Raw genomic sequence first — 72,089 nt, 5'->3', positions numbered from 1 at the left:
CAGTTTGCAGTCCAGCGGCAATTATAATGCTTGTGTGTGTGTGTGTGTGTGTGTGTGTGTGTGGTCACAACATATGCCGGAGTCCGTGGGGAAGGGTTTTCCCCAGAGAGCCGTCCACACGGCCCTCCAGTCGGTCTCAAATTAGAGGGGAGCAGCAGCCCAGCCGAGCCTCATCCGCTTTAATAGCATTTTAACTGTTATTGGAGCGCTTATATATGAGCGCTCAGCGATGCTGGTCATGCGGCGGCGCCTCCTATGAAAAGGACAGTGCCCACAATAGCCTCCAACTGAACTGTGACAGGCCAATTAATGAGCCTTCATTGGGAAACAGTCGTTACATAGGTCAGCTAAGAAGTGTAATTAGAATGCATTGTAGATTCTTATTTTTTATTGAGGGCGTTAAATTGAAAATCGATGCTAGAACAATGAAGGCTGATAGATTTGGGTGGCGGCAGGGAGGGGGGGGGGGGTAGAAAAAAAAAAATTGTGACTGTTTATGAGATGCAAATAGCGATCGCACACATAAACATGCATAAATGTCGCCCACGAGGCTTGATAGATGTGTCACAGTGGGGATGTGAATGGGAGCCAATTACATTTATAATGTCAAACGTGGTGCAGAAATTAGCTTCGGTATTATTATGTGAAAGCTAATTGCAAGGAAATGCGAAAATGATTTAAATCACCAGGGCTGTTTCCAGACATTAAGACATGGGGAAGATAGGTGCGGCGCTAACAATTTGTACCACACCGCTTTATAATTACATTTAATAGGTTGGTCTTATCAGTACTCTAAAAAGTGGATTATCGCGAGGCCTGGACCAGACCCACAGAACAAAATTGTATTTTTTTTTTTTTTTTTTTTGAGTGATGAGTGCCGGCCATTCTGCTCATGGGAGAGAGAGAGAGAGAGAGAGAGAGAGAGAGAGAGCGAGAACGGGAGAGAGATAATATTCTGGGGGTTAAACTCTTGGATTGCCTCTTCAAAAGGTAAAATGGAGCAGAACACCATTGGCGAGGCCATGCTTTGTATTTTCAAGAAGGCAGCCTGGAAGGTCTACCATTGGCATTCAGCGCCACTTAACTCCCCACCGCAATAGATTTCCTACAGTATGCAAAGACACATACAGAGCGTGTTGCCAAGCCGTCCTCAGAATTGACCCCATCCGGCGGCACTGACCCCGCCATTGTGGGCGCTCTCAGCATTCAGATTGTATGCTAATAAGGGCGCCGGTCGGAGGGGAGGGGAGCGCCAGCCGCGCTTTGTTATTAGGCAACGCTGGAGTTGCGGCTGCTTATTAATGTTCAGGGTCCGACGCTTCGGCGGCGCTACGCCGGGGCTTATCGTGCCGAGGTATCGCGCGTAAACGAAGGACTCGGGTAGGGCGAGGGATTCTTTAGTCGACTTCCATTGCACAACTCTGTGGACGACTTTCACAAACTTTGACATTGCCGCTGAACGGTTTTAGTACATTTTAAATACTAACGTGAAAAAAAACAAACATATAGTGTTATGTCATTAAGAGGGGGAAAAAAATGCAAAAAGTGCATTTCTTGGAGATCTTGTTAACAGTCCAGGTCTAGAATTAAGAGTGTGAACCTACTTTAAAGAGTCTGGATCAAGTTTAAACAGTCAAAAGAGTCCATTTTATTGTTTAAAGCTTAGATCCCAATGACGCTGATCTGGAAGGTCCAATCTTTATACACACTCCCATCTCAACATAAATCCGTTTTATTTCCCCAAAGGAGGTTCTGTTCAAAAAGTACAGACTTTCTTTTAATCTGGATCTGAATTAAAAAAGTATTTTACGTGTAAAAACCCGAAATATGACGTAGTCTACATGCCCTGGTGCATCGTCGATATTAGATTGTCTTCAATGTGCAACAACAAAGTTGTACAACCAGAATTTCATCCCTGCATTCAAATGCTGCTTGCTCCCGTAACAACAAAGGCGGCGGCAGCAAAGTACTTGAGTGTGAATGAGGGAGACATGATCTTGAGGAGATGTGGTCGTCGTAAAGCTGTAGAGGAGGCAGATCTGTATTCTGTGAGCGTCGGTCAGCGGAGGCTTAGGGCTCTTTGTCCGCCGCACCTGAAAGCCTTATCCACAGGTGTACAATCAGCAACATAAGCAATAGCCTCTCTTTACCCTTAGACCACATCATCCGCGGGCCGGCCACGCAGACCCGGGGTGCCGCTCGGAGCTTAGAAGGAGATTAAGGTGTGGATCCGGTGAAGGGGGGAATGTATCATTCATAACACAACATTTCCTAATGGTGTGCCATGTCTGCAGCGTGTCTTAACCATTTAACCCCGGGCTCAAATTAATTCCTTTTCAGGTTTGACTAAAGATTTCACAGTATGTGCAGGATGCCCGGGAACAAACAGGCTTTGAGGTTTACTCAGATCCCGCATAAAGGGTGCTAAGTTGAATAGAATGAGGGGGGGGGGGAGTTGGAGTGCGGCATGCGTGAGGCCCTGTTTCAGACCTTCTGCTGGAAATGGCATCGTTCATGCGTTTGTTGACGCCTCGGAAGCAGATCAATCAAAAATCACAAGGATTTTAGCGAGACTGATCAAAAATTGTGACGTTCTTTAACAAAATCGTACAATTCGAAGTTCTTGTGCAGTGGTCTCAGTCTGCTACGATCAGTACTGATGGTCAAACGAAGGAAAAGCAGGGACGAGGCTCATGGAGGGACCATGACGCAACTTTGTGATTGTGCAGGGTAAAGGGTGTTCAGAATGTTTTGGCTGAACAGTGCGAATGGTGGTCCAGGAAGACGTTTCGCTCTCCTTGGAACCTGGATGATCGACACTCAGATTTCCTGGTTAGTTAGTCCTGCAATGTCAAGTTTCCCTTCAGCTGCGCTGCAAAACTGGTGGAAACGCTTGCTTTACAATTGAAAGGCTTCCTTTTAATCTTTTCTAAGAGGTAAAGTTGAAAGGCAGAGTTCGTACATTTACGTGGTCGGTTGATACTCAAATCAGAAAACCTGACGGAACAAGGCGTACCAGGGTTTTTTTTTTGTACGTTAAAGCCTTGGACGGCGGTACGCCGGCGTCGATTTGAGAGCAATGGAGTTTTGTCCGCGGATAATTCCGCCATCTATTATGTGCTTACATGCGTTGGCTCTTATACGTGGAGCGGCTCTGTGTCTCCACCTCGCCGCGAGTCATTAGCCATTCCAGACGCAGGGTGATCAGCAGAGCCAGCCTGGCCTGAGACAATTAGAGACCCCAGAGGTGGCTACACATCACAATGAGCCCCGCGGCCATGATTAAAACATCAGCCGCGCTCTGTGCGACGCTGACGGGAGGAGAGAGGAGGGAAGAAAGGGGGAGGAGGAGGGAGGGGGGGGGGGGGGATCACAAAAAAAAAAAAAAAAGATGAAGGGATTGAGAGTTTAGCTTCATCAGCTGTCTGTGTTCTGGTTTAAAAGACGGGGGTTTGTTGGTTTCACGAGCTGGAGAAAGTCGACCACTTCGTTTGTCCCTCAGTGTACACACGTGAAATTGCCCTGCCCTCATTTGCCACCGCATGGAAATCAAGAGAGCTGAACTCAGCGCGTGGAAACCCTCTTTTATTTCCTTCCCCCGCCAAAACAGAGGCCTCATCCCACGTTCGCCGCGCCGAACGGTGGGAAAACGCTCAGAGCTCAGAAACCGCCTCTTGCGTAAGACTACGGCAGCAAGTGGATTACCAGGGCTGCCGTGTTGCTATCTCCTTTGACATTTGTGGCTTTGATATGTATCTGGGCGAGGGGAGATTTAGATAGCAAATCCCCCAAGTGCCTCATTGAGCCCGAGGTGCCATTCAGAACGCCCGTTCAGATGGTCAGAAAGGCGAGGCGGCGTTTGATGCAACGCGGTCGGAACAACAAGGGCAGGTCAGGCGATGTTGCGTGCAGATGACTGACGGTGTCAAACTCTTTATGTCCGGGAGTAACCCCAACCTGAAACATCACTGCCCCCCCACCCCCCAAACCATGGAGTCCAGCGACGCTGGGATCAATTTTAATGCCTTGAAAACGTATGATAACGGCTACAAACACTAGAAATGTAACCAAACTGTTTTTGCAATAAGGCTAAATAAATGTTTCTTAATACTAACTAACAGATACATTTCATTTGATGCTTCTTTTGCCCATAAAACTGTAAAAACGGTGACTGTAATGGAAAGGCGAGCATTAGAAGTGACAGTTTGTGATGGTTTTTTTTCTAAAGTGTCCTCGTCCATTCAGGGAGCCGGTACAAGAACAAACGGAATCAAGACATGATGTTTTTCTATCTCCTGGTAAGAATTTCCTCTCCTGAATGTTGGTTTAACGAACCGCCACAGTCATAAATACGCCAAGTTAAATAAGCCAAGGCTCTTTTTAATTCCAGCAGAACGCATATTTATCCTCCCCTCGACTTGAGAGTTCCACTTAAAGAAAAATTTTAAAAAGCAATTCACGGGGAAAAAAAAATATTCAGACTTCTTCATCGTGGATTTTAAGTGCTTTAACTGTATATTGTGTGTGCGCTGTTTATATTGTTGCGATGCTGCGTACGACTCAGGAAATAATGGAACACATGATGAGGCAGGTGTCAAATTACAAGCATCTGTATGCTGTAAGATCACCACATGGCTGAGTCAGTCAGATTCTCCCAATATGGTTGGTGGCTACAGACGTGGCGTCCGAAAGCCAGAGTCTCACTTGATGATGAGCCAGGTGTCAAATTACAGTCACTCAAAGCTGCATGTCGGTATTCAAACTCTTCAAAGTGTTTTGTGAATGGGTTAAAAATGGACGCTAATACTATTTTACACAACCTGGGTTTTCTCTCTTCATGGAGGCAAACGGTTCATCGTGTTTCAACTTCCACACAAAACGTCGACTTTTAGTACGTGCAAAGCTCGAATAGGATGAAACGCTCAGTTAGAAAGCGGTAAAAAGGAGGTGAAGGTGGAAACGTGATTCTATGAAGCTTAGCGTGACGTCGGAATCCTGGAGTGATTATGTTGCTTTAAATATTCAAGCTAATCTGCGAGTGCCGGCCGGGGACCAGAATCTGACTCCAGTCAAAGAGAAACCAACCTATTCACTGCTATTCCCTCTGTGATCTGGCCTCTTACCCCTCCCCGGCCCCCCCCACCCCCCCCCCGGGAGCCCGGACGTCCTCTGATCTGGAGCGACACCGCCACTTACCCAAGGCGGCGGTCCTCGGAGGAGCCGGCCGAGCCGTCCCCGAGTCCCCGCGGTGGGCCGCCCTCTGTCCCCCTGCTCTCACGGTTCAGCCGCCATCCAGCGGAGCCGCATGGGAGCTCCACTCCTGCGCCGGCCTCCACCCCCCTCCACCCTCCACCCCCCCCACCCCCCACCCCCCCAGAGCCCGGCTTGTGTTTGGCTCCCAGCGAAAGGTGGCTCAGAGGAAAGAGGTCGCAGTTCAACCGTGCAGACATTCCTGTTGTTGAGGCTCCACTCCGAGACGTTCCGTCTCTTCAACAAAACCCCGAAAACAACCGCCGGGACGGTCGTCCGCCGAACAGGAAGTGGAAACGGCTGCGGGGCGACAGTCAAAGTCACGGTTTTCCATCACCTCAAAGGAATCAGACACTTAAACCTAAATTCAGCCGGAACAAGCAAAGGTTGGAAAACAGAAATGGACGTCTTCTTGTCCCACTAAACCAGAGGTCGGCAACTTCTAATGCTGCAAGAGCCGTTTGGTCCAGTTTCACACTGAACGCAACAGCCAAATGCTTTTATTTTGACAGTACCGCAGGCAGACCACGCCAGGACCACACTATACACAAAACCTTCTTCACTGCTGGTTGACAACTTACAACTAATAAACTTAACTACATGAACTAAGCAACAAAAACACAACACAACACAGTTATTAGCAACCCTTAAACATTTAAAACATGACAAACAGAAACTCCCATAATGCATTGCAGCTCTACAGAGGCTCAAGGAGCCGCAGTGGAGGGACCAAAGAGCCGCGGGTTGCCGAGGGGGGGACGAAACGTTTGACTCGTTTCACGAGCTTTTCGATGTTTTTGGTCACGGTTTCTTTTTGCTCCACGTGGCGCCCGACACGCAAAAAAACCCCACAATTTATCGAGTGTCTATCGATACACTATGAAGCAGAAGTCATTCCTATTTATTGTGTTTAGACTTTGACAGACTGACGTTCTATTTGTTCACAATTTCCAATTTCATCGACACAAACCACCATTTTTCTGACCGATTTGATCGTCAATCCAATAAAACTGGATCCTAATGACCTTTCGATAACGAGATAATGAACATTTTCTTCAGTTTTAAAGCAGAAATGAGCAACATAGACGATTGTGAGGGATAAAAGTGAGCAAGGACTTCCACCACTGGGAGTTCTGATGATCGCCGATTGAAAGTAATGGACTGATTTTATGTCTTCACATGCACATGTGACGTGTTACTATGGCAACAGAGTCGTTTCAATTTGCTCCTGCTTGGCAAGGACTGAAAAACTAATGGCTATGACGAAAACGTGAACGAAAATGTCTCCGCATGCATTGTGTGTGTGGTCTCGTCTCAGACACACACACAACAGCACCGACTAGTGGCCCAACATGAAAACTACAAAGTTTTCAAGGGGGAAGACTTTGGCCGCCGTTTCCCCCGCAATGCGCTTTTATAGCACAAGGTCCAACAGGTGTGTGCCGCCCCCTGGTGGCACAAGTTGAGAGTTTGTCGCTTCCCGTCGGAGGGTGACGACGGGCGTCCGAGCGGCGCCGTCTCGTCCCCTCGCCGTCCCGACAGGCGGCTAATTAAATGTGATGGCTGGTATTATTCAATTCGGAAACAGTCGTACCTCAAAGAGCAAAGAAAATTACAAAATTGATTCGGTGACAGCTAAATTGCAAGAGAAGGCCTTGATTTAACCGGCCGATGTAAATGAGTCCAATTTAGAATCGTGTAATGCGGCGCCGCGCGAACGCGGCGGAAATGATCGGGCCGGCCAGTCACAGATATTAAAATGAATTATATCTAATCGGGAATTTTAGTCACGCTACATTAACTAATAGAAAGTTATTAACATTTCAAGAGCGCGAGGAGGAGGGGGAGGAGGAGGGGTGGAGGGAAAAAAAAAAAAAAAAAAGCTTTTGCCTGCAAAATTAACAGTGGCTGGTTTGACCCGTGCGCCTGTGGATGTGAACACTGTAATGACAGCATAATGGCATATTTACATTTAAAACCACGCCGGGTAATATTCAGAATTAGACGCTCGCTGAAGGAATATTTGGTTTGGCCTCGTGGCCTCTTGGATTTCAATCGCAAGTTTTCCTTCACTACTTCCACCGCCGCCGTCTTCGCCGCCTTTATTCCTTTCAAGCTTTTATGAAGATTGGAAGAGAGAGAGAGAAAAAAAAAAAGCGATGTATCTATAGAAATACTGTGTGTTTCCACCTGTATGGTCTTTGTGTGTGTCTCTCTGGTGACGAGCCCAGCCTGTCAGGAGGCTAGAAGGCCGCCGCCGACAGCGATTTTACCTCCGGCAAGCCAGTTTTGTATTTTAAGTGTTTCACTTTTATATCAATTTTTTTTTTTTTTTTTATTCTCTTTGCTCACCAATATCACTTCAGTCTCTTCAATCCAGATTTTGTGTGTGTGTGTTTTTTTGTTTTTTTTAAGTTCAAGGGCTTGTGAGAACAGAGTAGTGCTTAAAGACGCAGCTTTTGAGGCTGTTGATACCTGCCAGGTTTCGCTAATTTTCAAAGTACGGCGAATCTTCCATAATGAAACGGCACCCACCAGTCAGCCAAGGACAACGCCGGCATTCAAAGACGTTTTCATCATCGCGCGCACGCGCGCACATGCACGCGTACACGCGCACGCACACACTGCCCACCGAGCCATTAGCATTCACAACATATTAGAAGTTTCATGGACATCATACAAGAACGATTCAGATGAACTCAAAGCGCCGTCACTCCTTAATAAAGGCATCAAAATCTTTCAGTATTCACAAAGTTTGTTTTCATGACCGGGAGGTTATTCAAATTCCACTGTTTTTTCTTTTTTAGTAAGTGAATAGAACAATTTACAAGCGCACGTTGTGTGTGTGTGTGTATACACGTGCATGTGTGTGTGTGTGTGTGTCGGTTTCGCTATGTGTGTGTGTGTGATTGTTTCTGGGTTTGGTGGAGTTGCTCTGACCTCTTGCCTCGACACGTTCAGCTCCAGACATCAGCGCTGCTCTCCTCATTTCCACTCCTCCGCCTGTCTGCAGCCGCCGTCACATTTTTACTCCCAACACACTTTTTTTTTTTTTAATCCTCCACGAAGAAGAAAGAGAAGAAGAAGAGATGGATTACAAGACAAAAAGGGAAAATACACATTATTTCCCTGTTCAACATGACATATTTACTCAATCTGATGGTTGCAGGTTTGATTCCTGAAGTGCCCTTGAACCTATGAAAATATAATCCCCTTTCACATTTGCAAATTTTGTCCTCAATTAGCCTCAATTAGACAAAGAATTATAATTTTAAAACATTAATTAAACTTGATCACAAAATTACATTGATATAAAAACATTTTAAAAAAGATAAAAAATGTTAATCTTTTTTAAAAGTTAGATATAAATACAAAAATTTTTAAAAATATATTTTTTATTTTAAACACTATATTCTTTTATTTTTTTAGGAGAAACGCAGGCTGGCAGACTGTCACAAGGCGTTTGAAAGAGTTTGGTTGAATATCGTTGAGAAATATCTGCTCTTGAATGAAAGCAGTCGCAGGATGATCGTCTCTTAAGACGTATTATAATGTTCAGGCATTCAAAGTATTTCTGCCGGATAAATAGTCTAGTGATGTTACCTAACATGCTCCATAATGTCCATTATAATCTTTCTTTCATTAGAGTGCTGGTGGAAATCAAGATACCAATACAACATTGAAAACCTTTTCTGGACAAAAAACATGGAATTATTGGACATTTTAACCCTCAAGTGTTGATTCAGACTCAAATAAACACCTTTACGTGACATTTGCACGATAAACTTTCACATTAATTGCAGAGACTTTGACGAGCCGCTATATTTTGAGCGACTCCGACTTTTCTTGTTTGCAGCTATGTCTTGTTTGCTCCCAGCTTCCCTCATGTTCAGCTGCGTGCTGAATGCTGCTTTGCAATTATGTATATTATATAATATTTCATCTATATTTCTATTTGCTGGTTTGTCCTGGTTTTCGATGTTTTTTGGGGATTTTTTTTTCTTGTAAAGAAGATATATATATATATACACAGACAATACAAAGGTAGGATGTGACAAAGGGACTAAATAAACTCTGCTTCTTCCTGCTCCTTTTTGGATATGTTGGGCAATTATCTATTAGTTTTGTTACTATTTTGTTTTGTTTTGCCTCGTTTGCTTTGCTTTTCTCTGTTGTTTGTTTGTATTAGTTTACCTCTTTGTTATGGACCAACGTGTCCCAAATAAACCAACTAAATAAACAAACAAACCAACCACAGAACTTACGTACAAAATGCCTGACTGTGTTTTTAATGCTGTCATTTCCACCACTTTTATTGGCAGACTAAGTCAGTTTTCCTCTCACAACTTTGACTTTGCTTCAGCTCGCCTCCCATTTCACATTCTTCTCTGACTTCTGATTCATTTCCCCAAATCAACCGACTTTTTCTGCGTCACAGAGACTGATGAGATGTGATATATTACAGTCCACTTTCTCTAGATTCTACATGTTCCACCCCTGACGCTGACTGTTGCAGGATTATTTATTAAACAAAGACATTCTCACCACAGACCGCGGACCACCCGGGCTGGAAAAGAGAGGGATTGTAAAGAAACGCGCAGAGGCAGACTTCCTCACCGTGATTTTTGACCCCTTGACCCCTCCGGCCAATCACGCTGGACGATTCCTGACCTGCAGTTCTCCTCCTGCGCGCCAGGGGGACTCCAGAGGCGTTTCCATACAGGTGTCAGCCTCATTTACACGTCGACATGCTGAGAGTCAGTGAAACCGTCATGGAGGGACTCTGGCAAGTGACGACCAATCAAGTTGAAATAATCCAGCAGAAATAATGACATTTGTGAAGCAGTTTCGTATTTTAATGAAAACAGAAAAAAAAAAAAAAAAAACCCTGTTGGGTTATAATTAACCCGTGTTTCCACCAAAATATAATTTTTTTTTTCCAAACTCCACTCCGGCTCATTAGCAGAGTCGATTATTTGCAGGTCAAAACTAACAGTTGCAGATTCCCTCCTATAAAACCATTTACTTATCCTCCAGTACTGGCGGCTCGTCTTTGGCCCGGAATCACTCCCAGATTGAATAAAACACAAATTTTCAGCTAAAAAAAAGAAAGCGCAGACTATTAATTGTGTCGGCGGATCAGCCGGGTATTTGTGATATTTTCACGCGAACGGGATGTGAAAGGGGCAAAAAAAGAACGTTTTTCCAATGTAAAAAACATTTGAAACGGGGTCAGAATTGACCGGCGGGAGGGTTAAAAGCTTTCGGCTTTCAGGGAGGGACAAACAACGCGGGGGAGAGACGACGTCCGGGTCGACCCGTGTCGGGGTCGGACGCCGCCGATGGTATTTGAGGGAGAACGTGGAGGTTCGCTTCCCCGCGTCCTTTCAGATCCACACTTTTAGCTTTTGGCATTCGTGCCGTCTTTTTGTGTGTGCGTGCGGCGCGTTTGCCGTTGTTTGTGCCGGTGGTGGTTTGTTAAGAAGAAGAGAAAGCAGACTTTCGTCTTGGCCCACCATCTGCTCCCCAGGTCAACAGACCCCCCCCCCCCCCCTCCCCCAATCATCCCCCCACCCACTGATGTGTGAAGCACCCGAGATTTTTTTCTGTCCACAAGTAAGCGGCCCGTTCTTTAATTTTTTTTTTTTTGTTGTTTTATCCTCGGGGAGATTTCATGTCACTCACCCTGAAAACAGGCGCTTGTGGAAGAAAATTTTTATTAACTTATTATTTTTATTAATTAATTATTATTTTTTTATTTATTTATTTGTAAAAAAACAAAAATTTTAATTAATAATTTTTTTAATGACTTGAGGGAAAAATTAAACCGAGAAGAAATAGTCGTCCACTTGAGAAAATAATCTAAAAATTCTATAAAAAAAATTTCCACTAGCGATTTTGCTATTTTCGCCATTCAAGCTCTTTTAGGGGATTCAGCAGTTAACTAGATTTTAACGATTCATTTAACAATCATTGGAGCAATTTCAGCCATTTTTTAACTGTTGTACCTTTTCAAGACATCTTAGCAACTTTAACCTTTAGCTTTTTGACCTTTCAAAGATGTTTTTAAACAAGTTTTTAGTCATTTTGGCAAAGGTTGTCTTATTAAATGGTTCAGTGTGCAAGAAAATAAAACTAAGACAAATATACACACACAAGTTATAGAAGTCATTTTGTTAGCAAATTTAGTCATTTGTCATTTTTGTGTGAGCTTTGTTTGCCATTTTAAAACATTTCTGCCATTTTAGCAATTTCTCACTATTTTAATTACTTAAGTCATTTTTGATTTTTCAGCTATTTTAGCCATTTCTCAATTTAACACATTTAGCTAGTTTATTAAAGAAGTTTTTAACAAAATTTGCTATTTTAGAATTTCAGCTATTTGGTGTTTTTGGGAGGTTTTAATCAAATTTTGTCATGTGCAGCCATTTTTGTTTTTTTTGCTGATTCAGCCATTTATTATTATTTGAGCTATTTTACCTTTTAAAGGCATTTTTAGCCCTTTTAGCCATTAGCTGGACTTTCTTTAAAAGCCGTTTAAGCCCTTTGGGAGTCAGCTCATGACGCAGAGTCGTTCCCGCTCGGACTGTGAGTCGACGTTTTCCCGCCGCTCCGTGTTCCGCGATGCGTCAGCTGCGTCTCCGGTGATAAATGCACGAGCCGGGCAGCAGCGGACAGCCGCTGTCAGAAGCTCTTATTTCTGTGCTGCAGCGGTGCAGCCGGCACAACGGCAAAGACAAACAGCTGTGAGGCGTTAGACGCAGGTTACGGCGTCCTTCAAACCCACGACGCCTGCGTTTTATCAGATGTAGAAGCGCGTCGACGCGTTTCGCTGGTTCAGATTATTCACTGCATGGAACATTCATTCTGCTTGCTTGGGGTGTTTGTCGCACATTTCAATGCATAACTGCACAGAAAAAGAGCAGGTGCTCTTGTTCAAGGCAGAATTGATAGAAATTTAACACGATATGAAAAAAGAAACCTGGTTCTCGATCATAATCTGCAGGAGAAACAAGGTTTTACACAATAATTGGTCAAAATTTGGTTTGGTGTCTCATCATACACAAACTGCACATCAAGATGAAGCAAATTGAATCTTAATGAAGCTTTTTAACCCAAGTTTAGTCTGAATGTGGCCATTAAACTTCATAATTGTGAGGTGGCTCTCGCCGAATTACTGAAAAAAGCCATGAAAAGTATACGATATGTGAGGTTCAAACCTTCATCTCATTACTTAAAAAGACTTAAACCGCTATCACCTTTCCCGCGTAACTGCTGTTCCAGGTTTGTCCTCCGGGGGCGCACAATCTCAAGACTGTTTAGCCTTATTCTGGTTTTTCACGCTGATGCAGCCCCAGAATGAACTTTCCTTCTGCTTTTATGCAAGAGACAAAAGGTGAGCGGACATTTTTTTCCCCCCGCGATGTTAGCCCATGTTAGCGCCCCGCGCACCACTTTACAAATGAAATGAGCACTGCGAGGCGGTGGATTAATATCATAAGGAAGGCCAGAGTGGGGCCATTAGAGTGCTGCAATGCTGCTCCGGGGCCTGGTGATGGATGGCCATCGGCGCCGCCGCCCTGTTTGCACACAGTCACCTCTGCGGTGGCCGCCATTAGCGGGACGCGGGAGGTAAGGGTAGCTGGACCGAGGTTTTATTATTAGAGAGCTGTTTGTATTTCGCTGGATATGCCTGCAATTATGAATGTGTGTGTGTGTGTGTGTGTGTGTGTGTAGAGTCTTCCGCAGACAGATGTTGCGCTCCCCGCCCTCCACTCCATCTAACGTGTCCGTCTCTCTCCCGGCGCCGGACGGCGTAATTAAGACAAATTAGCCCGGGTGGCAGCTCGCAATAACGGCAACATATGTCGGGAGGTTTGTTGTACGCGGGAATCGAAATCATCATTAGCGACTCGCTCCTCGTGGAAACAATCACACTGTCCACCTTGCAGATTCATCCCTCTGTGATGAATCCACCTCCAGTTAAAACGGACATATTCAGAATCGTTAGCATTAGCATTAGGATTAGTTCATTGAGCCAATCAGCAAATGCAGAAACCATCGCGCTAGCTTGCTGAGCGAGTGCTGTACCGCGAAGGAAACGCTTTTATTTATAAGCGTTGTTAAGAATCGGGATCGTATGTCGATTCGTCCACAAGGAGTCCTCGTCTGTAAGCTTGCTATGCTAACGCTAACGGCAAAGCTCGACGAGCGGTTTCAAAATCCTACCTTTTAATTGCTGTAACAAGATTATTAAATATGCCACTGCTGGCTAAATAGATTGAAATCCTAGAAGAGATTTTTTTTTTTTTTTTTATAGCACCTTGGAAACCAATTACCAACATGTCTGGGTTCCTTTCAACGCATTTCTCCCCGCGATCACTCCTTTAATGCTCTTTCTGCCTTTGTTTCTCTCGCCTGGCTTCCTCCCTCTCGCTCGCCGTCTCTCTGTCTTGCTCTATCGCTCTGCGTGTCACTCCCCTTCTCCTCGCTCCTCTCTCCATCTCCCTCAACGTTTCAAAAGAATGAATTACTTCGGGCTGTCACTTGGCCCTGGCCAAGAATTCATTTTTGTGGGTCAAGTGTTTCAAACTGTCATTTTTGACAGGAACCATCTCATACAATAACTACATGGATGGACCTTGACTTGGAGTGCTTCTTCTTCTTCTTCTTCTTTTTTATTTGTATTTTTTTCCCCTCTACTCTCTCTTCATATGCATGCTAAAAAGATCTATTGTCGCTATGGAAAGACGGAGATGTCGCGCTATAAGGGGGGGGGGGGGGGGGGGGTTACCGTGAAAAGGGCGGCGAAGCCAAGATCAATACAGGATTAATAGATTCAACTCGACCACATGCAAAGAAACACTCCAACGGCGGGAGAAAGAGAGATGCCGTGACAAGGCCTGAAAGAATGATTGGAGATTCGGCTTAAAGTTGAGAAGGAAAAAAAAAACCCCAAAAAACCCCCGCCACTGAAAGGCGCTGGCGGGGGGCTTCCAGCAGACAATCTATTTACAGTGAGCTCAGGGGAGCTTATAAACAAATGTTGAGTAATTTCAGCCAGGAGTAATTACCCTTGCCGCTGACAAGGAGAGAGTGTTAGCGCTCCCCTTCACCCCCGGCCCCGTCCAGAAGGCTCCGAGAGCCGGGGCGCTAGCTACACACTAACCCCCCCCCCCCCCACACCCCCCCACCCCCTCCCTCGCGTGGCGTCCGTCCAGGAGTCGATATCTCGGCACACACCTCACCCGGCGATCCTACGCTCCCGCTATCAGGAGCGAGCTGATGAAATCGAGCAGCCGGCCGGGAAAGTTGGGAGTATTTTTTAGGTTTATGCTAATTAGCCGCATGCTAAGGAATGACCTATAGACGCATGTGGATATGAACGCCCTTCAGAAACAGGCCAGGAAACAATAAACATAGTGTTTTTGTTTGTTCCCAGGCATTTTAATTACATCCTATACAGATACTTTACCGCTCGACTGCGGTTTGGATCCACTGGTTTACGTCTTAAAGTGGGCGCTTGTGTAATTCCAGTCTTCTTCATTTGTAACAAGCACCTCAAGACTCGGCCGTATGAACTGATCTTTGTCAGGAGACAAAGTTTTCCCAACCTTCTGTTCTCCAATTTGTATCAGTGGACGACTTTTTCTGCACCTCCAGTTCATCTTCTTGTTCGTGATGATTGTTGAATATGGAGACGTCCTCACCTCCAGGATATTTACTCTTTTTTATATATATATATATATATTCTCCGGAAACTGTAAAATCCCAGCCAATCCATTGTGTTGTTGCCAGGTCATTGACGATTGAACATTGAACATTGAACATTATTTCATTTAATTGAACAGACGAATTTTGCTCAATTAATTTACCCCCCCCCAAAAAAAAAAATTTTTTTTCTAACTTCTTTCTGTTTTTCCTTCACAATAAAGTCACCTTTCACTGTCAACGAACAAAAAAAAAAATCCAAAAGCCTTTGCTGAAGGCTTCCAGGGTTCCGGTACAGCCGTCACCTGGTTCAGCACCATGGACAGCTCCCAGCGCAGCAACTGGAGGTGGGAATTGGATGCATTTCAATCTGGTTTTTGATGAGCTGACCTGTTAATTTAAATTTAGAATTAAACACACAGGCAGTGCATACTACAGGCCAGCCTGTCTGCTCACTATAAAATGCGGTTATATATAATAAATGCATGGTTTTGCAGAGAGGAAAATGTGATACAGTGATCTGTGCCTCCTGTACGCTGAGCAGCGGGAGAGAAACTACCCCTTTAAAATAACTGTGTTTTTCACACATTAAAAAGAGGAGGAGATTTAAAGGATTTAAAAGATTTTTAAGGATTTTTTTTTTTTTGGGGGGGGGGGGGGGGGGGGGTGGACTTCAATATTCATCGCTGTTGAAAACAAACTTGTGGTTTCCTCACGTCACAGTCGGCTCACTTCATTAGGATTCAGGCGAGGCGTCACGAGACCAACGCTCCGACTTATCGAAGGGAAGAGAGGGAAAAAAAAACAAACAACAACCCCCCCCCCCCACTCACACAAGCAATCAAAGTCACATTCATTCCTCCATTGTTTTACATTTTAATCATTTGCAGGACTTAATTACGGGATTGAAAATGTAACTAACGAACAAGCAAATTAATTTTCACCTTAACCTTTGTGAGAGCCGCGCCGCGCCGGCTTTATCCCAGGCTGGTCGATTATGATCTCTGGACTCGACCGCAATGGATTCCCATGCAAATTCAGCCGGATCAATCTGCATCTCCGCGCAATCGATGGTCCACCCTTCTCAAGACGCTCGTATGATTAGCACGCCTGAAGTCGGAAGACATGATCGGAACAGATTATTTGAAAGTTGAACCAATAACCAGTTGTGACTGTGATGGAATTCCACTTCCTTTCATCACATTTTGATGCTAAATGTTCAGTTTTTTTGGTCTCATTGTCAAAAGCAGCTTTTTGTTTTGTTTCACCTGGAGTCGGATTTTCCTCCTCAGCCGGGAATGAAGCCGAGGTCATTGCTGGAAAGTCACACCGTCACTTTCCCACCGAAGCGTTCCAATGTCAAACTTCTGGGCGGCGTCCGCCAGTCGCTCGGGTCCCGCTCGTGATTATTGCCAATGTGTTCGCGCCGTGTACGTTTTCTTCACCTGTGATGTGAAGTCACGCAGCTGATATAACGCGGTGGGAGGTGGCGAGCATTCGCCGAAGCAGCGCCATTGTGTTTCCTCGGGCTGCAGGAAGTTGGCGGCGGGCCCAGAAGCAAGGTGAGGACAAACACTCCGAGCAAATCTACATAGCTGCCGTAGTGTGTGTGTGTGTGTGTGTGTGTGTGTGTGTGTGTGTGTGTGTGTGTGTGTGTGTGTGTGCTTTTCATGCGCGGTGAGATTTGGAAAGGCTTCCCTCTGCGCAGGATCCTTAATTCTCCCTTAATTCACACGTTGGCTTGTGGATAACCTGGGAATGATAATGAAGTGGGAAGAGACGGGAAACATCACAGCACATGGATCCTTCCTCCCTCTCCCCCTTTGAATGTGTTCAGAATGGATTTAGGGCTTTTCAGCCAGTCTTTTAAGAGAAGAGAGGTCTTATTAGCGCTGATTCTCAGTCACAGGACGTCTTCTGCCTCCGGAGCCCACCTTCATTAACCCCTTCAGACCTGCACTGTGGTGCACCGAGCACCGAGAATCATTTCACATTCCTCATCCAAGAAAAAGTGATGCAAAATGAGCCCAGATGGAGTCAGAACGAACGGAATAATAACAGTGGTGGGATGCAAAATAACAGTGATTAAATACGGCCACGGAACAACCACAGAGTGTGCAAAATAAGTGCAAATTGACCCAAAACGTGAAGCAGAATCGTTCCTAACGCGACACATTGAGGTGTTAAATAACCACAAAGTGATGGAAAACAATCGATGAGGGACGCAAAGTTATTAGGCTGGAGAAAAGTCAGGGAGAAGCAGAGCGGGCAAAGTGCGGAGAAACAGAAAAGCACAACGAGGAAACAAAACATCCACAGAACAAACACGGAGAGTCGGAAAGCAACCGCAAAGTAACAAACACAAACAAACGTCAACAAAACAACCGCAGAGACACAAATGAATTACAAAAAAACCAAACAAACACCATAAACGACAGCAGACGTCCAACTCGAGGCCTCGTCTGTTGACGGATTGTTCCGGAGCCTCGCGGCGCGGGTACTCCGGCCGCCGCCGCCGCGCGGGATCCGTGGTCCGGTCCGGTCGATACGGACGTTCCCTGATTGATTTACCGCTGAACGTTACGCAGAGAGGAGGGCAAGAACAACAAGGCGATGAGGCTCGTCCCGATTGTCAGCCGGGTTTTTCCAAAGCGCCGTCCGATCAAACCCCGGAGACACGAGCAACCAGACAGATGATTACTCACTGTAAACGATGCGGGATGGAGTGTGGAGGGGGGGGAGGGGGGGGGGGGGGGACTACAGCGGATATTGATGACTCAATGGAGTCGGTGACAGACGATTCCATTTGTGTCCAGATAAAGTGTTGACTGTCTGGGATCAATCATAATCCGGCGGCCTCTTATCGAGCATAAAAACCACGTTTAATGTCGTTAAATCCGCATCCGTCCCCCTTCGTACTGCGTCTGGCAGCCTGGCTTTGACGGAGCAGGACGCTCAGGCTGAGAGACAGCGGGGGGATGGGGGAGGCGGTGGCGGAGGGATGGAGGGATGAAGGGGGGGGGGGTGAGAAAGAAAGAAACCTCGGAGGCAATCATTTCTGTGGCGGCGGTCGGTTTCAGACGTGTGTGTTTTGTAATTTCAGACGGTTCGGACGAGGCTCAGCCGAGGCCAATAACAGTTTACAGACTGCTGATGTCATCACATTTTGACAAACTTCTCAATCTGGAGTGACCTTCGCTCAAACGCTCTCGGCTCGCTTGCCGTCGCTCTCTCTCTCTCTCTCCACTCTCACTCGTCCCGAACAGCCGGGGCCCGTTTGTGCTTTATTACAGGGAGATACAACATTTACATAATGGCCCATTTTCAACTTCGCTTCCAACATTTTCAACAGTTAAACTCTTGAAAAATGTGACTTTATCGGGACTTTTTCGATCTTTTCCCGTCACTTTCTTCAAATCGTGACTTTTGTTCTCGACACTTCAACCCGAGTCGCCGCGTTTTCCCTCACATCCGATCCCATCGGTGACATTTGGACTGTTCAGATCTCAGCTTCACTTCAGACCCGGGGTGTCAAACATCTGGCCTGCGGGCCAGAACCGACCCGGCAGGAGGTCGAGGTTCCTTCCCTTGTTGGTCACGCAGTTTTAAAACAAACCCTGAATTCCACATCCAGTCGTGTCACGATGCTGCAGCGAGAGCTCACTTCCTTTTTTTCACCAGCCAGTTTAGCTTCAGCGTCACAATCCCGGCCATAAAATGTGGACATTTAAACTTTTTTAACCACTTTTTTACTTTCCCACGACCCAGATTCACACACGAGGAGATAACAAGGCACAGCCGAGATCCTTAAAGAAAGCAGAGCCGGAAACAACAGGAGAGTTGTCGTCACATTTCGACAAACTCAACCTGGCTTGACCTTCGCCGTGGCGCTCAATCGCTCCGTCTCTCTCTCTCTCTCTCTCTCTCGCTCTCTCTCTGGCCAATAGCGGCGGCTGCTTGTGTTTTTTACAGGCATCAGGCTAGCATACGCATGCTATTTCCATAATAGCCTGCTTTAGTTCGGTAATGGGGGAGATTTGCTTTGAGTCGAGAAGGGAAAAAAAAGGAAAAACTACCCGGAGAAAGAAGGGATGTTGTGTGACGTGCGAAAAGGTCAGATAGAAATATGTTGGTTAAAAAAAAATACACCAATCAGTGGAGACATTACTCGGCTCTGTTTTGTTTATAGAGCAGCAGCAACCAGTCAACTCACGGAGAAAATACAGGTGATGGAGGGAAGAAAAAAAAAAAAAAAAACCTGCAGAAGCAGAGGAGCGAAAGAGAAAGAGGACGGCTACGATTTCAAGAAAAAAACAACCTTCTGCATTGTTTTGAGGGTCCGTTTTCTCTGCCGTATTTGTGTGTGGTTTCATTATAGATACAAACACCAGCGCCACCTCGTGGCCTGGCATGCCAACTACATCATTTTCAGTGTTTCTGTCATTTCCGTGTAAATGGACCCTTTTTTTGGGAACTTTACTGAAACGAAAAAAAAAAACCCCAACGTTGTCGTACAAACGAGGTCTGTATCAAAGACGACAGGTGTGTGTTCACTTCTGCGTTTTTAGGCAAACATTAAAACACTCCCTCCCGTTTAGGAGCGATATAACGTGTTTCTGACCCGCAGCGACGCGTTAGCATGTTTTGGTCCGTGACGTGGATTCATGCAAAAGTGTTGAAATGCAAACTGGCAGCCGGCGGCGTGAACCAGGAGATGATGTGATAAACCTGTGACGGTACCCGGGGCCGACACTCACCTCATCAGTCAGACCCTGTCCTCACCCCCCCCCCCCTCCCTCCCTCCCCCCGCCCCCTCCCCCCTGCCCACCTCCCCCTCCACCGCTGGAGGCCTTCGCCCTGCAGCCCAGCTGACTGACAGCTGTTGATTTGGATCTCTCCATCAGCCGCCAGATAAAAGAGGGATTCAGGACTCATTCCTCCTCCTCCTCTCCCTCCCCCCCCCCTCCCTCCCTCCTTCCCCCCCCCTCCCGACACAAACACAATTCCCAGGCTCCGGACTTCTACAGGCCCTCCTAATGAAGTCATTCCCGGTACACATGATTGGGTGAGATTGCCGCCGCCATCACGGCCACGTTCCCCCAATCCCCCCCTCCCCCTCCCCCTCCCCGCCCAGCACCTGGAAACAGCAGGCGGTTGTGTGTGTGGCGCCGCCCCCGCACCCCCCCATCCCCCCCTCCACCCACTCGCGTGACCGTGTGTGTCTGCATGTAGGTGTGCGATCTTTACCAAGCAAACGCAACCCGACCGCCGCTAATTGGACGTCTCCGTCCGCCGTGACGCGGAAAGTCCCCCGCCTCCGACGCCGTCGACGATCCTGCATGGAAACGACACCACGGTGAGGACGACGATGAGTTGACATCAATCACACCGAGCCGGAATTGTTTGTGTCGCTGCAAACTCCTGACATGACGACGCTAAACGACGCTCGTGCGGGGAGATTGCAGTGACGTACAGCGATCAACTGCAAGGATGGAAACGGCCGAGGGATTCGTGAGCCTCAGACTGAGCTGAGTTGTTATGTCAGGGGAGGAAGTTATCAAGAATATCGAGACAATACATTGACAAAAGATCAGTCATGAAGAAAAAAGGCTGTGGGAAAAACAGGAGAAACAACTTGAAGAATGAGAAAATCCAATAAAAATAAACAATTCTTTAGCAGAGAACGATTCTCAACATTTGAAAAATGAGTCTTTGTTTGTAGTTAAACAAATAAAAAGTGGCTTTACTTTCAAGATTTTGTCTCTGTTGTCTGATTTTGTCTCTTCAATTCCTCTCTTTTCAAATTTCAACGTCACTCTCAAAATTTTGTTTTAGTTTGCTTTTGCGTCTTTTTAAAGTGAAAACCAACTTTGGCTGTTGGGACTTTATCCGACGACGTGACTTTATAAGTGAAAAATTCAGTTTGACGCCTGAAAACTTTGGCTTAATCGCCCATTTTTAAAACTTCATTCTTAGTCTGGAGTTTTTCACCCTTGAACTCTGGCTTGAAATCTTTTTTATTGCGACATTTTGACCAATTTTCCGTGTTCAGGAGGAGGAAAGTTGATTTGTGTGCGTGAGGGTCGTAGCTAAGCTAACACAACAAACTGGGGATTCTTCTTCTGATGATGATGATGATGATGATGATGATGATAGTACAGTGTGTGCTTCCTCCAAATCAATCCAAAAGAGCAGAGATTTGTGTTTTGAAGGCGCCCGTCACTTGTCTGGGAAGACTGGAACGAGCAGTGATCTGAAAAGCAGCCGACAGGCGACTTTTAAAAACATTATTAGATTAAACCGCCTCCCCAACATGACACATAACACACACACACAAAACAAAACAAAAAAACAACAAATCCTGTTTTTGTGGAGGTCTGTGGCACCGCCGAATGCACATCACAGTCCCTGCTGGTCGGCTCAGCGACACCTCCTCAGGAGGAATCCTCCAGAGACCGCCGCCGCCGCCGCCGCGCTGGCTGTCAGTCGGTCGGTCTGCCACTCACCGCTAACGCGACAACCCGTCCCCGAGTGCCTGTGAACGCTCGGCGAGGCGAACGGCGCCGATCTGACAACAACAGGACAGGGAGGGGGGGGGGGGGGGGGAAGAAGAAGAAGAAGAAGAGGAGTGTATCTGAAGGTACCCTCCTGTGACGCCGGAAAAAGGCTCGTTTTAAGTTTCTCTCTCTCTCTCTCCGATGACTCACGTCTGACTCCTTGTTAGCGACGGGGCCGAGCGATCAAATACAATTTTTTTTTTTTTTTTGGAATCTCCATGATGGCTGCTCGGGAGCCGGACTGATAACAGCCAGCTGTTACACCCAAAGAAACGGCTCTGATCTCCAAATAAAGAAACGATACGGCGCCGATGACACACATAGACCCGAGCGAAAGTCTGAAGAGGAGCAGACAGGGCGAGTACATTTCACAAAAAAACAATCAAAGCAATTTCTTTTAATTATTCTGATTTGGAATCGTTGATAAGTGTCAATTAATAGGCGCCCACCCTACAATTTGCATGAGAATAAATGCAATGCATTATCAATAGGCCAACATCATGCATTATTAAAGATGGACGCCATTAACATAATGATATATTAGCATAATCAAGAGCAGCATTTGCATGCTGGATGTCGGAGTAAAGCACGAGAAGCTCCACAAGGTTTCACTTCTGATCCGCTTGCCAACATTTACAGAGTCTGACTCGCCGCTCTGATCTAATTCTGCCACCGATTCAGCCGACGCAACAGTCTGGAAGTCGGCCATGGAAATCTATCAAATATGAACGTCTCAAACCCTTGTCTCGTGCTCAGCTGTTAGAGGGAAACTGTGGCTTTTTAATTTTCTTGCAATTTAAAAGAGGAAAATCAAACAAAGCTGTGTAAAGCATGCCAGGCCACTTGGCGGCGCTGTTGGTTGTTTTTGTGATGACACTACATGCAAGTGTGCAGAATTTGCACGTGTAGCAGCAGCAGAAAAAGTGCGTTTTCCTTGTTTCCGTGGTGACGGAGGCGCAGCCACTTTTAAAACGGGAGTCTTTTTTTAATTATTTTTTTTAAAGTTACATTATTCCGTGGAGCCATAAAACCGACATCTTCACATTGACAATATGTTCCTTCACAGCTTCAAGGATCCGACTCGTCTTAAAGGAATCATCTGCTTTTGTCAAGTTCTAATAATCATCAAAAGGATAAAATTGAGCAGATATTGTGTTTATGTCTTCAGTATTAACAGGAGTTTCAAGAGTGTCCAACTCTTGTTTGGAGCGTCGGCTATCTACTTATTCCCGCCATTCTTCAGGATGTGTTCAGGGACACCTCCAATAATCGGTCATCTCAGTCTGTCTTTCACTTTTTAAAAACGGTTTCAAAGAAAGTTGCACTTTTTCACATCTTTGAGCTCAGCTTGTTTAAATGTTTTTTTTCTCAACAGAAAATTAAGGATGATCGTTTCTTCCTGAGGTGTTCAACGTCTCCTAGCCTCGTCCGTCCACGCTTCTTGCTTTTTTTTTTTTAACTCGAGTACTTGAGAGTTCTTTGTGGTTTTCCTCACGCGTTCTCGGACGGCGGTGGGCATCGGTCACAAGCACTCTTTGGATTCTCGGAGAGGCTTTTCAAGGTGACAGGACGGCGTCGCGTGTGCTCATTGTTCGCACGTTTTGAGAGGCGTTCAAGGACGGCGGCGAGCGTTCAAGGTGTTCTCATTGGCTTCTCGTGGCTGCCGTTGGCGGACAGTCCTGCACACTCGTCGTCTGGCATCAGAGATATTTAACCGTTCAGTTTGTCGTCTTCAAACAAACAGAGATGCTCATAAAGAGAAAATCTGTTTGTAGGTCGTTCATTTTGGCTTCTAACTTTCCCGAACGAGGCGTCGTCGAGAGAATTATTCCTGCTTCGCTTTCGGTTTGGCTGCGATGGTTGGCCACCTTACGAGGCGGAACCGGATCTGTGCCAGGGGCCTCTTCTTAAAAGACGATCTCCCGAAAGCCGTTTCTGATCTCCACCGCAGTACAGCCGGAAACTCAACGTGCGTCGACGTAGAAGTCTGAATCTCGCGTGAGAGAACAACTCTTCTCGTTTCAGGCCAGGGATACGAGCGCAGAACTGAAGGCCGACTTCGAGAGCAGCCGGCAGGTGAAGCCCGTCACACACTCGGGCACAGGTGAAACACATCAGGGCGCCAATCAAGCCAGGAAATCGGCTCACCAATACCAGACACAGAACCCCGAAATATCTCGATACGCCTGGATGTCCATACCTGCCACACCCCGTCAGCCACTCATAATAGAATCAGATTAATTTGAATATATTTAGGGACCCACGCTCTACCGCCGTGGGTGTTTTTTTTTGTGTTTTTTTTAATCATTAAATCAGATCGGTGTGAGTTTTCAAGTTATATTCAAAGTGAAGCTATGTGCCCCTGATAAAACAAAGCAAAGGCACTTAGCATGTGTTCTCCTAGTTAAGATTCCCTCTCAGCAGTAATACAATGTTTCTGAGTGTCTGCTGGAAAACAAGTGGAAGGTCAAGAACGCGAACAATAGATGTTGATTCCAATTATGTGTAAAGCATTGAACAAGATGCACTAATGATGGCGTTGTCGGGAGAAAAAAGGTGTTTATGTGCCTCTCTCCCGAAGCCTGTGAAACACTTTATTAAGCAAAGGCTTTATTTCCATAAAGGCTGATAAGACTTCAAATGATTCAGTGAAAAACAGTCCTGGCAGCGGCGCGGCAAAGCAAAGCGCCGAGTGTATTTATCTCTCCCGACGCTGCGAGACAATCAAGACAAAGATGATAGCACATTTTGAAATGCAGCACAGAGACATAATGAGATTGCGGCTACTTCAGGAACAAAACCAGACAAAATGCTTCTTTTTTTTTTTTTTTTTTTTTATATATATATATATATATAAATGCCTCCTTGTTTTATTCACACACTTTTTTTGGGGGGATGGGGGGAGGGGGGGTAGAAAAAGGCCATCGTTTTCAATTAATGAAGCAGGGAATTGAGTCCGAGGTCCTGCGGGATATGGATTAACCATGATGGCTGGAGGGCCCAATCTCACACCGAGTCGAGGAGGAATTTCACCCGACTTTACCCCCCGCCTCCACCCCCCCTCCTCCACACACACTTCCCACACTCCTCCACTACCTGCTGCCTTCTTCTCCTCCGTCCATTCCTCTTCCGGAGGTGAGCTACCTCGGCGCGGACCGCTATTAGCGGCGAGGGGAGATAAAACTGTAAGTGTTGCTCCCAATTAGTGCGGCGGTGACCGTCGGGTTGCCTCGTCTTCCTCCCTCCTGCACGGCGAAGGCCTGCGAGGAGGAGGAGGTGGAGGAGGAGGAGGAGGAGGAGGAGGTGGAGGAGATGAGGACGACGGATGACAGGCGGAGAGCGTGGAGACGGAGTGAAAGAGATGAAACAAGGGAGGGCGGGCGAGGAGGGGCGAGGCGGGAAAGTGGCTCAAAAAATGGCTTAAGCATTCATTTTGAGTGGCGAGACAGGTCCTATTAACATTTAACAGCGTTTGCGCAACTTGGTGTGGAGGTTAGGATGCAAATGAGGAGGAATTAAAACTGGCCAGAGGTTTGTCATTGATGGATTGCAGTCTGGCGGCGCTCACCACTTCCTAGTGTCCATCACAGGCGATTACTGTATAATTAAACCTTATTTCTGGACTCTCCGACGCATAATTACTTGTGTGGGAATGTAACCATCATCTAAAAGCTCCGGCAAAACGCTTTAGCATTTAGTCTGGCGGGCTGCAGTCCTTTCACGGAGCGGCGAGACGGATAGAGCCATCTGACGATCGGCAAAAGAACAGTCACTTTTAATAAGAGGTGGGGAAAAAATATTAGGCGACAGTGTGCTGATTATAGGAAAATTAGGCTTTCAAGTGGTAAAGTCCTTTGTGTTATTTGCATAATTTATTCCAGCTTTACCCCCTGTTCATCCACCCCGTGTGTGTTTTTTTTTTTTCTTCCATTTTTTTTTTGCGAGCTGTGGGCAATTTCCTCTCATATTTGAATGGATTGCACATTTAAGACTACTTAAGGAAAATGATCACTTAGCATATTTTAATTGTCGTGCAGAAGGAGTGAGCGGGGGGCCGCGGAGGCCGAGCTTTACCGGGTCCTTTCCAGTGGAGGGGACGCGTCGGCGTCGCGCCCGATGACCCCGGGGGTCGAACGTGCGCTCGGACCGGCGACAAAAAAAGAACGTAAACCTTTTAAGAGGAAAGGGGGGGGGGGGGGGGGGGCGGGAGGATCGGCAGTGCGTCCGTCTGTTCGTCAAACGAACCGGTGGACGCGGCGGGTACTGCACCCCGGCGAGGCGGTGGGACCCGGAAGAACAAAAACGGCGTTTTCTGATTCCTCGTCGTCTTTTTTGCTTTGTTTCAAGAAATTTGGCCCCGGAACGTTTCCAGCGATTTTTGGTTCCGACCAAGGTACGTCTGATTCTGTTTTCGAAGCAAATATTCTGGTTTTCAAGCAATTCTGGTTCCTAGTTTTGGCCTTTAGCCAAGGAAACAAACTGGTTTTCTTACCGTGACTTGAAGGGGGAACCCAGCGGCGCCGGTCCTGCAGAACCGGGCCGGCGTCTCTGTTGAGCCACAGCTGAATGCAGTGAGGAGCTCAGTGATGACATCATCAGATTCAGGTGTGTTGAGCTGCACGTTCATTTCCTCTGACCAAGAAATGTCGGTTCACAACCAAGTTCACCGACTCCTGTCCGACTATTACTGAGCAAATGTTCTGGGCTCTTCCCTTTATTTACGCTTCACAATCACACATTTTGGATTCGAACTGATATTTTGAAGTGTTTTATTTTTTAGCTTCTAAGCTAAAGCAACTCAATTACTTATAGATCCTAAAATGATCCAAGTGTGTTTCATTTCTGGACCAATTGTATTTATTTTTAACGATTGTGGTTTTGTCTCCTGGATAAAAAGTCCCAGTCCAGTCATTTTGGGTTCCTTCCCCCCAACTATTATTGGTTACTGATCAAAGCGTTTTGGTTGCTATGACGATACAAATGTATTCTTTTAATGGTTGTGGTTCAGAATTGGTCACGAAACCAAGGATGGCGGTCCATAAACACATCTTCCACTCTGCTTCCCGGGGGGGTTCGGGGCTGCTGGAGGCGGAATATGAATCCTGGGCCGGTTTCAAACCGGACGGGTCGTCATTCAGACTGAACTCCGGGCGCTTTAGATTGCCGAGATCGTGTCGGTGCTCGGGGGAACGTGAAGAACTGAAGCAGACGCATCAAACCCAACCAACTGACTTTTTTTTTTTTTTTTACCAATAACGAGCTACAATCAACCATCAAAAGACCCCCCCAAAAAATCAGCTCGAATTAAAAAAAAATAAAGACGGACAAATGAATTAAAACAAAACCAAAAAAACAAAAGCCCCGTGTGATGAATGACTTCTGATCATGGCTGTAGCATGTTTCAAAGTGGGGGAAATAAAGAAAACAGCAGTCCTGCGCGCCCTCCGACCCCCCCCCGGCGTCGCGTTAGAGTTTTCGTTGGATAATTATAGAGGCTCCGGCGAGCGGCTTCCCACACCTCGCCACCAGCCACATAATGACACCGCCGGAATGCAGCGGGCAAATGCACATCATTTTCATTAAGAGTGCTCGCATAATCCAAATTCTTTGTGATGGAGAAATATAATTAATGCTTTAATGCTTTAATGTTTTGGTCTTGCCACTCTTAGCGCCGGCGAGAGAAATGAATTGTTGCATTTTAATGAGCGAAGCGACAGCGCGGGCTTTCTGCGCAACGCCGATGATTTTATAATTGCACACAAGGGTGAGTAACTCAAGGCTCATTAAGGCGATTTTTCAACTGGGCTATTTTTTTTTGGCAGGACAATACATTTATTTCTCTGCGCGAAGATAAATAAACTGCGTCATTAATCAGATTTTTTCTTTAATGTGACCGGTGACGATAAATACATTTTTTTTTTTTTTAAACAACAAAAAATGACATGTACAAGCAAATAATCTCCCAAGAAAACGTCTTTAATGAATCGTTTGTTGCTGCTTGTACCTCAGATTACATGAAAATACATTGACTGCAAGTATGGCAACATATTCACACTTATAAACAAAGTGGTGCATTTGTATTGTATGTATAGGTATGTACAACGGAAACACGTTACACTCTGGTTTTTAAAGTTGTGCAAGTGTGTTATATATACTAACAATTTATAAAATTCAACACACTAAATAAAAAAAACAAAAAACAAAACCAACAACAGAAAGAAAGAGTGTGCCCACGTATATACACATTCACACGCGCACAACCACAGTAGTTCACAAAAGATTAAAGCAAATGTATTGGATTATACATTTTTTTTTTTTTTTTTTTTTTTTTAAACGGGTCACCTTCCGAGGCGAACCGTGTGTGTGTGTGTGTGTGTGTGTGTGTGTGTTGGTGTGTGTGTGTGTGTTGACTCGGGATGCACACACACACACACACTAGGCTATGCTGCAACCGTTAGCGAGCAGTAACATTTTGAGTACAGTCGTGTGAGGTAGACTGCGCAAACAAAACAAAAAAAAAACCCCAAAATAAAATCATGGTCTTGTTCACACGTTTTGTTTGTTTGTTTGTTTTTTTTAAACCTTTTAAAGTTTTTTTTTTGTTTGTTTTTTAATTTTAAATGTATCCACAAATGTCAGACATTTTGGAAAAAAAAAAAAAACCCAAAACAAAACCAAAAAAACAACAGATCCAATGGAACCACGAGGTAGAAATGCTTTAAAGAGCGTTTGAAAGAAGAAGGGATTGTAAAAGAGGAGAAGAGAGCGTGTTGCCGGTGCTGCTGTGATGTGCTCTGAAGTGCATTAGTAGGTTTTTCTGTCCGAAGGGACTTTCTCTCCAGAGGATTTGCTGACAGAAGGAATTCTGGATTGTTTTTGAGGGTGGTTTTCTGACGGACCCCCCCCCCCCCTCCCCTCCTTCCTCCCCCCCCTACACCTCCACACTCGTACCGCCTTCCTCTCCTCACCATCAGTTTTGCTGACGCTCAGCAGAAACCCCCCCCCCCACCTCCATACAACCACGTGGAGAAGATACACCTCCTTTCATTCCTCGACGTTTCCTGGAGGATGGAACGGGAACTCAAAGACGGACGGGAATTTTCACACGAGATTCCTTCAGTTTGTGTCGTACGGCTGCCACAAGTGAAACTGCTCCGCGTCCATCACACTTGTATTTTTTTTTTCTCGGTATGATTAGTATTTTATCTTCTCTTCAGGCAATTAGGTTGTTTAACTTACTTTTGACATGTTTGGTCTGGATTCATTAAAACCGACAGACGTTTCCGACGGAGACGAGAGGATCCAGTCGAAACATGTCAAAGGTACGTCGGGAAAAACTGAAATGAACTGGTGGGTATAATATTCCACGTGACGAAGTGGAGTCAAAATGTAATATTAAAAAGTTTTAAGGAAATAATTGATGCAAACTGCATCGGAAAACTTTCAATTATTAAGAAGGAAGTTGACAAAATGACTTGCTTTTGTATTGTGAAATTTCATTATTGTATATATATATATATATATAGTTTTATATATATAGTTATACACACACACATACTAAGAAAATTATCAAATAATGTACAAAATTGACTCATGATATGAGTTGATTAAATTTAACAAAAAACTGGAGATTTTCATGTTTCGTGATTGAAATTTACAAAAGTATATCAACGAGATATAATAATTAAAACAAATGGGCGTTACACGACCATTTCGTGATATGACTCCATTACGTCTCACCAAATGACACGATGACGTCCCGTTGGAACGTCATAAAACAATTCACCACAAAACACGATCAAATCTGAATTACGAAGCGTGAAACTTCCTCAGCAGGTGAAACTTCAACATTGTGATGAACCTCGACAGTGTGCGACCACATTACAGCATATTTTCTGCATATTTCCGAATCGTTTCATGAGATAGTGGCATAAAAAAAAAGCTTCATAACAGTACAATTCATTTCCACACGGTCAAATTTGGTTTCCCAAAATATCTTTGCGTTAAACCGTGAACCTCACTTCATTCATAAAGCGATGTTAAACACTTCGTACTATAATATATAGTATTGCCACGTTTCTACGTACAAAAAAAATGATATAATTGATTACGTTTCACAAAGAAAATACGAATTTCATGTTGGAACATGATTTCTTAACACATAACAATAAAAATGTGCAATAAAGTTTTGTAAGATTGTAAAACAGGATAAGGTGAAATAAATGTGATAATAGGTTGACGTTTGTCGTAAAGTAGTGGGTTATAATATAACGACACGAATTCATTTGATAATAAAAGATGAAATATTAAGACATTTACGTGTTTAAAATGTCACGACGTCGGGGTTTCGAGAAGTTTTGCATTTTGCGGTAGAAAATGTCGACTCTGATCCCGTTTCTCTTCTGTTTGTTTGTTTGTTTTGTTTCTCTTGAGGCAGCTGTACGTTTACCTACATTTCCCCTCCCCTCTTATCTACACGCAGGCGGCTGGTTGGACCGTGACGACATTTGTCAACCGACCACATCGTAGAACGACCTTTGACCTCTGGTTGATTTTCAGGTGGTTTTCAGATAAATATATATATATATATAAAGTTGAAATGCCAAAAAAAGGTCCAACTGGAATTCCGCCGTCTTTGCTGCAAATTGGCTCCAATATTCTAATAAGCAACTTTTACGATTTTACGAGCAATTTTCAGCCATTTAATCAATTTAATTGTTGAAGCTGAGAGAATTTCACGATTGTGCATTGCGACGCGATTCCAGTCGGACGAGTTTGGACATTTTTCGTGAGACAAAAAAAAAAGAAAGAAAAGAAAGCTTTCTTGAAGTCACATAATGAAAGCAGAAACACGTGAGGAGACATTAACTGAAACAAATAAGACTCTTTTAGAAATGCAGTTATTTGCTTTCTCACTGAAAACGACGCGACTCTCGTTTATTACGCGTCGTCGTTTCCAGGCTTGCCGCCCTGCAGTGTTCTGTTATTTAATACTCTCATGTGTATTGTTGTTACCTCTGCTAATACATCTGTTATGTCCTCTAATAAGTTTAAACACTTTGTTATATTTGGGCTCAAAGAAGTCAGTAATCATCGATCGATTTAATCTTCTGATTGGACATTAAAATGAATTCAAAGTGAATGAAATCAATAAATACAGTGAAGTCTGTGCAGCTCACGGCGTTGGCAGCCGTTTTAATCCGTCCCACCAGTTTTCTTAATGAATCTAAAATATCTTCGCACGTCTAAGAATAGCGCGGATGAGTGTTGGCACGCTAGCCGACGGTGGAAACATTTTATTTTTCCTCCTCGGAGGTCATAAGCGGGCCCCAGCGAGTTCCACCCACCATAATCTGTCCAAAAAACAAAACAAAAAAACAAATAAAATTCGGCGGGAAACAATAATTGATAAGCGTGGACTTCATTCCAGCTGGATGGAGTCCAGATAAGTTAACCCGCTTGCTCGGAATCTCGCTCAGTGAGAAAGCAAATAAGTGAATTTCCAAACGGTGCAGAGTGAAACCGTGATGCACCTCAATGCAAAGATACCGCCTCCTCCACTTCAACGCCGTAAAACAATGAAAGACACAGAGTGGACGATCAATGGAAGATCAAGTAGAAAGGACAAATAAAAAAACAACAAACAAACATTTTTACTCTCAGTATAGAGTATTCGTCATGAATCCAGAACACGTCTAATACATTCATTGTCACCTCGTCGCTGTTGACTGCAGCGTCTCCAGGTCCACGGTCGACGGTGCCAGATTCTCTTGGATCTTAGTGCTTTTCGTCGTCAAGATATCTTGAGGTACTGTACAATTCACAAACGCTTTCCTGAGTGTTGTTTGTTGTTACGTTTGTTTGTTTGTTTGTTTGTTTTGCAGGCGCGGGGTCGGAATCGATAAGCGCGAGTCGGAGCCCAGAATACTGTCGCCCCGACGGTGAACCGCCCTCAACAAGACAATAGAAGGACGAGCGACTGCTGCCGGCGGCGGCCGTCACTTTGCGTGTTCTCTGACTCACCGCTGGAGTTTTTTTTTTCCTTTTTTTTTTTTTTTAAAGCTCTTTAGTAATCATCAGCTCATGCCATGAATGTAGATTGTGAGGCAACCAAACAAAGGAAATGAGAAAAGCACCACTTCAGGCACTTGGATAGCCAACTAAATCTCAAGAAACGACAACGCGACGATATATATACACACGGACGGCGGAGCGCCTCCGCCGAAGCCGCCTTGCTCGCAACGTGTAAACAACGCCTGGCGTCCCGCGGCGTCAAGCGTTCAAACCAAAACTCGTGCTCGTTAACTGCAAAAACCGCCGGTCGCCTCGTCAGACCAGGTCTCGGGGAGCCTCTGGACCCTGCTTGTGAGAACTCTGTGGGCTTGTGTTGGCCTTCTGTGTGCCTTTTCCCTCCAGCACAATGCTTTTGCCCTGAGGGGAGGAATAGTGGGATGCCTCTTTTTTTTCCTTCTTCTTCTTCTTCTTTGTCTCAAGGGCGGGATCTGTCTCCTCACTGACTGCAGCCGAACATTTTGTTCCACTCGGTGTAAGTGTCAATCTCTTTCTGCGATATACTGGCTTGGGATTTACAAAAGACGCCGTCAATGTCCTGGTAGGTGAGGGGCCGGATCTGGCCCCGGGGCATCATCCCCGACATGTCCATGCCCTGCGTGGAGGCGTGTAACAGACCCACGAGGGCCTCCTGGCAGAGCCTGGCCAGATCCAGTCCGGAGAAGCCCTCGGTGCGCTGGACCAGCAGCCCCAGCTCCTCCTCGCTCAGGCAGTACTTGTGCTGCGACTGGGTCAGGAGCTGGTTCACGATGTGGTGCCGGGCCGCGCTGTCCGGCAGGGGCACCAGGACCCTCCGGGCAAAGTACCTGCGCAAGCCCTCGTCCATGTCCTGGGGTCTGCTGGTGGAGCAAACCACCAGCACTTGGTTTCCGTCCTCGCCCGAGCCCATGAGCAGCGAGTCCAGCTGGGCGAGCAGCTCCCCCTTCAGCCGGTTGACGGGACTCTCCTCGCTCAGGTGGGCCGACAGGAGCATGTCCACCTCGCTGATGAACAGCACCGAGGGCTGCCGGCAGCGCGCCACCAAGAAGGACGCCCGGATTATTTTGTCCCCGTCCGCCAGCCACTTGGTGGCCAGCGTGGAGCCGCTGAGCTGGAGGAACGGCGCCCCCAGCTGACTGGCGAGGCAGCGGCCCAGCAACGTCCTGCCGCTGCCCCGGGGGCCGAACAGGAGCACGCAGCGCGGGGTCGGCCCCAAACTGCTGAACATGTCCGGGCGCAGAATGGGCCACAACACCTCCTCCTTCAGGGTCACCTTGGCCAGGTCCAGGCCCGCGATGTCACTCCAGTCCACAGGGGGTCCCTGTTGCACGATTTCAGAGGTGACCATGTCCAGGAGGTGGGGGTCGCTGGTTTTCAGCTGCTCTTCGGCGGGTCGCGACGAGGAGGTGGAGGAGGAGGAGGTAGGCCCCGCCGCCGAGTGGGAGAGGTGGAGGCGGTGGTCGTCGGTGCCTTGCTCGCTGAGGGACGGCGACGTGAAGCTGGCGAGCGAGTCCGCGGAGCGAGAACCCCCCAGGCTGGAGGAGACGTAGGCGGGCGGGGTCAGCGGCCCCCCTGCTGCCTGGCCGCCGTACTTCCTTTGCTGCTGCTCCGACGGCATGGCGGACTGTTTCTGAGGATTAAAGGGTAAAGACGACTTCTCGGCACTCCTGTCAAATCCGCCGCCGTTGGCGCTGCTGCTGTCCGCCACCCGGTACATGGGGCTGTCGGACGAGCCGCGTGATTGGCCGTAGCCAAAGTTGCCGTAGGACGAGTCTATCTCTCCTTGTCCGGTCATGTAGAAGGCTTTCCTCTTCAACGAGTTGGAGGAGCTACTGCCGAGAGGGGTGGGGGCGATGGGGGTCAGGTTGTGGCTCTGGTACGGGTATCCAGGCAGAGTGGAGGACGGGGGAAGGGGCGTGGGTGCAGCAATGCCCGAGGGGAGGTAGGAGGAGGGAGGGGGGGCGCCGCCGGGGCTGTATCCCGGTCCGACCGCGCTCTGGGCCGGGTAGCCTGCCGGGGGGTAATTATAACTTGACAAGTTGGGGGAGCCGCCGTTGTAGGCCGGGACCAAAGTGGGATGTGACGGCGGGGGAGGGGGCGGCTGGAGCAGCCCGGAGCTGTGCAGCGGCGAGGGGATCGCCGGCGTGGGGGCGGACTGGGAGCTGTAACTGCTGTGCAGGTAGGAGCCGCTGTAGGCGGGGCCGTATTCCTGAGACGCCATGGACGAGGAGTGCAGGGCGGTGGCGCTGTGGCTCCCGCAGCTGCTGCTGGAGTAGCTGGGCTCGCTCAGGGTGCTGGAGGCCAGGCCGGGGGAGCTGCACATGCCGGACACCACCTCCGACGCCGCCGCCACGCCCCCTTTCCTGACGGAGACCCCCTCCGGGATGCAGCTCATGGGGTAGACGCCGTCCTGCCACGGCTCCGGCTCCCCCTTACGCCCGCTCATCACCACCGGCGCCTCGGTGTACGAGACCGGCATCTCCAGGATGCCCGAGTACTTCTCGGCGTACTTCTTGAGCAGGTTGGAGGCGGTGAGCGCCGAGATGTCGTCATTGGCCCAGGCGTACTGGTAGGTGGCGGAGCGCTGCAGGTGGCCGGGGACCGCCCGGTAGGCCTCGGCCTTGTGGGCCGGCGAGCGCGTCGTGGACGATATGTCGAAGTGCTGCTCGGCCCACTGGCTGTGCTCGGGGGTCCACTGCATTTTTAAGCCTGAGAGACACAGACACACATGTTAGGGCCTTAATACAAACTTTTTTTTTTTGCAATAATTAAAATAACAACACCTTCAAATTGCCTAAAACGAAGGGTGGCCCATTAAAAAGGCGAGATCCCTCCTGAGGCTTCATCAACCGGTGGGCCGTTGCACTTAAATTGACCTCCACACCTTTATCTCTCTTTGAAACACCGGGTATATTTTCAAAACTTGACGCCGCAGTAACGCCTCACCGTCAGAGAAGTGAATTCAGCACTGCGGAGAAATCCGCCAAGGTGAAACCACCTGTACTCAACAAAAGGAAGAACATCTTTACGTCTTTCTCCTTGCAGTCTCAGCTGCATTCCCATCGCGGTTCATCGTCGCCTCAAGTGACTGAATAAAGCCTCAATACTTCACACTCAGTCAACACACACACACACACGAGCCACATTATTGTGGGAGCTCCTCTTCCTCAGGACAGAACCACAACTGAGAAAAATTACGGCTGAAATTTGAGAAAATTTAAGTTTTTGAAAGAGCGTGAAATGAAACATTCAGTTGCCCGCAGAGGCGCAGAGACACGAGGAACAATGTGCGAACGACCCTGAAATCTTCTGGTGCGATTGACAAGAGTAGAAGGATTCTTTTCACCGTGGTTCTCATGTGCAGGTTTGGTCCACCTTCCTCCCCCCCCCCCCCCCCCCCCCCCGAGCCTCGTGTTTGTACATGTTGCTTCAAACTCTTGGGATATCTCATGTTGTCCTTCAGGCCTCTTGCCATTCCCCCCCCCCCCCCCCGTGAAGCTCATGGCTGAAGATTTGAGCTGCTTTCATTTCCCCCCTTAAACTTTCTGCACATTTTCCTGCTCTTCTTAACGCTGCTTGCTCCCTGACGTGGGACGCCGTTTCTTCTTCTACCTTCCACGTCCTCCTGTACATTTGCACCTTGCTATATATGTGGCGGCAGTGTGTATGTGGGTCACCTTGCTTTCATCGCCCCCCCCCCCCCCTCTCTCTGTGCTTATTTATTTTTAAAACCTCTTCGTACTTGTTTTCTCCCTATAGCTGGTGTGTGTCGGTATTTTTTTGGTTTTTGTTTTTGGGCGAGATGTGTGTGTTTGTGTCTTGCCGCGCGCAGCCACACATGAATTGTTAATTCGTAACACTTGGCGAGGGACTCGGAGGGCGTCAGCGGCTCCACTGCGGTACGGAGGGAAGGTGGGATGTCTGGTTACGGCAGCCTAATGCACCCCGGCCAGACCAATAAGACAGAGGCATTGAGGGTCACTCTATAATCCCCAGCTCATCTGAGGTGGCTGGAGATGGGTTTGAAAATGCGCTTCGCCGAGCGCCACAAAGCACACACACACACACACACACAAAGCTCAGACACACAGGCGTTTATAAAAAAAAAAATAAAAAACTATCTGTGCCTGCACTCAGGCGTGCTGACGTGCACACGAGCTCACATCCACTGACCCAGACGGACAAACACAGGCACGCACACGGGAGCTGTGGCGAGCTATGAATTACAACACATTGTGTCTCAAGCTCGGTTCCTGTCTGCACAGCTCCACCTTGACCTCCTCTCTCTCTCTCTCCCTCCCTCTACCATTCTCTTTACCTTCCTGTCTGCCTCTCTTCTCCTCCATGCCTCCCTGCTGCCTCCCCCTCTTTTCTACCACCACCCCCCCCACCCCCTCCCCACCGTCATCCATTTTCCATCCTCCCCTCCTGCTAGATCCGTCTTTATATCTCTTCACCTCCTTTTATTCTGACTCCATCCATTTCGATATATATCTCTCCTTTTCATTCCCTTTCTTCACAGCCACCCCTTCCCTTATTTACTCCCTCCGTGCCCCCCCCCTCCCTCCTCCTCCTCCTCTGCTCCATCTCATCTCAGACACACTCACCTGGCTCTCCCCTTTATTGCCTCGGGAGGCTGGAGAGCCACTGTTTCCTTTAATCCCAGCCAATGCCATCTGCAAACACTGACAGTCACACAGCGACTCCATCGTCGTCTCGCTATCAAAGCCGCGGCGCTATCAAAGGCTGGCCGGGGCGTAATCACAGCAGCCGCACGGCACATTGAACCCCCGTTTGATTTGACTTAGTGCACACAAATAAAGGATAATATCGGTGTCATTTAGGCGGCTTCCGCCGACTTATTGACTGGCGGCGGCTGCACGTAGGGACCCACAGCTGGGGGTCTGCTGAGCAATCCCCGCCTCACAATTGGTTTATGTGCGTGTTTTCTTTTCTCTCTCTCTCTCTTTTTTTTTTTCTGTGCCCATGCGAGTAAAGCGGCGGCGCACAATGAGAGCCATTCACCGAGGAGCAAATCTTCTCCTCCTCACATCCACTTATTCTCCTGCGGGAGAGCGAGAGAGAGAGAGAGAGGCGAGCACAAACACAAGAGGAAGTGCAGCCGGCAAACAGAGCACAAGCGAGGGACGCAGCACGCCTCAACCCAGCAGCCACAAACGCGTTCCTTCTGCGCCTGTTAAGACGCGGCTAATTCAATGAAGTGGGATGATATAACAGGGCGCAGTTCCACACGTACAAAACATTTTAAGTAAAGGACAAAATAAAAGCTGCCACAAACACAGGATTTGTTATACGTATATGTAGGCATGAAGGGAAACTATAATTGTGACAAACGATTCACATGAAAGCTGAGTTTTTTGTTAGTTTTGTGTTTTTTTTTTCCTGTAAGCACACATGCACAGAAGGGTGAAGTGAAAAAGCAATGCAGCCACCAGGAAATGACCAAGGATGAAAACCAACAAGGAGGAAGATTTTTGTCAGAGAAAAACACACGGCTCAATAAACCCGACGGCGCCGTGGACACGGGGAAGGTGGCGTCGTCGGGGAGGAGGAGCAATCCTGATCGTCCCGATTTCCGGCCCAGAGAAAAACCCAAAACGAGTCGAATCGGCCTTTTCCTCCCTAATTTCATTTTCCACGTCGCCTCAATCAACCTGCAGCAGCACTGCAGTCCCTCTCACATTAGTCATTAAACACAACACGCTTTTTCTAAGCTTTACGTCCAGAACGTCCACCCAACGAGCTCTCACTCACGTTCTACACCACGAAAACTTTCCTGGTTTTTTTTTGTTTTTTTTGTGGTTTTTACCAATGTTGCTCATAAAATCTGTCAAATATCACAAATATTTCACACGTAAATGCATAAAATACACAAATAAAACACACTGGGAACAGTAAATGTTAACGAATGTTCAGTTACAAGAAAGAACCACGAGAATAAAGCCAGCAGGTGTATTAACGAGGGAAATTAGTTCGCAGAATTTTGTCAAGTAGGCAAATTTGCACGTAGGTCTGTTCACGTAGGAAAAAAGCTGGAAAAAAAAAATGAGCAGGAGTATTCACGAAGGAAATAAGTTCAGAGACATTTTCCCGTAAAAAATCAGCCAGCCGGCATGTTTACGTCGGAAAACATCTGGCAGGCGTGTTTGTGTAGGACATATCATGTTTACATAGAGAAAAAAAGAAACAACACCAAACAAACAAAAAGCGAGAAGCTGCAAAGACACAACATTGGACCGAAAGAAAGCAGAATACAAATAAACACCAAAACACGAACAAACAAAGAGCGACAGCAAACAGCCGCAGCCTCACATTAACTGTGCACACAAAAGAGACAAGAAGTGAAAAGGAAGGCAAGCGGGGCTGAAAACATACAAAAGCAAAGCCGCAAACAAATAGTTGGGAACTATAAGGAGTGTAAAACACAGCGAGGCGGCGGCGGCGGCACACACTTCGCATTCACACTCTCCCGCTCTCTTCTGCAAGTCCCAGTGTTTGTTTGGTAACAACACAGAAGGGAGGGAAGGAAGGAAGGGAGCGAAGGAAGGGAGGGAAGGAAGGGAGGGGAAATTCCCCCCCCGACTCCCGTTCCCTCTCTGATTCTCCTCTCCACCCGTCTCTCGGCAGACGCCACTGGCTAATTAGCAGAATGGCGATCTGCTAATTGTGTTAATTTACAACATTTTAGCCGAGGGGAGTCTTGCCGGGGCTGGCAAACCCGTCACCCTCCCACTGTAGCGGGGGGGTGGGGGGGGGGGGGCTCAGACAAAGAGCCCAGCCGGGGGAAAGTTTCCTATGAGCTGGGAGGCGCCGCTTTAATACCCGGAATACATTAAGCGGGAGCCTGAAAAAGAGACGCGATTCGACGAGCCGGGAAAACTAGGCGGAATCGCGGGTTTCATCCAGCGGCGGCGTGGTTTCACTATAGCTGAACAAACGTGACGCCACTGAGTGTTTGTCTTCCTCATTGATCCCGCAGTGTAACCAGCAAAGAGGATTATCAATAAGCCAATATAAAACATCACTCCTGAGCCGCGCAGGATTATCTGGAAGTGGGTAGTAATGATAGTTAATGATACACAGCCGGGGACAATGACGAAACAGGGTGTATTTCTACAGCCCTCACGGCAACAGGGAATATATGTATTCCGGCTGAGTTCAGCCCCCTAAAGCCCTCGCTCTGATTCAGGAGCTCTGATCACCGTGGGTCAATCTCCAGCGCAAATATCCGCCTTCAACGTCTCGTTCAAAAACGGTGCATTCGACAATCTCGCCGCCCGTTATTGACCCGGCAATGGAGGAGCGACAACGTCACGTTAAAAAAAAAGCCGCCTTTGCAGCGGAACTGTGGGAAGAAAGGGGCGGTTTAACGGGAACCGGGGAGCGTTGAAGGCGTCGCACCTTTGCTTGTGTCATGTTTGGCGTCGCGGCCGAGGCAGAGCGGCGCCTCGTTTAATCACCGACTCGGACGGCGGTGAACCAAAGCAAACATTCCCGAATGAGATTTTGACGGACTTGCGATGCGTCTCCTGCTTGAATGTTAAAAACGTTCCAGGACTCCGACATGCCCGTCTTATACGAGGCATCCTGACACGCGGCGGACTTTCAGGAACAAAGAGACGGACGGACGTAAAAAAATAAAAACGGACCCAAAAACGCCGTCGCCAATTAGGAGACGAATTCCTTCGTCGACATTCGGATATTCAGGACGATAACGACACGCCAGGAACTGTTTAAAGTGAAAAAGGTTTCTGATTCGGAGCTTCACGGATAACGCCATAAGAAGACCGTCGTTTACTACTAAAAGCCATTTCTGTACATAATGTCTGTTTGTGTTCTTGATTATCAGAAGGTGAAAAACGGCTCAGCTGCTTTTTAACACACTATTCCATGCTCTGTCAGGACAAAGTCACCAGATGGGTTGATAATTCAAAGCTTCTGCATCGTTTCCCACCCGAGACTTATTATATTTACTTATAGGAATTTATTTTCCTTTCTTTCTCACAAACACGACACAAAATAAACGCCGTAAACACGCCAAGACAGCGAGGAGTGGCGGAGGAAACGCTAACGCTGCTTAAAGTGAGACGCTTTTAAAGCAGAATCATTGAAAGGGACAAGGAAAGAAGCCCGTCACCCCCCCCCGGTCAAACTGCGCCGCGCTGAAAGAAACGGGAATCTTTGTAATTCCATCATTAATAAAGATAACATATATAAAAGAGTGTGTCAGGCTCCATCAGGGCTTTCATCTCCTCCATAATGAGGTTAATGCAGAGACGCAGTGATTACCCCGCCAATGCAAATGAAGGCCAAATGATAACTTGCACTATTTAAATAAGGTAATAGCGATTACTCTACGTTATTCAAATGAAGGGACGGACGCTTTGAACCCGCCGCTTTGAACTCGCCGCCTCCTCTGCCAAGCATATGGACGGAGCGCCGGCTTCGCGGGCTGCACCCTCTAATTCAACGTGATGTAAACCGGGGGCAACGGGCGCCGCGGCGTTCCCCGCCGACCTTCAAATCCGACTCAAAAGTCACTGAAAGGATTCGAAACGCCGCCCATTCGTTTGGCGAGTCCGTCAAGGCCGTCTTCTTTTCTCTCTCTCTCTCTCGCTCCCCCGCTACTTGTGGATTCCCGTCTGAAAGCCGCACGTTTCAGAGGAAGTAGTTAAACTGCACTGAATTCTTTTATTTCCTCGAGCTGCGGAGAGACAGAGAGAGAGAGAGAGAGAGAGACACGGGGGGGGGGAGAAAAGAGAGGGATCGTGCACTCAGCTGAAACAACATCCAGCAGATTTCTTCGGCGCCGTCTTTTTTTTTTTTTTTTTTTTTTTAAACTGGTGCAGCAGCATCCACATAGAGCAGCCTAATCATTCTCATTACACTCGGCGTCCATCTGCATCAACAGAGCTGCCTGTTAGCGTGTATGTGCAGTAAACAGCTCTTTAGAGAGAGCTAATGAGCTCTTTTAAGTCCGTCCGCTGTGTGATTCTGCGAGCGGGGTGTCAGAGCAAACTGCCCATTTCAGTAACGTCATAATTAAAGCTGTGTGTGTGTGTGTGTTTGTGTGTGTGTGTGTGTGGCAGGGGAGAGCGTAGACACACATGTTGCGGCAATCCGAGACGGATAAACGCGCCGCGGCCTTCTTTTGTCTCCGGGAGATCTTCGAAGGCTTCAAGAAGCGAGAGAGAGAGAGAGAGAAAGGGAGAGAGAAAGGGAGGGGGGGGGGGGGGGGGCGTGACAAGCGATAACTTCATCAGCAGAGGCCTGTTTTCACTCGCCACCGGGGAAATCTCAGCGGTTATTCAAATCCTTATCAAACACACCAGAGGGCATCTTTCAAACCGCCGACATCAGAACCTCGGTGCGCTTCGGTTTGCTCTCCGGGACACGGAGGAAATAAGCGGCGTCACGTCTGACCGATGGAAACGAGGTGTTTAGGAACGGGGGGGGGGGGGGGGGTGTTCCTGCAGCTATGGTTTTAAATATCAAATTGATTTTGAGGAATAAATGTGCATTTTCATGCTACTCCAACACTGAAGTGGCCCTCCAGAGCCGACTGGCCCCTGGTTTAACAACTGTGTGTGTGTGTGTGTGTGTGTGTGTGTGTGTGTGTGTGTGTGTGTGTGTGTGTGTGTGTGTGTGTGTGTGTGTGTGTGTGTGTGTGTGTGTTAATGAGTCGGGCACACTGTGACGAAGCCACGGGCGACGCTGTATTGGCACACAACCTACAGTACAGAGTCAAATAAAGTGATTAGGTCCTCCAAAAGGCAATTAATTACAAAATGAGTCATGAACACACACACACACACACACACACACACACACACACACACACACACACACACACACACACACACACACACACACACACACACACACACACACACACACACACACACACACACACACACACACACACACACACACACACACACACACACACACCGCAATACAATACATTTGTAAGTAAATCCACACGCTATGCAGTGAAAATGTTTCATCTTGGTCACAATAGTCAGAATCTCTAACAGTTGATTCTTTTCTTGTCGTACCACTTTTGTGCCACAAGGGGGTGAAGTGAGTTCACGTCAATACATGTGTTATTTTTCATAGTTTCGTAAGACATCACATCAATCTTCAGGTTGAAATCCACTGCTTTAATCTGAAGTATTGATTCACAGCGAGCTGTGTGACGCTTCAGTGACTCACTGCTGTCACCTGATGGAAACACATGGAATTACACCGTTTTTACACTTTAAGATTTATTAATCAGGTCAATAAAAGTCAATTTCAGATGCGAATATGAGACAATTGAAAGGCTGAAGTGAATCGAGAAATGTATATCTTAACAAAATAAAACAACTTTGACTGATTTTCCTCTTTTTTTTTCAAATTTCCTAAAGGTTTCTAAATTCACTTTTCCAGACTTTTTTGGCCAAATTGAAATGTAATCTGATATAGTACAGCCCAATTTCACATTCAATCTTCATGGTGAAGTTCAAAACCAGAGAATTTAAAACCTAAACTGACATTTAAGTACAATTTAAGTGACTTTTATATCCAGACGTCTCTAATGTTAAAGCTGTACATTAGGTTTTCTGGAAACGACACCCCTCCAGTACACTTTCTTCAACAAAACAGATTTTAATCCCTCAAACTGAAGCTTGGCTTGATGCTTGGTTTCATTTCCACGCAGCTTCCACTTGTTTTTCGCGCGAGGTGAGACACACACAACAAAGTGCGTTGACAGAATTCAAAACTGCTCGTCAAGGGAAGAGGGAAAAAAACGTCGCCGGAACCAGGTCCACCCGACAGACGGAGACAGATTTGACAAACGACGGCGTCGTTTTCATAAAATCAAACACGGTGCTGTAATCAGCGACCTCCTGACCTCCGTCTGCGGACTGGAAGGAACCAGACTTAACGAAATTCCAGCCGCCTGTATCAGATCCTCCTTGGCTAAATTGACGCCGTCTAAATTTCCTTTTCACTCGGCGGACTATTGAACGGGCGGGTTAAATGGGGAGGGCGCCGTTAAACAAATGCTCCGGATCAAGGAAATTGTGCGTGGCTTCTTTTGTCATTCGGGGAGGAAATTGAGAGATCTTGGACGGGGGGGGGGGGAGGGGGGGGGGGGCTGGAAGCCGCCAACGCGTGGCGTTCATCTATAATGCACTCGGCCTGTCCGTCAGATACTCCATTTCCTGTGACTAGCGCAGCGTGCCTAATCACCCCGCTGCACGCCGGGATCCTTCCTCAAAGAACACACACACACACACACACACACACATACACACACCCACACACACACACACGGGAAACATCAGGCCCGCTGAGGCAAACAGATTATTCTTATCTGGCGAACAAAACATCTGTAAAGACTCTCGCCACCACGGCGCTCTAACAGTGTCGCGACCCCGGCGGCTTCGCCGCCGCTCCTCTTTCATCACTCGGAAGACGCCGAGCCTTCACCAGACGGCTGGAGGCGAAAAAAAAAATAAAATAAAAAAATACACGCGCTCCGATCATCAAGAGGGAAAAAGACTTGCGTTGTTTGCACGTTTTTCGTTTCGTCACATGAAAAGCGTGACTCGAGTTGTCGGTGGAAAATGAAAAAAAAAAAAAAAAAAAAAGTTTATTTGCGCCGAGCTGCGAAATGCTTAGCAGTCGGCGATTGTTACGCGGAAACAGTCAGTAGCTCGTTTGCGCTTCGCCGTCAACGCCGTCTGCATCTCGTAACCGTCGGTTACGTGGCGGTGTGAAGGTGATGTTATCATGTCCGCCGCGTCGCGCTATGATGTCACTTCCAGGCGACCTAATAAGGCGCTATGTAATAACGTAACACTATTTTTAACTCATTATGTGATAACGCCACTTGTTGCTGCATTTTTTTTATTTTACAAAACGCAGGTTAAAACGATTAAAAGGTGCTTTACAAGCTGGTTTTATTTACTCAAGACATAAATAAATGGAAAAACTGATCGGCTTCGACTTGAATTTTGATTTTGTCCTCATTATTAATCATTTCTACGGATGAAGGGCAACATTAATTACATTTTCTTACATAAATAAAGAGGAACGTCCACATTTTGTAAAATATAACAAGTGAATACAAAATGTGTTTTGTATTTTATCTCAAAATGCGAAGTCAGTTAAAGCTCCATTACATAATTACATAATGCAGCGCTTTATTACATCTTAATAACAAGAGGAATTGAACCTTGTTAAACATGTCAGATGTGTGTTTGTTTGCGTTCCCCGCAGATTTAATCTAAAACCTAAACGCTGCATTAAAACACATGATATGATAGAGCAACACTTATTAATTGTAATTTGTCAAAAGCCTTAATAAACCACTTAACAGCACTTTAATAAACCCTTTAAAGGTCGACGTTTTTTTTTTTTCCACCACGTCAATGTGAAGTCAATGAATCATAAATCAGTCACTAATAATTAATTATGGATCTTCATACTTTTTACACTTTCATTAACGTGGATGATCATAAGCAGCCAATTAGAAATGATTTAACTTTCCGCACGGTGACGGACTCCTGCTGAGGCATTTTGGAGCCACAATGTAGAAACGATTATGTAGAAACGATCTTGTTTTGACAGCTGATGAGATCCTCCTCATGTCACGTTAAACGTTTTATCGTCACTTCATGTTCGCTCAGTTTGTTTTGTGGGATTTTAGCCGAGCGAGGTTTTTAAGTTTTTTCTGTGATGTTCTGTTTTTATTTGTTGTACTATATTGTTGTTTTATGTAAAGTTAGTTTTTGTTATGAGGCCGTTATACCTTGCTTTGTTAGTAATCTGATGTCAAGTTGATCCCCGTCAGGCTCTATTGTGACATTTTATGTGACGTTATTGTCAAGATATGTTACGGTAACTTGCTTTCTGCGCCTTCTGCTGCTCCGCCTTCCTTCCTGTACCGTCCGACAAACCCGATGGAGGTCCGTCGGCGAGTTTCTGAGTTTTTAAATCCCGTCGACGGGACGAAAACAAACCGGCAAAGCGGCGGCGGTGAAAATGAGGCGAGGGTGGAGGAGCGGCGTCCAGCGTTTGGGGGTTAACGCGGGGCCACGCGCTATCAATACGCCGCTGACGCCGGGATCCATACCTGTGAACCAGCAGCACTTTGTTTACCTGTGTGTTCAGTAATTAAAATAGATTTCTGAGAGGAGGTCTAATCCTTTTAGAAATGACATCGATCCCACCGCCGGAGCCACACTGCTGTAATTTCGTCGTCTTTTTTTTTTTTTTTTACTCCCCCTCCCCCCCCGTATAAACGTCGAGGACGAGCGACTCCTCGATTGGAAACTTTGGAAAGTCCTCGACATGAAGGACGTCATCAGTGGGAGGGGGGGGGGGGGGTAATAGAGAGGAAGCCTCTAACCTCGTCTAAAGCTGTCTGTCTTCGTAAATAAAATGAGATAATTATTGAGTGAACAACATTATACGCCGACGACGCACTCTTTCTTCTGCGGCCCCCCCCTCCCCTCCCCCCCTCCCGCCGGCGCGGTTGTAAATCTCAACAAACACGGTGCTTTTGGACATTAAGTGCTCGCTAAGCACAGTGGATGCATCATATTTCAAGAGCAGGCGTTGTGTGGGTGAGGAGCTGGGGGAAAATGGAGTGTAATGGTTATCCATTATCTTATACGGCGAACGGCGGCAATGATCATTTTCAAGTGACTCATTTCTGGAAGTACCTATCTATCGGCCACTTGGAGAGAAGACTTTGATGGCTAATCCAAAACAACTATTCAGAGGTCATTTAGCGCGGCGGCGCCGAGACACTCTGCACAAGAGAACGCTCCAGCCTCCCTCATTATTCAAATACAATCCTCGGGAAGATCCACATCACAAACAGTGGCACGGCGGCCCCGGGAGTGGGCGATTACCTGCGCCGCGTACTCAGAATCGGAGTGGAAACATTAACAATGCATCAACAAATGAATATATCACAATCCAAGCAAGAGTTTGAAAGCCACGGGAGAAATTTGCCACATGAATTAAACAGAGGCGCGGCGAGCGGCATTAGCATATCAACAATGGCGCGGGGAGAAGCCGGGCGGCGTCGAACACAAGTCCGAGAGAACTTTCAGATTAGTCAATCATATTATATCATCAAGGCAAAGCAAATGTATTTTCACAAGTGTGGTGGAGCCACTTAGTGGGATTAGTGTGTGTGTGTGTGTGTTTGTCTTCGTGGGCAACTCGAGACGGGAAACGACGCCAACAAAGCCAGAAGTGGTACGAAGACGGCGTCTGTCAAATATTCTGAAAGGAAAAAGGTGTTTGGAGAAAAACTACTGAAAACAAGTCCCATCGTTAGTTTTAGTGTCTAAATGATCCATGTTAGAACAACTACAACGACCAAGTTCTAGTTTAAGTGTGCAGAACGGTGCATAAAAGCGGAGCGCAACGAGAAACGAGATGAATTTTAACGATTTCTAAAAAGCAACGCCGTGCAAAAAAAAAACAGAAAGGAAATAAAGAAATCCAAAAAAAGTATTGCAATGTCCATTTCTTAAAAAAAGAAAATTGCAAAATGTCACAAAATCAAGAAGACGACGCAATTTCTGTAAAAAAAATAATAATTCGGTGCCATGTTTTCAAAACTTTAAGATATAAAAAAATGGGGGAAATGAAAACATTTTACATAAAAAAAAAAAAAAAAGCCAAAGGCAAAAAATATATACAACAAACAAAGTGAGCAACACATTTTTGGATGAAGGTGAATGGTTAAAAAAACAACCTGTTAAATAAAGTTTTAGTTTTTAGAATTGTACCAAGAATTGCATAATTTTTATTTCATTAAGAAGAACTACAAAAAAAGTTAAAACTCATTTGTTGTTGTTTTAAAAATGACTGCATCACAAGAAGTGTTTTTTTTTTATTGAAGAAAGCATCATTAAAAGACAAGAAACACTAAATAATATTAAAATATATGAATAAATCCATTATTGAACCATCCTTGTGATTAGATGAATTGAGACATTTTCTGATGCGTTCAGGTCGTCTCCGTGTGAAACTGGGCAGCATTTTCCAGAATGACTCATCCGGAGAACTTTGATCATATTGGTCGGTGATATTTGATGGAAACGAGGTGAAAACTGTATTTTTAGAAGAAGAGCTGTTTGTTTGTGTGCGGCTCCACATGAATGGTTACTTAACACCACACTGAGCAGCTCCAGCAACACCAGCCCATGCTCAATGATGCGTCACATGGGCTCCGTGTGTGTGTGTGTGTGTGTGTGTGTGTGTGTGTGTGTGTGTGTGTGTGTGTGTGTGTGTGTGTGTGTGTGTGTGTGTGTGTGTGTGTGTGTGTTGTGGACGGTTGGCACGTCGACAGACAGCCCAGGAGTGACTGCCGGAGTGTCACCATCTGTGGATGCATTTATGTCTGTCTGCAGCAGGCTGTGTGTGTGTGTGTGTGTGTGTGTGTGTGTGTGTGTGTGTGTGTGTGTGTGTGTGTGTGTGTGTGTGCGTGTGTGTGTGACTGTAGTCCTTCTAACAACAGCGAGACGACTCGCTGCCAAAGACAAACTGCAAAAACACATTCAACTTTGCTGTGACCGAGTCCGATTTTATTTTGAAAAGCATGAAAGATGTGCCAATTTAAACCCTCCCCTTCCAAATCAAACAACTAATAGCTGAGAAAAATAAGATCTTTTCCACGTGAAGAGGCGTTATCACTTTGAGAAGCCCCATTTGTAAAAAAAAGATACAATGCATGTTAATATTGGCTAAAATGAACTGGTGTTTTTCAAATTAAAAGGAGTGAAAAGTGCTTCAATCATTTTGGAACACTCTCCATTTAAACAAGCCACAACTGTGAAAAGGAGATGCTTTCTTTTGTTTTTTGACATCTCGTCAAATAGGCTTATTTCAAAATAAAAGTATTTCTTCCTAAATGCAATTTCACCAATCACTTGCAACAAATCCATAGTACTACAGACTAAAAGGCAAACATATTGGGTTCAATTCTAAAGAAATAAAACATCAATGTCCTTCGATAAATTTGTATAAACTTGTTTCTGTCATAATAAATATATTTGATTCAGTATTTTAACATTTAATTAACAGAAAACTGTTCTGATCACGTGCAGAACAACTCGTTACTACGACTGTGAAGGCCAGTTGAAGATAGTTGCATTTTTTTGGGCCGTTTCCACGGAGACGGGATGTTTTGAAACCGTCCACCTTGGGCGGCGGGGGGGAGTTGCATTTCCGTCGTCGTCGTGGAGACACAAAACACAAACGTTTTCCATTTCCTGTACTGACAAACATTTAACTGAACTGAGTATTTCAGGTTTATGTTATGTACGTTAAAACTGATGCTTTTACTTGTACGCCACTTTAAAACAAGTCCAGCTGAAGCCAAATTATTGTTCACGAGTCGACTTGTTCGGTAGAAACCACAGCGCAGGTCAGAGAGCAAAAAAAAAAAGAAAAAACTTCTCGGGAGTCAAAAATGTGGATTTTTTTCCGCAGCGTTTGGCAAACGGGCGCGACGGAGCAGCGGTTGGTGGAGATTAGGGCTCCGTCCTGAGCGGTGCACGGATAACCTCCGCCCTCCGCCCGGGAGCCACGGCAACGGCGACCGCGTCTGCCAACTCGGCAACGCAGACGCACATAAAAGTGGGATGAAATAACGAGAGCGGGTTGTCGGAGGTTCCACAGGAATAAACGACGGGTCGAAAACGCGATCATAAGGTTCATCTGAAGATAAAGTAGCTTAAAATACACAATACAACTGCTTTAACAGGTAAAATGGCCAAAAGAAAAACTCAAACGTAGCAATATGGCTAATGGCTAATATAGTTAAAAAGTTGGAAAAGCTTAAAAACATGCAATCGGATAAAATTTTTGTGAAAACGGCTAAAACAGCTGAAGGGTTAAAAATGACTGTACGAGTTAAAACATCTGAAAATAAATAAATGGCCAATGTGGTTAAAAAGCTTTTAAAACAGTAAAAATGCCAAACAGTTCAAACTAAAAATAAATATGTTTTTTTGTTCTTTTGTATCTATTATGTTTTACTTTATTTTTCTTCTTCTTTTGTTTTTACTTGTTATGTTTTGTCTTTTCAGTTTAGTTTTTTCCCCCACTTGTATCACTGGTGTTCTGGGTGAACTAAAAACTTTTAAGTGTGAACTTTTAAACAGGATAAACTGAACGCACTCAATCCAATTCTTTCACTGTAACTGAAATAAACCCTTCATTCATTCATTCATTGTAATAAAATAGCTAAAAGTATTTTAAAACAAAGTCATAAATGAAGCACAAACTAAAGTTTTGTCAAACGTAGTAACATTTTCAACAACTTGTGGAACTTTTCAACTCAGAATAAAACAGATGTTTTCTGCTGAAGGTGAAATAATTTGGCGGGAAGTCGAGTCTTTTAGTCTGAAAGGTTTGATCACCGACGCGCGAGGCACCAAAGTGTCCATGTTGGCGAATGGAAGCTAAATCAATTAGCTCGAAGGAGTCGGCGGCGGCGGCGGCGGATGCATCCGCGAGCGAGCATTAGCACGCGAGCTGGCGCCGGCGGCGGCGGCGCTAAATCCAGCGAGTTCTGCTGGGATTCACACAGGTTGTCCAAACAGCCGATCAATACGCCCATCGATCGGCGGCATTGAGACTGAAGCGGCGGTGTCGAGGGGGCAGGGGATTCTCGCTGCTCTCCGCGGGCTGGAGGACGCTCACACACACACACACACACACACACCCGGGGAAATATAGATATATAGCGCTTAAGCTAAGGACGGAAAAAATATCGGCCAGCGTTTTTTTTTTTTGGGTGGGTTTTTTTTTCCTACCCTGCCTCCGAGGCCACGGAAACACAAACTTACTGCAACTCAAAACTTCCAATGCGACACAGAAATGTTGTTTATTTACTGGGGATGATAGCGTTCCCGTTAGCCACGCTGCTAACGGGACGCCGTCGTTCCAAAAAAATGGAGGGATAGCAATACAACGGGACGGACTTGTTGTCCCAGTTTGTCTCAGGGCGTCCGGTCGGCTGATCAAGCCGCCGTCTCGCTCAACTGACACGGTCGATAGCGCTGCATTATTCATGGAGGTGCGACGACGCGGCCTCGATCTCAACAGTCCCAAACTTTTACACGTGTGACACCTCCGCTTTAAAAAAAAAAAAAAATCGAAGATGATGTCTGTGGAGCCAGAAGTTTGAAGGCTCTTTAAGAAAAAAAAAAAAAACATGGCAGCGAAGCAAAAATAGCCCCTCTTGTAAAAATAAAGTAGATATTATGACTTCCCCTTGTCAGCGCCTCTTGTTTGCCATCAAGTCAATAAACAGGGATCAGACGGCGAACATGAAAACGCCGTCGCACAAAGGAGACAAATCACCGTCTCAAATCATCCGTGTTCGCTGATTTCCATTACACAAGACCAAAGAGATCAATTAGCCAAAGTGTGCGTGAGGAAGGAACACGGCGGGGGGAAGAAGAAGAAAAAGAAGAAGAAGAAAAAAAAGTTATTTGGAGGGAATCAAACGAAAGACGACGACCAGAACCAGAGGCAACGAGCGGGACGGCGGGTATCAGATCTCGGAGGAGGAATTTTGACGGGCGGCGACGAGCAGACGGCGTCTCGGGGGGATTGGACGAGGGGAGAGATTTAATGTGATCATAGGGGACGCTCGTCTTTCAGGGAGCGCCGTAATAATGAGCAATCAATAACGTCCTTAACGGAGTTACAGCGCGCGGCTGACAGCAGATGTAAGGCTCCGGATAACCGGCTACGTCTCATCTCACATTACCCGCTGCTTCTTTTTTTCCTTTTTCTGCTCCGCGCTGCCAGCATATGGGCCGCCGGGCTCCGGCATATGCTCCTCACTCTTCCTCCTCCTCCTCTTCCTCAGGTGACACCCGGCGGCATCGTGTCGTCGTCTATCGATCGGTAGCTGTAATCGTGTTCACGCGCTCGCTTTTTTCCAGGGGACGACGACGGCCTGACAAAAAAACGACGACGCTTCAACTGTCCAAACCTGGAAAACGAGTCGCACTTCAAGACGAAACGCCACATTCAACGTCGACACGTTCCAGATCAAGTATCTCATCAGATGAATCGTCACGATACTAAAACAAGTCTTCTTAAGTGGCGTAAAACTTTTTTTTATTACAACCAAATACAAGTAACGCAGAATATTGAAGTTTTATGAACTTAAGCTCTGAACGCTTTTTTAACACTGATTCCATGATATCTATATGCAAGACTTGAAATTATCGCGATATTAGAACTATAGATGAATATCGGACGGAACGCTTTTAAAGCGAGCAGCTCCAGAACGGCGTTTTCCGCAACGATACATCGCAAATATCCCGTCATTGCAAATGTCCAGTTATGCGAGTGTCGACATCGTCGAAGGCTGAAGTTACATTGCGTTTCCTTGCTCTGCGTGTTTAGGCTCTACATGATCAATAACTTTAAATATGTCGTACAAGATTAAGGACAAATAAACACAAACTCGTGAAAATTGAAGACGTTATCATCGGCGCAAGTGTTCATATCGCGCGTTCATTTATTATTATTACGCTGCCGTTGTTCATATTTTCACACGTAGAAATGAAAACGACATAAAGAACGTGGAATCATGAATATGTTGTTTTTTCGTGAGTAAAAATAACCACGTCACCTCAGTAGAGGCTAAAATGTTAGTGGCTAACATGAGCGAGTGTGTGACTTTTTAAGAAAATAGCCTGAATTTGTCTTTTAAGTTCAGATTAAATTAAAAACAAAAAAACTGCAGAAACTGACATTGAAGTTCAACTTTCAGGCCTTTTTGTGGTTTTTTAATCATTAAATATGGGCAGATGTAAAATATTTTATCATTTAACTTAACGTGTTAAAGGTGATGGTCCAGTTCATCGTGATTGTTTAAAAAAATAAAATACACAACAAAAAAAAACCCAAACTAATTTCAAGCAGAAGCCTTCGGAATATTCAAATGACTTAAAGAAAAGAAAAGGCGGGTTCAGCAGGAGCAGGACGGCGCTCCGACACACGGGAACCAGAAGCACAGTTTTATTGCAATGAAAAACAAAAGCAGCCACTGTGATGGAGAGAAAAGATGAGAAGTGGAAGGAAGCGGAGGAGAGAACAGAGGTCAATGAAAGAGCCGAATACATTTTCCTTCGCCGTTCGGCGAGTTTTTCACCAGAAAATAATCCCAAATACACACAACATACATCAGATTGCTCCGGCGGCCATGATTAACTGCTACTTTGATTTTTTTGTAGTTTATTTACCGTTTTAGATGCTTTAAATTCAATCATTTTAAATGTTTAACCTTTTTTTTGAGTCATTTAATTCATTTTTAGCCAAAATAAAAACCAATGTGACTCTTCTTTTATCAGTTTCTTTGTTGTTGCTTTTTTTTAGCCAATTTAAGTCTTTTCAATGATTCTCGTGATTTAAGCTTGTTTTTTGCAGCATTCCTGTTATTGGTATTTGATGTAGTTCGTTCCACATTGTTCCATTTCAGCTGTTTTAGCCTTTTCTGGAGATAAAAGTCTTTGTGCGAATCAGATAAAAGCCTAAAATTCACATCTCTGTGAAAGCCGCTGCAGGAGGGCTAAAGAGCCACATGTGGCCCCCGACCTGCAGCGACGACACTCGAAACGTGTGTTTTCCACGAGTCCCCGGCGCCACAACGGTCAAGTTTCCCTGCGGGAGTCAAGACGCCCTTTTCCCGCGCGCTTCCTGTCTGGGACTTTCAAAATGAAGCACCTCCGACTCGCCCCGGCTCCCCGCAGGAGGAGGAATTTGCCGAGCTCTGGAGGGATTGATTGACTCTGGAAGGTCTATCGAGGGTTCTGTAAACACTATCATGCTGTTGCTCTTGTCAACAACTTGTACTAACAGCTGACCAGATGTGTCCGGCGGCCGCAGCGTCGCCTAGCAACAGTGAAAGTCCTGCGGCGCTGCGGGGCGAGTCTGAGCCCACATTGTTGTTCGCCGCCGACGCCGTTTCTCCGGGCCGGGGGTCAAGTCGACTGCAGGTTTGAAGTGGGGGTGGGGGGGGGGTGGGGGTGGGGGTGGGGGGGGGGGGGTTGGGGGGGACCTGTTGCACGGCCGGGGCTCTTTATCTTATCGGCGAGAAAACGTGGAGACGCAGATCCACCGACACGCTAATGTTCCACAAGTCATTAATCACCGGTGACGCAACTTTATCCGAGCCGGCGAACGAGTGTGGGAAATAAATTTAAAAAAAAGGTAGAAGAGGGGGAAACGGAAACAAAGGAGGAGAGGATGGAGCGACCCGGGGGGGGGAGGGAGGGAAGGGGGGGAGCTTCACTTCATCGAGAGGAAAAAACACAATCCTCCCAGCGATATTCCTGTCAGCACTCGTCCTCCGAGGATCCGGCATTGACTGGAGCGGGGAGGACGGTGGAAGGAGGGAGTGAAAGAAGGGATGAGGAGGAGGAGGAGGTGGGGGTGGGGGGGGGGGGGTGGTGGAGGAGCCTCCACCTGGCCGGCGTCCAGGGGAATCAAACAGTCTGTTTACTGCTCTCAGCGCCATGTTAGCCTAATGGCACGGACATGAAGCCAATTGATTTGTGGAGCAATAGAACCTGTCCCACCGCAGCGGCGGATTACCGCCACCGCCGGCTCTGCAGCACATCGCTGCTCGCCGCCGGCCGGCCGGCGGGCGGACGAATGCCAGCGAGTGGCTGCGAACGCCGCCGCCGCCGGTCGCCCGGTGTGTTACACGTCCCCGACGTTGATTCACAGTCGCCACGGCGCCTGAACGGAGACGCACAATCCCGAATTGTCCATCCGACCTCGTCACGGAAGGTCAGATTCTGGTCAAGGTCACGTGCAAGTCTTAACATTTGACATTACCTCACTGCCTTCGGCTCACGTGCTCACCGGAAGAATATCATCCACTGGAATGGCCGCGATAAAATGTGCAATTATACACACACACACAAAAAGAAACGGGTTAACATTTCAAGCCTTATTGAACAAGAATTCATCGAGTTGTAACTGGTTGCTTTCAAAACGCCTCGATTCTTTTTAGTTTTTATGTTTCGCTCCACTTTTTTTTTTACCTTGTTTGGGCCATTATCAGCAAAATAAATTTCAATTTAAAAGTCTGAATGTTAAAGCTTTCTTCCGCAAAAACCAAAAATAGTCCACATACGTGAACACCAACATGAGAATAGTTTGAAATATGATGAAAATGATCATTTACATTGCAAATCTTCTCAAAACGACATCCTGTCTCAGTAGCAGGACATAAACCTAATAAAAAGCAGTTTTTTGTAATTATTTCAAGGGAAAAAATAAAGAATTGACCTTTAATTGACCCTGTAGAATGTGGATTATTTCAATCAGACGATGCTTTTTGAATTTCTCGAACACAGTTAATTCCAATACGTTCCAAATATACTTCCAAAAAGTTCCAAGAAACTTGATTGAAAAATTTTAAACTACTTTAATCCACTAATCCTGTAAGATCATGTTGGGAAAAGGCATCGCCCGGACCAGGCGTGTGGACATTTGAACAAATGTTAAGGCAGGAAAAACACCTTAAAATGCAAACGTTTTAGATGCAATTCTTTGATTATTAAAGAAAACTGCAAGTTATGTGCTTTTCTTTCACCGCTGCTCCGACAAGTAGATATTTTTAACTCAAATTCAAGTAAAATCTCACTTCGGTGACGAAAATCGAACTCTTTTTTTTAAAGTAACTAAACCCGGGTAAATCCCAAAACGCTGCAAAAACATGCATTTTGCAGCATTAACGGTGTTCCCAATTGAAAAATGCAGAATAATAAAAAAAAACAAAAAAGAGAGAAGCCTGATGAAAGACCACACACACTTGAAGCCCCGGTTGTTGAGCAGTGGGAATAATTCCACATTCTCCACAGTTTTCACTCATGTCACTGTCCCGGCTGATAAGCATGAAAATCCATTTATCTACAAAGGAACTGTACGCTCTGTATTGGACAATGTCTCTTTCATGGCCGCTCACAGGCCCCCCCCCCCCCCTTTTTTTTTTCTGATTTCTCTCTTTCTTTTTTCTTTTACTTTCGGTGGTCCACAAAGCCCCCCGACCGACTGCAACAGGCCACATTCATTTGATAGCGACACATCAAGGGGCGATGCTGCGGCGGATTCGGCCGGGCATCAAGAGGAGTGGTGGCGGTTCACAGAGGCAGCGATATGCTCTCAACATAAAAGAACAATGGATGCAAAGGCAGATGCGGCGAGGTGGACTGAGGAGGCGGTGGAGGGTGGGGTGGGGGGGGGGTGGACATGGAGCAGGCCGGTGAGCCAACGCCACACATGTCGACCGGCTCCACGTCGAGGACGCTCGGTCATCCTGAATTAGGAGGAGGAGGAGGAGGCGCAGTCAGATTACAGATTACGGGGCGGGGAGGCGTCGGGATTAAACGGTCTTGACGGTAGCGCCGGCTAATGCGGCTCTCGGGTGCGAATCCGCCGTCGGCGTATCGACGGCGGCTCGCGGGCGGAAACGGTGGGGAAAGAGAAACGACCCTCCTGGAGATTCTGGTTGAAACACGTCTAATCCATATTTGTGTTAAAAAAAGAGAGAGAGAGAGAGAGAGAGGAGAGAGGGAGAGAGAGAGAGAGAGAGAGAGAGAGAGCGAGAACCTCAGAGACCGGGGGGGTGGGGGGGATTAACTATGATGCTACGTCTTCGCCGCCCCTCTGGCTAATGCGGCTAATGAATGAGAAAAGCGCTAGCGGGCTAACGGCTCTAATTCTCCTTCACAGGCGATCATGTTGCAGCGCGGAGACGGATCAATACCATTTGCTCAACACACAGGAGGCCCGGGAATCTATAAAAGGGCTTTTATTGAGTAATTAAACACCCATTACTGTCCCGTGCAGCCAAACAATAAATTTGATCAGCCTCTCAGGCGCAGATCCAGCCGTGATTAATACTCAGTGCATGCATGACATAAAGGACCCGCAATGACATTTTGCTAAGTCTTGTTGTGGAGCCTTTCCAACAGAGCGGCTGGGGGGGGGGGGGGGGGGGGGGGGGGGGGGGGGGCAGTCACCTGCTTCCATTTCAAGGTTGTTGGATTTCAGCAGGCCCGTCTCCTCTCACCTGAGGTCTTAAAACCTCCGTCGATAAAGTTCTCAACCTTATAAAGGCCTTTTTTTTTTATTATTTATTTGCTTATAAAACGCATTTCTATAAAAGATCCGAATAATGCGTGAACTGTACTCATATAGCAGAAGCTTTTATGGGCTCATCATGTCAAGTCAGGTTTTATCTACATACACACAGCTGCACTATATTCTCAGAATTACTGTTCAAATTAAAAAAAAAAAAAAAGTCAAGGGAAGAATTGTGCGATTACGTAATACAAAGAAAGTACCTGGTGGCCGCGGAGTCAGAAGCAAAGTAAGAAAACTGGTGAAAAATAAAAGCATAAAAAGTCAATGTGGTTAAAATATGAAGAGAAAAGGAACGAATGCTGAAGCACAAATAGATTAACGTCATCCGCGAAACTATAAACGCAAAAGTCATGACTTTTTCAGCCACATTATTATCATATATATAATATCTGCGCAATTTATATTCAAGTATAAGCGTGACTAAGGTGCAATGGGTTAGAGCGGAATATATAGATTATATGATCACAACAAAATACAAACGAAAAGCGTAAACAGCTTTAAACCCGACGTACTTGATTTACCGCGTTAAAACGTACAAATTGACAACTATATGAAAATAAATGGCTTTCAACATTATAAATCGTATAAAACGAAAACTAATATAAAGTGGAGTTTTGAAATCTGCCGAGGAACTGACGTGGTGCTACGCAATACGTCACCATTTTTATCGTTATCGCGATTTCAAGGTTGTCAAATCTTATCGCCGCGGCGATGCTGGACGAGTTAAGTGGAAAGTACGACTTGGGATCTTAAAGAAACAATGGACTTTGTCCACTTTAAAGTATTCAGTCATGCCGTGGAAAGAAAAAGAAGAAAGAAAAACACTTCAGGGGAAGATTTAGGAAACTTTCCCTGGAAGTTTCTGAGGTTTCGTATCTGAACAAAACTTCCACCTGAAGGAGGAACGTGTCCCCCCCCCCCCCTCTCTGCTTCACAATTCAACCCTCTTTTCTTTCTTTCTTTATTAATTTCCCAACGTCCTCTTCTCCTCCTCCTCCCCCGATTCAAAGAACTGCTACAATCCCATCCTTGTTGGAGAATATTTAGCGTTGTTGAGCCAACAATATGGCATCTGGGTGATTCTCCGAAATATGAATGGGTCCATTCACTGGGGGGCTCAATGGAGTCGCTTGGCAATGGCCCGTCTTCCCCGTCACCACCCCCCTCCCCTTCTTTCTTTTTTTTTCTTTTTTTCCCCCCACTCAAAACAATATTCGCCGCAGCGGTCTTGGCACTCTTCCCCCGGACTCGACAAAAGCGGAGCTCGACGCCGTCCCCGAGACCCTCGAAGCGCCAGAGCCTCGGCGAGACGCGAGCACTTGGCACAGGCGCAGCGATTTAAGCGACAATGGGGCAAATCATACAGCGCTTTGTGAGATTTAGGGGATACAATAGCACTCCGTTTCCAAAGCACACATTAGCAAGCATGTCATTGGGACCCCCGGGGAGGTGTGTGTAGAGAGAGAGGGAGGGAGGGAGGGAGGGAGGGGGGTGTAGTGAAGAGGATAAATATATGTTACTGGGTAAGAAGATGGAGCGCTGCCAACGCCCCCCCCCCTCCCTCCCTCCCCCGTACAGTAGATTACAGCGTGAGGAATACATTAATAGAATAATCTCCTGACCACACAAACTAACCCGCAAACTGAACCCATTTGGCTTGTTAAGCGTATACATCGCGGCGCCTTCCAGAATCAATTTAGCACCATTTAACTGAGCTCAAGAGGTGCGCATGAGGAGATATTCTGGTTCTTTTTTTAAAAAAAATTAATAAATAAAAAAAATAAATGAATAAAATAAAACAGCCCCCCCTTAAAAAAAAAAAAAGAGAGAGACAGAGAACTTGTTATAAATGTGCGGCGCTTGCAGCCATGCTGACCTCTGAGTGCTAAACAAAACCAACAACGGACAAGCAGACACCCACTCAAAAGTCAATACCATGCGTGCCTCCTCTTCCTCTCGTATGGTTAATGCATGATGCCAGGTAGAGGAGACAGACGGAGAGCAGGATCTCATTATACGCTGCGTGCTATCATTAGCCATCTACCACATGTGTCCATCCTGCCAGCGGAGTCATACCGGCAACATCCTAATGCTCTCGCTCGCTCGCTCTGCTACCACTGGGGGAAACTTGCCCAACACACACACACACACACACACACAAATATACACACACACACACACACGCTCAGTGTGAGCATGCAACAAGATAATCACAGGTACAAACACACCCCCCCCCCCAGCAGGCCTGGACGAGCCACTTGAAGGTAAAGACGCGTTTGGTCACCTGATCGCTCCGGCGAAATGACGCTTCAGGCCGGCGCAAGCTAGCGAGGCTAACGCTGATTGAAAATGTAACGTAGATAATATGTAGAGATAAACATACACATTAGCCATTACCAACATTAACGTCTTTCGTTTATATAGTTTGTCTACTTTTCAGAAACTTTTACTTTATAAACGCACAATTGAGGATATACATTAAGAGTATATATATATATAAGAATATATTACATTTTAATGCAGTTATATGGCTTTTATATTTTTCATGAACATGTTGTGACAGAGATAACCTTTACCGACAAGACATATTCAAAAAGAATAATGTGTTTATACAGGAAAACGCACGTATATCTGTGTTATGTTTATCTTTCAAGGTTCTTTAAACTTACACGTGGTTACTATACATATTTTCCTTATACACTCTACACTCACTCACACACACTTATTTATATACCCCAAGAACTTAATTCTCTCTTTTTTATCTTAGTCTTTTACAATTGAGGTTTTTCACATGTATATCTACATATCTTGAACTGATATATAAACACAATCTCACTTTTGTATGTGGGTCACGCTTCAGCTCTTGTGTATGTTCATATATTGTAATCAATATATTTGTAATAGCAGTAGTTCGAGTATGCCAAGTATGTGTTTACACACACATATATATAGATGGAAAAACACTAGACGATTGTATTTACAGCGAAAACACTGAAAAAAACAACAAACAAACAAACAAACCCCAAAACGACCACTTGTGCTTTCGTCCATATGTTTTTCTGACACGTCACTAAACATGAACAAACAAACAAACAAACAAACAAACAGTGTCCCGTCTCCAGTGACGCTGTGCCACACGCCCAGCCACTCAACATCCTTTGTGTCCATCGCCTGGCAGCCCTCCAACACACACACACACACACACACACACACACACACACACACACACACACACACACACACACACACACACACACACACACACACACACACACACACACACACACACACACACACTTGCACCCAATGAGGCATTGTTCATTAACGCACACCTTTCGCAGCCTCGCAGACAAGAGTCGGAAGGAGGGAAAAAAAAGAAAAAAAAAATCAGACGTGCTCACTAATCAAGACGTTCAAGCTGGAGGTGGAGGGGGGGGGTGGGGGGGGGAGTCTCTCCAGGGCTCCCCGTTAACAGAATCAGGGAAGAAACGAGCAGATTACACTTTTTTTGTGTTAAAAAAAAAAAAAAAAAAAAACACCAAAAAGGCCCCGGTGCTCCGTCATGGAGGCCCAATAAGTGGTTCGCTCCCCCGCATGTCAATGCTCGATTTAAGACGACGCTTCCGCGGCGATAACCTAATTAGAAAGCTTCTCCTCGTCTCGATGATCAGCTGTGTTTTGTGCGTGTGAGCAGGTCTGACGCCGCTCGTCTCCACTCGTTTCGAATAAATCCCCCCTTCATGCTTCAGTGTCTGGAGAGGTGAACGACGGAGAAGATGTAAAATGTCTCTCTTTTAAGTTAAATAATTTTTGGGGTTGTGGGGGGGGGTAAAGAAAAGGTGATAATGCTTTTAAGATGGGAATTAACATGGAAATGGATTTACAGGAGGGAAATAAAAGGAGGAGGAGTGATCTGCCGCAGAGACCTGAGCTGACCCCCCCGGTGTCGCTGTCCTCTGCCACCCAATACACAGCCCCCCCCCCCAAAAAAAAAAAACCCTCAGAAATCGTACAATTTCATAATTCAAATGACAGATTTCCACAAAAGCAGCAGAAGCGGTTCGAGTATCCAGGATCACACTTGTTTGAATAAAGACCCCCCCCCCCCCCCCCCCCCCCCCCCCACATTGAGGCTGGAGGGTTCACTGACACTTTTAACGTTATACGTTACCCTCTACAGTAAACATCTTTATACACACACAGAGGTATCTCCATATATCGGTGGACAAAGAGCAAAACCGCTGCAACACATTTCATTAAAAAACTCACAGCTCAGTTTGATATTAATTTACAGCCAAAGGTGTAAATGTGTGACTATCTACATAAGGTCAAGTGTGTGTGTTCTATGTATATATATCTATACTTCCAGACAGTGTCCAGCCAACTATTTCTAATCAATAGTATCAGGACAAAACCTATAGAACACGCAAGTATAGAATCTTATCTACATTATCTATCCATCTTTCTATCTAAGTATATATGCATCTCTTACGGTACTTAATGATAGATTAAGTTTTGTTAAACATTTATATGTTGATCTATGACTACTTTTTTGTTGTCTTCTATATATAGCATGTTAGTAATATTGATAGATTACTGCGTCAGTCATTTTAAAATATGTTCAGTCACGTAAGTGAAAAAAACAATTTCATTAGTTTACTATTGAAGCAAGTTAGACACAATTCTTCAGGTGTGTGTGTGTATATATATATATATATATATATATATATAAGCTAGAGAAAGAGGTGTCAAGTGTATATACAAAATGAAATAATGTATAGATTTATAGATAACTCAAATTTAGAACTTGTGTTTGTATACTGGTATGTATATATGTCGCTCTCTGTTTGTGTGTGTTAGTGTGTATATATATACATATATATGGAGAGAGAGAGAGCGAGTATGGATGAAAATGTCTACAATTGCTGTGTTTATATTTTGTGTGTGTGTGTGTGTGTATAATTGGACACACACATCCTTTTGTAAACTATTTGTATCGACACGTCAATAGATACTTTTATATTTGTAAACACAAGTCTTGATATACACACAAATATATAAACACACAAACGCTCCCATATCAGATCACTGTCACACAGCGATCGGGATGTTGATCCACACACACACACACACACACACACACACACACACACACACACACACACACACACACACACCACACACACACACACACACACACACACACACACACACACACACACACAACACACACACACACACACACACACACACACAGGCCTCATTCTTCACACCACAACAGGCCCTGCTGCAGATACCCCCTCACTTTAAGCACCCCCCCCATATGTGGATGGGGTAATCACAGAGTGTGTGTGTGTGTGTGGGGGGGGGGGGGGGAATCAGTGTGTGAAAAAGCTTCAGTCACAACAAAATCCATCAACCGGCAACTGTCAGTCAGAAAACAAGCCCCCCTCCACACACACACACACACACACACACCATGTTAAAGCTGGACAAGGAGAATTGGGGGGTGGAGTTGGGGGGGGGGGGGTTCACGGTGTCAAGGATTTTAAGGAATTGCCTCGTGGACGGAGGAACTCGCGAGGAGCGGCGCTGCAACCGACAGCTGCCCGCCGTCTCGGGGAAGAGGAACTCGGAGGAGGAAGGGGGGGGGGGGGGGGGGGGTGTTGGTGGTGGGGCGAGGGGTGATGGGATGGGGGGGGGGGGTCTGTCAGGGAAACACACAAAGCCTGAATACAGTTAGCTGACACACACACAGCCTGGGCACTGTCTTCTGGGATGGATGGATGTGTGTGTGTGTGTGTGGGGGGGGGGGGGGGGGAGAGAGAGAGAGAGAGAGAGAGAGAGGGAGGAAATAAGTGGACAAAGAGTGAAATAGATGAGAGAGCAAGTAGACAAGACATGGGTTGGGGGGGGGGGGGGGGGGGGGGGGGGGTACGGAGGGAGAGTGAAACAGACAGACAGGTCCGAGAGGGATTTGTTCTATTTGCATGCGCTGGGCTCCCATGGGGGGGTTGAGGGGGGGGGGGGGGGTCCGAGCTCCGCCAGCCGAGAGCACAAAAGATAACACTTAACATATTTGCAGCACAAAAGATAACACTTAACATATTTGCTAAAAGATGACAACCCTGCCTGGATTCCGTTTGAAGAGGCTTTTCTTTTTCTTTTTTTCTTTCTCTCTGTGTGTAAAAAAAGGGGGAAAAAAACCCCGATACGACGGACCGAGACGAACAAACGCCTGCGTGTGAGGAAATATTTCCCCACCGCGCCTCCCGGCGGACGGCCAAACAGCTTTTAATGGTAAACATTACCGACTGATAGAAAGTGTCAGGATAATTTATTTATACGGCCCCGCTGGGAGCCGCGCCGCCACCTCGCCGCACGCCGCCGCTCATTCCACGCTCAGACCTCCACATTTAGATAAATAAAGGCAGGAGTCCGGGGGCCCGCCTGTTCACTCTTTTACCCCTTCTTTTCCCATCATCTCGCCTCTCTCCATCCCCATTAGCCATGTTGGGGGGGGGGGGGGGGGGGGGGAGGAGGGGGGGGGGAGGGAGGCGATACGTTATGTATATAATGAGGGGGATTATTGCTACTGTCAGGGCGACGCCGCCGCCGCCGATCTGAAGCAAACAAACACAGTTAACAGGAAATAAACACGGCGCTCCGGTGCGTCTGCCGTCGGCGGGCCCCCGGTCGCAGCCGCACAAATTAGCCCCATCGAGTTTGGTCTGCTTCAAATAGTACAGATAATAATAATAATAATAATAATAATAATAATAATAACAATCGGCAATTTTGAGCAGAAAAGAGCTCGTTTCTGACGCAAAATGACGACGGATACCCGTCGGCGCGGCGGCTCACGCTCGCAGGTAGATTCATTTAACGGCCAGGAAGAGCCCCCCCAGAGGTCAAAGGTCGCCGCCAACCGCCTGAAAAACAACTCCGTCTCACTTTGTCGGTAAAATTCCCAAAAAGCTTCAGTTATTTTTGTTGGTGCTCTCCTGTAATTATTCTATCTGTGTGTGTGTGTGTGTGTGTGTGTGTGTGGAGGGGGGGGGGGGGGGTAATTATCTGCCTTGGAGGGGAAAGGGGCCCCTGACCCCCCCCCTACACCCCCAAAAACTGTAATTTCCGCCACTGTGCATTATTAGCAATACCTGAAATGTGAATCTTTGAAGTGTCGCCATTAATCCACGGCAATTACCTGTTCAACAGCTTTTACACTGAAACACTTTGAACAAGTCAAACAAAATGCATTTTCACAGAGGAATTGTCAACAAACAAAGCGTGGAAATAAACAGGAAATTCTCCAAAGCGGCAAGAATAATAATAATAATAATAAATATATATATATAATTCAAAAAAACAAACTCCTTCCGCTCAGGCATTTTGTTTAAATTCAGCAGGACGTTTGATTGAAGTTCAAAACTACGTTGAGCAGCGAGTTCCTCAATTTAAAAAAATGCACAAACTGTGTGCAATGATGAGTTTTTCAGCATTTTCAGCAAACAGCTGTGGATGTAAACAGCATCGAACCCCCCCCCCCCCCCCACCCTCCTCCGCCCCCCCACACAACAACACCGCTTCCTCCTGCACCATCAGCAATCATCAAGTCCTGATTAAAAGAAAAGAAAAGAAAAGATGCTCTTACCATAGACGCTGCTGCTGCTGCTGATCATGTCGTGCTGGAGGAAGAACAGAGAGAGGAAGAGGAGGAGGTGAGAGCATTGGAATGAATGGGGAAGGAGAAGAGAGAGGACACAGAGAGAGAAAGGGAAGATTTCTCCAGTTAGGGATGAAAAATAATGACACTTTTCTTCTTTCTTTTCTTTCTTGTATGGAGTGGAAAAGTCTGTGGAGCGAGCAACTCAATGGGTGGAGGTACCTAACCTACATGCATCTCATTAGAAAGTGGAGCCAGGATGACAGAGGAGGAGAGAGGGGGAGAGAGAGAGAGAGGGAGAGAGAGAGAGAGGGAGGGAGGAAATCAACTGGTGCGGATCAAGTCTTAAATCTGCTCATGACGCCCTTAAAAAAACACCACCACCACCTCCTCCTCCTCCTCCTCCTCCTCCTCCTCTTCCCCCACCATCATAATCAGCGCCGGATCCGGTAACTTGTTGTCCGCGAGCCGCGCGGCTCCTGCGTCCGCGTGCGCGCAAGTTACGCGCAGGTGCGCAAAAAGGCGATTTTTTACGCATTCGCTCGCCAACCTTACGGCGGAGAAGATTGAGGTGAAAATTTTAAAAAAAACAAAAAAACTTGTCGGACGTGGAAGTGCACGTTATCTCCGAGGTATCCGCTCCACCCCCCACCTCCACCTTTTCCTTACCTGCTTTTGTCCCCCCCTTTCCCGTGCGCAGGTCGACCTCTCACGTGGAGGAGGAAGGAGGAGGAGGAGGAGGAAGAGGGTGGAGGAGGAGGTGTTAGGGTCGCATCGATCCCAGAGAGGACGAGGTGGAAGAGGAGGTGAAGAGGAGAAAGGGGAGGAGGAGGAGGAGGGAGGGAGGAGGAGGGGGGGTGCGCTTCTTCTCTGTCTGGTTACGCCGGGTTATTGCGCACGAGCCGCAGCGAGCATCCCGAGTGGAGAAGAGAGGAGACACTGACCACAGCCGCCACTGCCATGTTGGAATTTCACCAGCCAGCCAGCCTTCCTCCCCTCTCTCCCTCTCTCTCCCTCCCTCTCTCTCTCTCTCTCTCCCGTGAACAGCTGCTTCTCTCGCTGACCAGTATGCGCTCCCCCAGCGCGCATGCGTCCGGAGCAGGACACACGGAGCAGCAGAGGAGGGAGGGAGAGAGAGAGGGAACAAGTGGACCAAGGGGGGGGGAAAAAAACATCCAATTATTGCAGATCAGCTTGAGAGCCTCCGTTTGACCATTAAAGAAGACAAACTCCTTAAAACTGCAAATGTGGACACAAACAATCTCCAACTGACTGATTTCAACCTTAAAGAATAAAAGACTGTTGACGTTTAGAGCAAATGAGTCTGTTTTTGTTTTGAAACCAAAACATTTACCTTCGAGTTCTTTGTTTACACAAACAACTTCAGAACTAGTGTAAATAAAACAGAACCAACATACACATACGTCAAATTAGAATGAAAGGTTTGTAAAAATGTGATTTCAATCAAATATCATCACGGGATTCTTCAATTGTACATATGATACCCTCCTCCAACCATTTATTGTTATTGCTTATTACCAAAATCTGATGATTTCTACTCAAAAAGACATTAAATATAATATATAATATACTATTTTAGTGACTTTTGTTGTAAAAACATTTAAAAAAATATTTTTTTCCCCACTGTAGCATCATGCTAAGTATTAAATTCTGACACGATTGGATGTGATTTGGAATTTAAAGGTCAAACGGGTGTTTTAAAAAATATATATAATCGCACAGGTAAACTTTAACGCTCGCCTCCGAGGAAAACAGGCTCTCCAAAATCGTCTGCACAAATCTCCCAGTGATAATTATAGCCAGCGATATGGAATTAGCAATTGAAGCTCTAATTAGGATAAAAATGTCCCAGTTAGCACGTTATCAAAGCATCAGTGGGGAGAGCAGGTTTAAACAAGACATCAAAGATGGAGGAGCTGTCGCTGCATTGTGCCTAATACTTCCCCCACCGCCGCCCCGTCTCTGTGTGTGTGTGTGTGTGTGTCTCTCTTTAATCAGGGGTCAACTGTGCGTCTGCATCAAGAATTATCTTGAAAAAGATCAAAAATGATGTTTATCCTTGATAGCACTGACATGTTACATTAGAATATTAACAGTAATGTACATTATACAGTCATAATGTTCAAATCTTGAGCATTATGCTGCTTAAATTAAGAGAATATTGTCATGAATGTTTGTAGAATAGCAAAAGTAATGCTAAGAATCATTTCAAAATGAGAAAAACAAACTCGAAATAGGAAACATTTGGTCAAAATGGTGAAAAATGTGGGAATGCTGTTAAAATAGTGCATCAAAAATATTTTTTTTAACGTGAGAATAACGAAGGACTTCAAATAATTTCACTGAGATTTGATGAATGTTAATGTAATACAATAATATACTAATAATTTTCTAGTATAAAAACCTACAACAACACATTTTATAGAATTCAAAAAGACAAAAACAAACTTTTCAAAGTCACAAAAATTTGATTGGAACATTGTTGAAATGCACAAAGAAGGAAAACAACGTTTTCGTCAACGTTGCCGCGGCAACATTCCGGTGTAGTTTGCATGCCAGGCCACAAGTTGGTGCTGTTGGTTGTATTTGTCACGAGTGCAGGGAATCAACCCGCGACTAACAGTGGGAGACACTCTGGTGGACAGACGACCAAGTTTGGCTCGTTATTACGGCGGCCGCCAAAATAAAAGCGCCAAGTTTGGCTCGTCGTTACGGCGACCGTCGGGGCGTGGAGGCGAGAGGAAACGGAGGTTTTGTGTTGCATCAGAGCGTCGCGGCACATCAGAGGAGAGTCGCCTGGATCTGTGCTCATTTACATCCCGAGCTGCAACTCAAGTGTGTTGAATATGCAGCGATGCTATAAAAGGATCTCACACCAGTGGAGAGCTCGTGTGAGGATACCTGCAGTTCCTCTGGCGCGCGTGTGTGTGCGCGTGTGTGTGTGTGTGTGTGTGTGTAGAAGATTTAACAGCAACATAAATCTAAATAGATTTTAACTCATTAGCCGTTGGAGAGGTAATGATGTAAGTCTGCCACTAATGAGCTTAAGCTCTTAATTGAAGAGGAGGGGGGTGGGGGTGGGAACACACACACACACACCCACACACCCACACACACACGCACACACACACACACACACGCACACACACACACCGCCACAGTAAAGTGGTAAAATATTAAAATTGTTAAACTAAAAATGATGAAAAGTGTAAATTCAATGTTAAAAGTCAAACATTAACGACAAAATATCATGAGCGAGGTTAATATTTCATGATGTTTGACAAATTTTAGGTTAATACGTTTCAAATGAAGATGAAATTTCAAAACGGTAAAAAATAAAATATATCTTAACCGGCTTATTTGTGCGAGGATGAGCAAAAAGTTGGAATGTTAACATGAAGAAATACAAATTTAAAGTAAAGTTTTTTGCATAAAAAACAAGTTACATATTCAAAATGTTTACATTCATGGAAAATCTGGCTTAAACATTTCGAGAAAGTCACCGCGCCGAATAATCGAGTGCGAAATTTCTCTGAAATTCTGAAAAATTTGATTTGTTAAAATTAAGACAAATTATAGACATAATAGTAAAACTGCATCGTAAATCTCAACTTATTTCTTTTAGGAATAAAATAAAACCGGAATATGCAGACACTCCAAAGCTTTGCCAGGTTTCCCCCCCCCCCCCCCCCAATTGTTGTTAGCGTTGCGCTAACACGTAGCTACGTTTCAACGCCGTCTCTTCTTCTGTGATTCTAAACAAAGCTCGTGTTATTTATGAAATGAAAAGCGAACACAAAGCCTCTTCTTCTAACAAGAAGCCGCCGAAACAAAGCGTCTAATCAAAGGAGTCCCCGGACGTCGCGCTAATCAACGTAGCGTAGCCGCTGCCTGAGTCCGCTTTCATGTCGCCTCCTTCGTTTTTTTTTTTTCCCCTCCTCCCAATAATTATCAGCACTTAACCCTTCGTGTCTGCAAAGACGCGCCGCCGTCGCCATCCATTTGTGTGAGAAGCTGTAGGATGAAACGCATTTTTTTTTTTTTTTTGCTTTACGCTGCGTCGGGAGCGCGGCTACGCTCCCTCGGCGATACAGGAAATAAAATACCGATATCCAACTTCAGCGTGTCGCTGTGGAAGCTCCCCTTCATGTAAACAAAAGCCCCCGTGAGTTCAGGAGGAGGAAACAGGAGAGATATGAGAAGGAAAAGAAGAAGAAGAAGTAGAAGAACCTGCTGCTGTGGAGCCACATGTGGCTCCACAGCAGCCATGAACATTTGACAAAAATCAACTGCACATTTTTTAACCCAGTTGTACTTTATTTGGACGTGGCAATAACTTATCTCCTGGATAAAGATGCTTAAAAAGAGAAACAACAGGCTAAAACTACAATATTTGAAATGGTTAAAGTTAATTTAAAAAAAATAAAAGCACCAAAAAAATATATGAAAGTGCTAAAAGGGATATAATAGATCAATAACGCGATAAAAAAATGCGAGAATCACTAAATTTAGATTTAAAAGAAAGAAAAAAAGTGAAAAAGCAAAGCACAGAACAGCTAAAGCCACAAGACTAGGTGAAAAGAAAAACTAACTAAAAAAACATTTCAATTAAAAAATGAGCGACAACTAATAACGGTAAAAACAATATTGTTAAAAAAAAAGTAGAAAAAAAAAGCTTAATCAGAATAGCTGGAATGGTGAAGGTAAGATCACAACATAATAATATTGACAATGATAACAATAATAATTATATTAATAACAAAAACAAACAAGTCAAAGTAAAAACAAACAAAACGGCTCGCTGTTAAAATGACATAAAAGGTGATACAACTTTAATTGTTACAACATCTAAACTTGATCAAATGGCCAACATGGCTGAAAGAGCTTAAACCAGTGAAAAGAGTAACAACAACAACAACAACACACAAACGCCTTTAAAGTGCTGATGCAGCAAAATTCTTGGAACAGCTAAGAAGTTAAAAAAAAAAAAAAAAACAACAGCTAAAACTGGAAGAAAAGGTGAAACAGCTCACGTCATAAATTACAGCTTCAGATTAAATGCATTTAGCTCAAAGTGTTTAAAGTCGTTCAACATGGCCGACGTCTGACGGGGCGGCCGCGCAAGCTATCGAGCGTCAGCCGCTAAATCTGGCAATAAAGGGGAGTGTGATTTACTGTAAGCTCCAGTGGGGGGATACACACACACACACACACACACACACACACACACACACACACACACACTGGTGTGGTCACTCGTGCAGCTCGGCGCCGCTGACTTTGACAAATAACCAGGAAGTCCCGCTGTTGGCTTAAAAACTCCAACTTGTTCAGCTGCGATTCTGCATTTGTGCTGCTTTAATGGTTGTGAAGTGGCTTCCGAGGTAATCTGGCAGTGATTGATTGTTGCCCCCGGCCCCCCGACCCCCTTCCTCCCTACCCCCCCCCCACCTCCTTCGCTATGACCGCCGCCGCCGCCGCCACAGCGGCACATCTGTGTCACCGCTGAGGGGAAAACCCTTCCCATCTCGTAAAGGTGACCGCATGAAAAGAGGACGAACGGGCGCCGCCACACAAAACACCTGTTTTTCCCTCCGCGTGAATGAATGTAACAGCTCAGGCAAATATTCCCATTCATTTTGAGAAAACAGCTCGCGGCAAGATGTGCGCTACGCTAGCGATTTGGTTTGAATCCTGCACGTGTCCAATAACGTCCGCCGGCAACCAAATATATATGAAATATCAGCAAAACAAACATAACGGCCCGTGAATCTGCTTCGAGCCAAAAACGACGTTGGACACGCCCACTTTTGGAGCTTGTGCTTCGTTGGTCGACGGTTCATAAAGTAATCAAAGTACAACGACGATACAAAACAGGGAGAATTCATTCCCACTTGCTCGTCTACTCTCTCCCAATCAAAGTCTTTTATTTTCCCGCCTGAATCTGAAATAAAAAGATAATTGTCGCAATTCAATCAGTGGTGACAGTCACTGTGAAAAACAATGAATAAAAGAGTAATAATGACGTCCCGATCTGCTTTCGTTTCCTCACACATTTAAATTTTTGATGCGACGTCTCGTCTTTATATTTTTTCCTTCCGTTGCGTCTTTAATCGAGGAATTAACCGGCGGAGAGGCGGAGTCCGGCCGACCGCTCCGTCGCCACGTCTCAAGAAACGACAGAAACATCATTTCACGTGGGATCGTTGGATTGCACTCGTTCTTTCAGGGTTTTGTTTTTTTTTTCCCCCCAACTTGAAACCTCCGCCGGCGCTAAGCGAGAGGTTTCTTCCTGGATGTGTGTGTGCCGGACCGTGTCCTTGAGGTTTACTCTTTTGATTCAATGGCGCTCCACATGGATGGACTCAATCAGATACCTCGAGCCCAGTGAAGGGTGATGCTCAATGGAGCTGAAGTTACACTTACAGCAGCTCCTCGGAGGGAAGGAGGGAAATAAAAAGAGCGAGGCCTGGTTCTCAGACGGTGTTTACATGAAAGAAAAACCTGAATCTCAAGCAGCAAAACAAAAGCCTCTTTTTACTCACCGACATCAAACGAGCCGTTAATTTCTCTAATTGTTGTCACCGGCTTTGAAAGGGAAGAACAAAGGACATATTGATATGAGGTTATGGAGGATTTCTGGCGTCGTCGGGCTCCGAGGAGCTGATTTAACTGAGATTAAAGCTGCGTTTCACACGCGCGGATTCATTTCTTTCGCCTTTGTTTTAAGAATAACGCTCGTTTTCGTGTTTGCCGGTTGAGTTTTATTGGTGGAGGGAGTCGCCGCGGTGGCGCCACAAGTAAAAAGTCGAAATTGGAGGTAAAAGAACTTTGAATAAAGTCTGCAGGTAAAAGTCGTGGCGGGGAATAGAGTTTGGATTATGGGACTGAGAGTCCAGGTTTGGTTTCACCGTCATCTTTTCTGTGATTCTGGACTGAATTTTGATTTATTTTGAAAAGACTTGTTTGAAGTGGGGTTTTTTGGATTCAGTCTAAACTGGTTCCAATCTGATATTTGGGTTCTGTTTAGGTCTGAAGACGATACTCTTGGTTCTGAGCCGTTTTACAGGTACTTTTTCTTCATCAAACTGGTCTCTTATTGTTTATTGTCTGTGTTCAGACGAGCTTCTGACTCGACTTCTGGTCTTTTTCTAGTTTAGTTCCACCTGAACTGTGTATTTGAACGTCATCAAGGTCACGGTTTGACCTTTATTTCCTCAGACGACACCGTCGAAGGACCGAACCACAGGACTTGAAGTGACCAATAGGTGTTCGGCCCTGGAAGCCGTTTTGTCTCTCGACAGCCTGGACATAATGAAAGTGGAGCGGGAGGAGAGAGGCGGCGGCGGCGGCGGTAGTGGCGGAACAGTGTGCTGTTAGCGTGCACTGAGCCGTCGCAAATTTCTACTTTGAACCCATAACACTGTGGCCATGTGACAAATGATAGCAAACACAGAGCCGGAGCCACTCGGGGAGGATTACCATCAGCTGGATCCCCAAAAAAAAAAAAAAAAAAACCCAAACCCCCTGATAAAGCTCACCCAGTCGCTCACATTTTCATTTTTGGGATTTTTTTTCTTTCTTTTTTTTCGACCTCCGCGCAGCCGGTTTGTATTTTCCAAGCAACCTTCGGAGATAATTCCCTTCAATGGGGTGCGTTGTCCGTCCAAAGGCCTGAATGTGGCTTTTGTGTCTCCAGGATTGAAGACGGGAGAACGAAACATATTAGTGGAGAAACTCCACTGTAAACAAAAGTGAAAAGGATTGTCGGAGTGAGAAAAGTCGCCGCCACGGACAGCTTTGTGGAGTTTTCATTACAAAAAAAAAAAAACGAAAAAAAAAAAAACCCTGAGCGGCAGTGAAAGTCTCACTCAAACTTGTTTACTTGGTCGAATGAATACAGGTCAGTGTTGTTTTGTCCGAGAGCGAGCAGGCTACATGCTAACCACAGCCCCACGTCGTTTGGTGATGAAATTCATAACAACAAATGTAAAGCTAAATCGGAATGTCAGCCAACTTTCTTCAGAAAACGCTCCAACAGTTAAGTTAAGAATTCTGCTGAAAATAAACGTGATTCAAACAAGTTATATAGTCTTGTTATTGGTTCTCGGCTTTTTAGCATTAACTTAATAATGTCCAACTTATTGGCTGAATTGCCCGTGAGAGAAATTATCCAGCTTGTTCCCGTAAAAAGCGAATATTTTTTAACTATCTAATGAAACGCTAACTGCTTAAAGAATCCGCCAAACGCATATATAATAAGGTTAATAGGCTAACATTTGATCAGGGGAGATAAAATACTAAAGTTTAGCGCGTTAGAGTAATTTAGCAACGAGCTAATTGTTGTAATAAAGCTTTGAGAATAAAGTCTGATGAAGATCCGCAGTAGTTGGGGAGAAAGTTGCTAACAAAGGCTAGCGTATACGACTCAAAGTGTATATATTTTTGATATAAAATAACTCAAAACTGCAACTCGGAAAGTCTTTTCCTCCAGAAGTTGCTTCGGCGCTGGGTCACGTAGCTTCGCCAGACGGGTCCATCATCGGAGGCGATCTTTCGCGAGCTTCATTCTGTCACATCAGAGCACCTCGCTATTGATTTGCGCCGGATGAGGG

The 72,089-nt window shown here is 45.8% G+C and overlaps 1 protein-coding gene across 1 annotated transcript; it reads right to left on the bottom strand.

Moving 5' to 3' along the window:
* Window positions 1-32,028: 32,028 nt before the first annotated feature.
* On the bottom strand, window positions 32,029-63,469 carry LOC308147674 (fidgetin-like; the record flags this gene model as incomplete). The annotated part of the gene is made up of 2 exons (XM_080519966.1): window positions 32,029-34,277; window positions 63,442-63,469. The coding sequence occupies 2 exons, from the start codon at window positions 63,467-63,469 to the stop codon at window positions 32,029-32,031; spliced, it is 2,277 nt and encodes a 758-aa protein (XP_080376092.1).
* Between the last annotated feature and the right edge of the window lie 8,620 nt (window positions 63,470-72,089).

Source organism: Blennius ocellaris (assembly GCF_963422515.1).
Source record: "Blennius ocellaris genome assembly, chromosome: 24".
Taxonomy (NCBI): Eukaryota; Metazoa; Chordata; class Actinopteri; order Blenniiformes; family Blenniidae; genus Blennius; species Blennius ocellaris.
The sequence above is the reverse complement of the archived record's forward strand: the minus strand, read 5'-3'. Positions and strand labels throughout refer to the sequence as shown.